The sequence below is a fragment of the Canis lupus genome, chromosome 31 (assembly GCF_011100685.1).
Source record: "Canis lupus familiaris isolate Mischka breed German Shepherd chromosome 31, alternate assembly UU_Cfam_GSD_1.0, whole genome shotgun sequence".
Lineage (NCBI taxonomy): Eukaryota > Metazoa > Chordata > Mammalia > Carnivora > Canidae > Canis > Canis lupus.
The window spans coordinates 9685477-9757565 of NC_049252.1; the positions used below are offsets into that span (position 1 = coordinate 9685477).

Below are 72089 nucleotides of genomic sequence, written 5' to 3' on the forward strand. Positions count from 1 at the left end.
AAATTACAAGTTTCCCCAAATTGCCAAATCTTAGGCACACTTTTTTAAGTCTGGGGCCTTCTCTCTTTCTGATGGCATGTAGTGTTGTAGAATTGTATCATATCTCAACTTTTAGAATGTACTCATTCCTGGATGTCTGGGTGGCTCAGTCGGTTAAGCATCCAACTCTTGATTTTGGCTCAGATCATGATCTCAAGGGTCCTGAGGAGCCTGGCATTGAGCCTCTGTGTCAGGCTCTGCACTTACAATCTATTGGAGATTCTCTCTCTCCTTCTCCCTCTCCCTCTGCCCCTCCTCATACTCTCTCTCTCAAATAAATAAATAAACCTTAAAAAAATACACTCATCCCTGGCTCCCATGAAACTAGCGTCTTGTGAAATCATGTCACAAAATATTTCCTCAATATTTCTAGACATTCCTTCTCAATTACTTTTGTGAGCTCTTCTTCTTCTACATATTATTTATAGTTGGTGTCAAATAGCATTCTTTCCTTGGTTTGGTTTTCTTTTCACTTTCCAATTTCTCTCCTAAGTGATCTTATGCATATCCATGTACTAGTAAATGATAAATGATAAATGATAAGTGTATGTTTATGCCCCACACAAGAAAAAGTTTTGGAATTTGTGTGTGTACCTATATATTTATATATCTATATATCTTAGAACTTGCATATTATATATATATTCACATATAGTATTTATGTATTTGCATATAAATGCACATATATATGTATATACATGTGTGTGTGTGCAAATGTGTCTGTGTGTGCATTGAGTACTATAACCAGATTTCCTATAGAAGGCTCACCCTTAGGATGTCCAGAACTAAATTTAGCACCCACTTCTACTTCTGCTCTCATTTCCTCTCTTAACAATTTCTCTTCTCTGTACTAAGGAATTGTTAAACAATTTATTCAGTATTCCAAACACTGAAATAATTCTACTTGTTTATTCTCTCCTTATCCTACACATGCAGTCAGTCTTAAAGTCGTAAAAGCTCCATTTTCAAAAGATCATTCCATCCATGTGGATTAACATTCCCTTATTTCAGACCCACCCCACCTCATGGTTGAATTACCACAGCAGCCATTTGTCAGGTATTCCTGCCTTCAGGCCCCTAAACATCACTTCACTACTCTTCTTGAAGTATTTTATTGACCCTTATTCATCTTTATTCCCAACTGAGTCTTCATTCCCAACTACTAAGTATTTTGTCTGGAGTGGGGGGTTGAGGGATTGAAACGCAGAATTGGAGTATAGTTGAGATGTCAGGGCTCAAGTAAACAGTTCATGTTGATTAAGTGCTTAAAATGCACCATATGCATTCTGCTCACATAGATGACCCCCCCTTTGTCTGGATGACCCAGACAAAGTATTATGGTTCTTCAAATTTTACAAGATAAAGAAACTGAAGTATGAAGATGCTAGATTTCCCACCCAAGGTCACATATATAGTAGCTGGAGAGATAATTGAATGAAGGAAATATCAGTTCAGGACCATATTCCTTAGGACTACATGCAATCATTAAATCACAGTGACACCTTTTGTTTTCCTGGTTGAATAGAAAAATACCAAAAATCTAATATAACAGACTGTGCTTTGAAAGACAACTGTGTTAAGATAGAGGGAGTGAGAGGAGCAGTCAGAGATGTAAATGGATCAGAACAGAACATCCAAAAAAAAAAAAAAATCAAAAAAGGAAAATTTTTTTCAGGGAAGAAAAAGAAGAGGTGATCCACAGTGTTAAGATTTCTAAAATGGTAACAGAGACAAGCTATTTCTTAAAAAGCTTTCCAATTTTTCTTAGACAATAATTCAATACAGTTGGAAGTATAGCATTACTAGAGTGGGAATTGTTTTTAATAACTCTGAGTTACAACATTTTAATATTTTATCACAGTTGATAATTTGCAAAAACAAAATAAAAGAAAAAGAAAGTTTTCCAAAATTTTCAATGTGGCTTTTTATGCTAACAAAACACTTTATTTGCTACTAAAATAGTACAAATAAAGAGAATAGAGAAACTGTGTCATGTTATTTTAATAACTATTTCAATATGAATAGAATAAAACATAATGAAGAACACATGTTTGCTTGGTGCTAATGACATAACATTTTACAGTTTTATAGATAAAGCAAAATGCATAATTTGAACCAGATGTTGAAAAACTTTAGGATTAGTATCTAAGGACAAATATTTCAGAAAATATGTGGAAAGGTTACCACACATTTGCTACTGGGAGTCTTCTATGCGAGTGTCTTTATATTGAACTTTACTCTGTTTCTCAAAATAAAATTGCAATCTGTTCTCAATACTGTATGTATTTCTTAAATCCCTTGGGGGAAGCAGTTAAGCAAAGTGGTTAAGTGCTCAGATTCTGTAGTCACATTTTTGGCTTTATCATTTTCTGGCTAGAGGATCTTGGGAAATTTAACCTCTCCAAGCCTGATTCATGATTTGCAAGATGCAAATGAAAATAGTTAAACTTACCTTATAGGAAAATTGTGTTGCTAAGATTCCGATAATACCTGTAAAATGCTTTTCACTGGAACATAGCATTCAATAAAAAGTAGCTGGTACCATTGTCATTGTTACTACTATTACTTTTGTTGTTGTTGTTGTTACTACTAAGAAAACATTTTGCAAAATTATTTACTGTTAAACCATTTCAGTCTCAGGGCACCTAGATGGCCCAGTTGGTTAAGCATCTGACTCTTGATTTTGGCTCAGATCATGATCTCAGAGTCATGAGATGGAACCTCGCATAGACTGGCCTCTATGCTGGGCTGGAGCCTGCTTAAGAATCCCTCTGTCTCTTCCTCCCTGCCGCTCCACTTTCTCTTTCTTTCTAAAAAAAAAACAAGTAGGGATCTCTGGGTGGCACAGCGGTTTAGCGCCTGCCTTTGGCCCAGGGCGCGATCCTGGAGACCCGGGATCGAATCCCACATCGGGCTCCCGGTGCATGGAGCCTGCTTCTCCCTCTGCCTATGTCTCTGCCTCTCTCTCTCTCTTTCTCTGTGACTATCATAAATAAATAAAAAAAATTTAAAAAAAAGTAACAAAAAAAACAAAACAAAAACTTTGAAATCATTTGTGTCTCACTCAAGTGTCAGTATTACTATTTGTATCCTGAGAAGTGTATCAGTTAGGCTTTTTAAAGTTCCATGGCACAGAATCACATTAGATAACCTTAATTAGTTATCCTCAGATAATCAGCGCTTATTTTTATAATATACAAGGATGTTTGGAAAAATAGGAGGTGGTCTTCAAAGCTATGCCAGACCTAAAATATAACTTCTTACCGTTCCTCATGCAACACTGGCTCTGTTGGATTGGCTATAGCTGTAGTGATTCAGAAGCATCTCTACTGTTCATTTCTGCAGAAACAGGTACTGCCTGGACTCTAGGAAAATTGTTCTCCCTCTTGGGTACCCAGCTGCTTCTGCTGATCCTGCTAACCTGAACTGAATGTCAATGTGAATGATGTCTAATTGTTCTAATGTCAGTGTGAACAATTTCAATTCAAGCTTGTCTTGAAGGAGTACTTGAAGGTTGGCCACCACAGTCTAGGAAGGTGTGTCCTTCATATGTGTGGTTCTCCCCAGGTCACTTACATAGACTGTCAGGCAGCGCTTCTTTGTTAACTATGTAGCCAGTGGAAAGGCAACAGGATGTGGCAAGATAATACAGACAGGTCTCAGGTATCAGGAGGCTTCTCAAATGGGTCAGTGTAACTGGTAGATGAGTTGTGTAGAGGAACAACAAGACTCTGATTTAACTTGTTGGTTTCTCTAGTAAATCATTTTAAAATTTTAAAATAAACTCTTTATATTCATGATGGCTTCTTCTGGGGAAGGAATGTGGCCCCATCTTTGCATGCCATCTTTGCTTGGGGACTGCCTTTCTTATCTTTCCACAGCCTGGCCAGGGTCAGTCTGGACAGATATTTTGTACAACATAACCTTATCCTCTCACCACGCCAGGCAGGATCATCAGATTCTATTCCCTAAAGATGATCATTTGGTTAAGATATTCAAAGCTCACTCCCTCGGAATGTAAAATTGATCGAGAAAGAAAAATGTGCTGCAGGATGCAACATGTCAACTCAGGATTCATCAGCATTTGGTTTTGTTTTGTTTTCTTTTCTTTTTCTTCTTTTTAAATTTTGTTTTGATATATTACATGGTTAGGAAAATAAGAAGAAGCTTATCTTTGAGAGAAAGAAAATTTGAAGTGACGCAAACCTTTCAGTTCCCATTCCCAGGCAGTTCCTAAGAGCTAAATTTATACCTATTTTTGAGTTCTGTGAGATATTCCTGCACCATAATAAAACCATTCTTGCTTCAGCTAGTACCTGTGAATATCTATAATTTGAAACTAAGAGTCCTAGTAACCAGATAAATAAAGTTGATTTTTTTCCAAGGACATTATTAGGCACTATACTGGCATAGATTTTATATAAAAATTCCAAAATAAATTTTGCAACCAATCTGCTGTCATAAAAGGGAGGAAGCTTTAATTTTAAAGTTATGGGAAAAAAAATAAAGTTATGGGAATAATATGGTTTCTATGACCTTAGCTTCTCACCTTACCTTTTTTGTTTTGTCCTTATTATTTAAATGTTTAGGTTTTAACCTATAACATAGGTCTTGGTAACATATAATAAAAAAATAAATAATTATCTTTGATCTTCAAATAGATACTAATTCTCATTGTTTAGAAATATAGGTAAATATGTAGACAATATAAGAGATGGTATGTGGCTTGTGCTAAATCTAGGATTATCTGAAGATGATTCTCTATTACTAAATCCAAACCTTGATATAAATTTGGGTGAGGAGTGCATGGGATGATTTGCCTTTTTCTCTAAATAAATGTGTGTATGTGTATGTATGTATGTGTGGGTGTGTATTTTGTACGTATTTATAATTTTTGTTATACATATATTTGCATTCCAAGCCATGGACATGGAACTGGCCAGGTGGGTGATATTTATTACAACCTGGACTTAGTTATCCAAAATTAAAGTCCTAAAGCCATTTCAAACTCCCTCTAATAACTGTTTATAAATATTAGGGGCTTACTTGTTAATAATTTATCCTGACTGGTTAGATTCAGATAGACCTTGAAGACCTTCTAAAAATGATATACATATCTGACAGTTCCCTTTCCCAAGAATTGTCCTTTCCCTTTTTATGGCTCATCTGTTGCCTGAACATATTGTTGGAGACTGGAGGAAAACTTTCTTATTTTCCCTCATCCACACTTTCCTTGCTCCAATTGTTTCAGTCATTATTGCTGGAAAACAAGCCATCCCTAAGGTAAGTGTCCTAAAACAACCACCATCGAATATGTTCACAAGTTCTGTGGGTCAGGAATTAAGATGGGTTCCAGCAAATATGTCTGGTCTCTCACAATTCCTGGAGAGAGCCTCAGCTGAGCAGACTCAAATGGATGGGAGTCACTCAAATACTCTGGTGCTGGATTATTCTGGAGCTTTCTTCACGCCCATGTTTAGTGCCTGGGATAAGAGGACTTAATCCCGGACTTAGCTGTACTGTCAACTATATATTCTCATATGATCTTCCTTGGTGATTAGGTTTTCTCTCATCATGACAACGGAGTTCTGAGATCCCCAGGAAGCATCTGGAGAGTAAGTGTTCAAAGAGAACAATGCAGAAGGAATGTGGCATTGTTATGCTGTAGCCTCAGAATCTTACAGCATCACTTCTCCACTCAGTGCCTAGGAGATTGGATATATATACATAGATATAGAACCAACTTTCCATGAAAGGAAGGTCAAGGAATTTGTAATTATTTTAAATCCAACCAACTGAAAGCAGACACGAGAAGCTAAATGAGGAATCGTAGTATGTATTATTGGTAAAACTGGATTGGCAAAAATGCAGAGATATGCTACTTCTTCCTCCTGTTTGAATTTGCATAACTAGTTGCAGTTAAAATCTCAGAGCATCAGCCTCTTCCTCAACTCTCCATTTCATTGTAGGGAAGGATAGATCCCCCAGATATGTATTACTCTGGAAGAGGAACAAGAGAAGAATTCATTCTGCTTGACAGTAGGCAAGGCAGAGAAGAGAGCTTTTGATATACCAAGGGTTCATACAGACAAATTAGATAGTCCTCTAAGACCCAGACTCAGTGAACGAGGAATCTCAAAGAGATTAATTTAATAGTACTCCAGTCTTCACTTGGGTTCGTTTGCCAAATCAGGTGAACTTGAGCTTTAATTTTCATGATCTTATGGTCATGATTCTAAGAAGGTGACCAAGAAGTTTAAAAACTAAAAATAACGTAGGATAAATGATAAATTTAATAGAATAGAGTAGAAAATATGAGACTGAATCAAATAAGAATTATTTTTGTTGTTTGGGGAAATTTTTGTTTACTTAGTTACTATGTAAAATAAATTTCATGTTCTGTGCCAGGGTTAAACATTATTGAAAGCCACTGCACTAGGAAAACTCCTGAATATAACCAGGGAAAAAGTATGAGAATATTCAAATAACATTGTTCACATTAGAAAAACAACCAAACACATTAAAACATCTATAAACAGAAGAATGGTAAATAAATGGTGGTATATCCAGGTAATGAGATATTATGCAGCAGAGAGAATCATTAATCACAGCTAAAAGGACCAACCTAGCTATATCCTAGGGACAATGAACTTAAAAATTCATGTTTCTGAAGAATATTTATAGTATTATTTAATTAATATGCATTAAAACATGCAGAATATTTTAAAAACCAATTAAATATGAAAACAGTCGCAATAAAACTTAAAATGCAACACGAATTTTACAAGGCTCAACAGGCTTGTATTTTCTTGAACCTTTGCCTACCAACAAGTAGTCTCCCGACTCCTAGCATCAACTACAACTTTCTAATTTAGGACCCTGAAAACTCAAATGCTTCATAGCCTGGTTTACTGATGCCCTAAATCTTAAATTCACCCAAAGTGATCGCAATTTCTATGCATTATTTTTGTCCCTAAGTGCCAGACTGTTTCTCAATGTTCCTGATCAAGAAAGCAAGTTATAAAGGTTTGGATGGCCTAAGCCTGTATTTTCCTTATTTTCCTTCTTGCAACTTAATGGAGCATATTTATTCCAATAAACACTAGGTATAAGGGGGAAATAAAAGTTAGAAACCCACATCAAACGAGACTCATTGGCCTTCTTTTAATTTCTAGAAAAAGGTAATAATATTGCAAATTCCTTTGACATGATAGGAAGTATTGGTGATATTTTTCCCATCTAGCTACGATAGAGCATGGCACCATGATAATCCCTGATAAAGTCATGCCAACTGAGTTTAAGTTCGCAGATCTTGGGCTCTGGATACCTGGCCCTGAACAACTAGCATGTTTGAAAAGGTAAAGATCAAGATTTTCCTTCTTTTTTTTTTTTTTTTTTAATTTTTATTTATTTATGATAGTCACACAGAGAGAGAGAGAGAGGCAGAGACATAGGCAGAAGGAGAAGCAGGCTCCATGCACCGGGAGCCCGACGTGGGATTCGATCCCGGGTCTCCAGGATCGCGCCCTGGGCCAAAGGCAGGCGCCAAACCGCTGCGCCACCCAGGGATCCCAAGATTTTCCTTCTCCATCCACCCTCCATCCTGTTGATGTTCTTGGGCTCTTTTTCTATGACACATTTCATGTTTCTGGGAATGAAATTTTGCTTGAAAAACTGCTGTATAGTTAGTTACACAGTTGCTACCTCATAGAGCCAAATCATGAACAGGCAGAGAGAATCAAAAGTGTGGTAATCACCCTGTTAATGGAGAAAATTTTTTCTGGGAAAATTTACTTTAAAGCTCACTCCTTCCCCATATAATGAAAGAACTAGCACTGATCATATTTCATAGCACTTTGATGTTTTATGGATTTATTAGGCATAAAATAGCTTTAAAAAAGAAATTATTAAAGTGATGAGTCAGCTTCAAAAAGTTCAGTGTTTTGGTTCAACTAAGTACAATTACTCACATTTGATAATTCATTATAAGTGCCAGGCTCCATATCTCATTTTTCTTCCAACTACTCAAATTTTATGTTCATCCAACAGCTGTATTCAAGGTAAATTTGCCAAATGTGAAAATCATTTTCTATGCTGCGGGTACCAGTTGTTAGGAATGACGCCTCATTGTTTTCCTCTTCAATGGCATCATTAAAACTCCAGTCAGTTAATCATCAAAGGAATTACACAAACAACTTTTTCAATTGCACCAAACATAACAAAGCTTGTCAAATGTATTTTTATACAAAATTTCCATGACAATAATGAAGCAAACACCAATGTCTATCATAGTTTTTGCGTCAGTTTTATATTTATCCATCCTAAACTTGTCAAAATATCATGACCATCCCCAAGCAAATTTATTTGCTTGAGATTTTTTTTATGTACTTTTGCCAAAACAAGATGTTTAAACAATATGCATCTCTATGAATGCTCACATCTAAATGATAACTAAATATAAATGGGAGTATAAATGAGCATGTTAAATCTTTTTAAAGAATACTTCTCACTGGGGTGCCTGGGTGTCTCAGTCCATTGAGTGTCCCACTCTTGGTTTCTTGCTCAGGTCATGATCTCATGGGTGGAGATCAAGCCCTGTGTTGGGAGCCAGGACAGGTTCTATGTTCCAGTGGGGAGTCTGCTTAAAGATTCTCTTCCTCTGCCCTTCCCTTTACTGGCTCTGTCTCTGTCTCTGTCTCTCTCTCAAATAAATAAAGAAATCTTTAAAAATAGTAGTTCTCCAATATAGTCTCATCAATCACCCATTACTAACTAGAGTATGAACTCTTTCTTTGTTGTTGCACTTTAAATGGGTACCTAGACACATTCCTATGATATTAGAAAAGAAAAGGGAAAAAGAAGTTTAAATGAATTTCTTTTTTTCCTTTCTGCCTGTCCCCATCATTTTCTCAGTTTCTGTGATCCTCAATTAGATTGTCTCAGACAGAAGGCTAAAAACTACATAGATTGGGGGGGCGGGGGGGTGGACTCTGAGGTGGTAGCAGGAGTCCTAAGTTTAGACATCTTCTGATTTTGTGACTCTAAGTTGAGTACACAGGAGGGTATTTGAATATAATAAAGATCTGTCCAGGGACGTCTGGGTGGCTCAGCGGTTTAGTGCTTGCCTTCAGCCCAGGGCCTGATCCTGAAGTCCCTGGATCAAGTTCCACATCAGGCTCCCTGCATGGAGCCTGCTTCTCCCTCTGCCTGTGTCTCTGCCTCTCTCTCTCTCTCTCTCTATCTCATGAATAAATGAAATCTTTAAAATAAATAAATAAAGATCTGTCCACTAACTGGCCCACAGGCCAACATTGATTTTGATAAATTGCTGCCTTTCTCTATGATTCCAAACATTATTTCTAGGTATTTCTATTCCAATATGAATTAACTCTACAGTATACAAACTTTTTATCAATATGCTCCAAAGAGGGTTTTTAAAATTTTCTTTTAAATATTATCCATCTAAAAAAATATATTAATAGTTTACTATAAACATATTTCTGGGGATCCCTGGGTGGCTCAGCGGTTTGGCGCCTGCCATTGGCCTAGGGCGCGATCCTGGAGTCCTGGGATGGAGTCCTGCATCGGGCTCCCGGCATGGAGCCTGTTTCTCCCTCCTCCTGTGTCTCTGCCTCTCTCTCTCTGTCTCTCATAAATAAATAAATAAATCTTTTAAAAAAAAACATATTTCTGTATATTTTTCTCTTACTTGCTCTTCAATTCCATTAAACATTTAAAATATTGAAAAAAAATCTCTTCCTTGAAATAATAAAATTACATTTCCAAATGCATAATAGAATGAAAAACAATTTCTTCCAAGTCATTCAAAATAGTGTACTAATAAATCTTAATACTAAAACTAATGTGTTGTAATCAAAATAAATCACAAAATAACAGTAATTAAAGCAAAAATGAAATATAATACCAGAAATTCACAGCAGTCTAATTAGCTGCTTCATCCTGCTTCAAGATTTCTAAAATAACTAGCAGGGCGAGTCCTAAAGCTTTAACAATTTGGTTAAATTTGCCAATAGCAAATGCTCAGTAAGTACATAATGTTCAATAATAAACAAATTCTAATGTGCTTGTTCTAGTTTGATCTTTTTTTGCTTCAATATTTTATAGTGTAATACATTATTAAATATGTTAACAATATTATATGTAAGTTATAAAGAATAAAAATATGAACAGTAGCACTGAACCCACCACCCAACCCCCAAACTAGGCCATTTCCAATAACTTGCATCTACTTTTGTGCCATTCTCTTATTCCACTCTCATTGTGTCTCCACTATTTTTCATCCCGTTTTACCACTTTCTAGGTTTTCTAGTTTTATCATGTGCCTGACATATGTTTTATTGTTGTGTTTTGTTTGTTTTGAAGTTCTATAGTTATCTGTAATAGTATGTGTCATCTTCCAGGACTTGTTATGTTGCCCTGATATATTTCCAAAGGTTCATTCCTGCAGTCATGACTAGCTGTAGTTTCTTTCTTTTTATGATTGCATTGTATCCAATTGTGTGAATTTGTCCCAGTTTATTTATTCACTTTTTTGTCAATGTGATTTGAATTAGTACAAGTTTTGGAGGGGTATGTCCTTCTTTTTTTCTCTCTCTTTTTTCCGTCAAAAACATTGCCTCTCTGTTCTCTAGGGTGTATGTACAAGCTGCTCATTAACTATATGTTTCCTGTTTATACGGGACACACAGATGACATTTCTCAGATTTCTTTGGCATAGGCATGTGACTGAGTTCTAGCCAATGGGGTATGAGACCAAGTATCATACATCTGGGATGCAGCTTTTAAGAAGTGTGTTCACCTTTTCCACATTCTCTTCCCCTGCTACCAACTGGTCACAGAAAATAAGAGGCTTTAGAAGATGGTGAAGGCTCAGTGTAGAAAGAACCTGGGTCCCTGTTAGTTCACCACCTTGGGAGTTTCCCAGATGAAATATGAAACGGTCTCTCACACATGGAGCATTAGGAGAGACCAAAGAAGAGGCAGGCCACTCCCGACTGGTGGGTGGCAATTTCAGTAAGCAAGGGAAGTTACTTACATATGAGGCTTGCCTTGGGCAGTGGTAAGATGAGTCCATCTTCCCACATGCCTGCCCAAATCTTCAGAGTTTTTATAGAGACCTTAACAGGGTTCAGTGACATATTCGGTTCAGGTGGCCTCAGTAACATTACTTTCTCAAGGAGGCATCTTTGAAATGGCTCCTACTGTGGAAATGGTGTGTGGAACGGATGTTCCTAGGACAGAGGAGAGAACAAGTAACCACTCCAATTGCCTGAGTCCAGCTCACTGGGCAACAGACAGTCGTGTCCTTTGGATGACCTCTTCCAACAGTCCCTGAATGGTCAAGTAGGAAAAAACCTCTACATATTTAACCTATTATTTGAATGAGAATGATCTTATTTATTATTGAGCCCTTTTATACATTTTGTAATGGACTTGTTAAAACCATTGGTAGTCCTCTAACTTGGTATTTCATTGAGTAGAATTTTCCCACCATGTCTCCAAGAAGACATTTGACAACATGTACCAGGTCTCAGACCAGAGTAAGGTAGTATGTGACCTGAGAGGGCATTAATTTTACACGCTAAGCACCTTATTTTTTTTGTATATGTTTTTATTGGAGTTTGATTTGCCAACATATAGCATAATGCTATGTAACCTAGTGCTCATCCCGTCAAGTGCCCACCTCAGTGCCTGTCACCCAGTCACCCCATTCCCCCGCCCACCTCCCTTTCCATTACTCCTTGTTCATTTCCCAGAGTTAGGAGTCTCTCATGTTTAGTCACCCTCACTGATATTTCCTATTCATTTTCTCTCCTTTTCCCTCTTATTCCCTTTCACTATTTTTTATATTCCCCAAATAAATGAGACCATATAATATTTTTACTTCTCCGACTGACTTACTTCACTCAGTATAATACCCTCCAGTTCTACTCACATGAAAGCAAATGGTGGGTATTTGTTGTTTCTAATGGCTGAGTAAGATTCCATTGTATACGTATACCACATCTTCTTTATCCATTCATCTTTCAGTGGACACTGAAGCTCCTTCCACAGTTTGGCTATTGTGGACATTGCTGCTAGAAACATTGAGATGCAGGTGTCCTGCTGTTTCACTGCATCTGTGTCTTTGGGGTAAATCCTCAGCAGTAAGCACCTTATTTTTAAGGGTGGTTGCTCATGGCATCTAATAGGTAGAGGCCAGGAATGCTGTTAAACATCCTATAATGCAATGTCCCCAAAACATAGAATTGTCCTGCTCAAAATATCTGTAGTGTCAAGGTTGAGAAAACCTGCTCTAATTAATACAAGTAAATAACAATTAAGATCTTAATAAATTGTAGTAAACCTAATAGCTTAGAATCTACTCTTTAGATAAATTTCGGTGGCCATCTTATTTCATCCAACAGTTTAACAATCCAAATGCTTCAACAGTATACCTGTGAATTGTATAAAGAATATGTTTTAAATGGATGGCTTTCCATTTTTCAAATTATGCAGATGCTCTCTTAGAAAGATTAAAATTAAAAAAAATTTAAAAAAAAGAAAGATTAAAATTCAAATGTGCAGGAAAACACTATTTTTAGAAGAGTATATATATATATATATATATATATATTTCACCAATCAGCAGGTCAAGTACTAAAATATAAATACTGATCTTTGGAAATCCATAAAATGTTTTGATGCTAAAAAATATATTGGAAATCCTTCGACTAAGAAAACTGAAATGGATGATGCATGCCATAAAAGGCAAAAACAAACCCTTTTCCTAATCTGCTCATACCTTGTGATGTGCTTCCATGTCATCCTAACATCAAGTCCTGGGTCAGCTTAACTCCAAACAGTAATCCAATTTATAAATTTTCCTGGCCAGCCTAAATGTTTGGCTCAAAATCAAGTTCTCTTTCTAGTTTTGTGCATCCATTGTTCTGCTTGCTCTTCCAGGGCCTATTTAATATTCATGATCTTTAGAGAATCCAAAAGGAGGCAGTACAGCAGTGTTCAGGGGCAGAAACCCTGGATTCTGATGTGATGTTTACCATCTTCTAAAATCGAGACCTCGTGACTTATTTTCCTGTCTGTACTATCAGGGACAAAGAGAGGTGATCTATGTAAAACACTTAGGTGCACCTGGGGGGCTCAGTCAGTTAATTGTCTGCCTTCGGCTCAGGTCATGATCCCAGAACCCTGGGATCAATCCAGGAGTTGGGCTCCCTGCTCAGTGGGGAGCTTGCTTCTCCCTTTGCCTGCCACCCTCCCTGCTGGTTTTCTCTTTTTCTCTCTCTCTCTGTCAAATAAATAGAATCTTTAAAAAACAAAAACCACATAAAGCAATAGCAAGTGCTCAAAAAGTCATCATCATTATAAAGGGTTTTTTTTGCCTGCCTTGCTCTCATCTGTTGGCATTTTCCGGATTCCTGTCTGTATACCTGCTTCCTGTATATTTCATTGATCAGTTTTATTTCTACTGAGTGGCCTTTCTTCTCTTACCTCATTTTCTATGGTACTATCTGCTATATCTTTTGTTTGCTTTTGTGTTGTGCATTTTATTGATTCATTAAACAAATATCCATTGGGTGCCTACTATGTTCTATTCTGGTTATGGCAGTGAACAGGACAGAAATTCCTGCCTTCATAGACCTTAAATTCTAATGGTTTCTCCACCCGTATTTTAACACACAAGAACACTGGTCTCTTGATCTTTTTATAGCTCCTAATCTGATTTTCTACCCTGAACTCTTAAACGTTGCATTCTTTGGCTATCCTCAATATGCCTTCTGGCCCTTCCTGCTACAAGCAGATGAAAACAGCTGACCATGTCTTAACATCGGTTCCAGCCCCATGAGCTATAAAAATCACTGCAAAGAAATGAAAATAAAGAAGTACCAAGAAGTCATTTGCCTGATACTCCAGACAGATTTATTCTATGTTTCACCAGAGTTGAGGCAGATAAAAAGTAAGAGAGCTAAACAACCACATAAAAAGATCAAGAAATATCCAGAGGAAAGCTTAGCTTGGGATTCCATAGCACTGTGTATTACTGGCATCAGAATGAGAATTTTTTGCATACTACTGAACAGAGTATTTGAAAACTTCTGAATTATCCATAGCTGTTCTAAAGGTATTCTTAGATTTCTGACATTGTTTTTCTGTTATTTGGATGGCATCATTTCTAAAACAGAAGGTGGAAATCATTTGTTATTGTACAGCTGTGTAAGAGTTAACTTTATTTTCTATCTTTTGTTCTATGTATTTTAATGTTTTAATTTAAAAAACAACCTTAGGTAAATTACACAGCAGGCTTTAAAAATGAATAATCATGCACTTACATCATGAATATAGGGCCTTAAAGTTATCTTTGAAGCAAACAGAAGATCTTTAATTCACTACTGACTAATGCCATATGCCTTGCAGTACACAAGGGAAGGATTAACGATGTGTAGGAACATGTAAACGCAGAAAATCAGTCACAGGTGCTACAGGCACCGTAATGATTGCTTTCCTATGAAATAATAATCCCGATGTTCTTCAGATAGAAAATGGGGTTCCTCTTGGGTATATGAAATCAAGTTTTGGAACAGTTAAAGGCTATTTTGGTGAAGACATTTTCAAGTGGATTGATGAAAGAAGAGCCATGTATGCTTTTGTGATTTATATCAAAACAGTTGTGTTACATTATAAAAATACTGAGCACAGAAACCTACTAAGTGAAACTTCTGAATTTTAAGCAGGAAATGGTAAGTCAAATAACACTGAGCAATGGTATTTTTTTGTTTGCTTGCTTCTGAGGTAAGCATGATGTATATATTGTCATGTTTCTATAACTTTTTTAAGTAGTTATTTTAGTTTATATGTGGGAATTACTTTCTAAGTTAAAGATAGGGCTCAAAACTAGTAATATTTAATAATATTACATTGTTTAATTAAGGTGCAGTACTTTGTAATACCATATTTTTGAAATATATGTATGCCAAGGATTAGACATACTTGCCTCCTTAGTTCGAACTAGCTCAACAACAAATTGTAGAATTCAGTCATGTTAGAGTGCTTGTCAGCCAAATCGTTGTCTAAGATATGACATGGGAATTTCTTTCTCTGTCGATTACATAAATTGTTTTAAATTATACCATGGACCTGGAAACTGTCTTACAAAGAACAGTAAAGAAGCTTCCTAAGCGTCAGAGGCCACTAACTATGGATTATGTGACTTAGCTTTTAGTAAAATCAGATACAAGAAGGTGGTACATCCAAAGCTGTTTTTCATCCCATACAGAAAACCATATGAATTTAATCTGGTTTTGGATGTTCATGTGAAATTTGAGCAACCTAAGTTACACACAACCCTATAAATCTCTTTGAAATAAGAGTCACAATATTTTATTACAAGGACATGTGAAATTCTAGAACCTTGTCCATCTAGGGCCTGATTTTGGCTTATTGTGCAAATTTTAAAAGCACCCTATCTGAATTACCCTTAGATGGACAGCGCTCCACACCCAACTGAAAATTATGGATGTAACACTTAAGAGTATCTCAGGAACTATGTTTAGTTGGTGCTTCTGTAATTCCTGTAAAACTCTCAAATTTTCCATTTTTTAAACTAAAACTATAGAAAAAGACTTTTTTTTTTAACAGAGTCTCTCTTTCATTATTTTACTACCTGGCCAAAAAAAAAAAAAAAAAAAAAAAAGGTTATGGAAGGGTTGATTCTTCAGGTTAATGAACTTTCTCTTCCTTGGTGAAAGATTGGGTGTAAACTATTATCAATAAAGTGTAAGAGACTGGTGTCATTCAAAAAGAGCAGCTGAAGCCAATAAGGTAGTTTAAAATAGAACGAAACCATTATGTCTGCCTTTCATTGCCTTTGATGTGTCTCAATAAAATTTGCATTTAAACATGGTAAAATTAGCTTGCTTTGCTACACTTCATATGAAAAACAACCCCCCCTTCAAAGAAAGTTTAATTTCTTTTCTAACTTTCATTTCCATTAGACTTGATTGCTACTGCATCTGTTGGCATTTTGCATAAACATTCAGTAGCTATGGTACAAAAAGTATGTATGTGGTCATCCTAAATAAAAGGTAAATATTTGTTTCAAAAATACCACACATAGTATAATTTGTTTTAAATATTTATCTCTCATATAGCAACCAGATGTAACTGAGGTTTAGTTTTTTCCCAGTATTTAATTTTTAGTTAGAATGTTTCCTTTAATGTCTTATTATCCATAAAAAATGCACCTTCCAAAATAAAATATTAATTTAGATTTAAATATGACATGTTCTACTAGTTAAGCCATTTTAAAGCAACTACATTGAAGTGTTATCACATTATTTACATTAAAATCCACCTACCAAGTGAGGCTATTTAGCTCTCTTTAATAATCACTTCTTAGATTTAAAATCTTTTATGAAAGAAATAGTAAGTATCCATAATAGCAATATAACACTCTTCCATTAGAAAATAGTCAATACATATGCAACAAAAATAAATCAAAGCAGATCAATACTGGTGGATTTTAGAAGATAAAACTATATAACTGCAGAATAATTGGAGGAAAAAATGTTCAGTAAAATTAGTCATGTATTAGAACTACTTCAATTTTAAGATATTATAATTATCTTCAATTTCCCTTAATAATATTTGGGAAGTTATTCAATTTTCTTGAAGTAATTTAAACATTTTTTCCATATTTTGAAGGTTAAACTGATTCTAAATTTACTAGAATAAAATAAAGACTTGTGTAAATTACTTGAAGCAAAATGGCAAGTTTTCAGCCATTAATTGATGCTTCCACCTGCGGAAAGTAGGGGAGAGAGTGTAGGAGAAGAATAACTTATCTAGTTTGACTCCACATGGCTGAAATTTACTAGGATAATTGACAACTTTCCCTTTGTAGTGCCCAGACTGGATCTCAAATCAGTTTAAATCATCCCATGTGGTGAAGTTTATCCATTTATAACACACTTAAATCTGGGAAATCTACAGCTATATGGCATTAACAGCAGGTCAACAGAAAATCACATCTGAAATTCAAAATAAACAAGAAAAAGACCAGTCAATCTTAGGCTTGTTAAGTGCATTTTTATTGATTGTATTTTCTTCTTTCAGTATGAATCCTGTAGGACACAAACCGGTCCTGTGGCTTTTGCTCTTTCATTATCCCACACAGGAAAGAAAGGATGGTAGAGAGAACAGGAACATAAAATAGCTGTTTCTGCAAAAATGATCACCTTCCTCATAGCTTCATAATTTACTCCCAGTCCATAAGGTCCTCAGTTCCAGTGATTGGGATGATGGATGACTCCACTTCAGCTACAACCGGCAAAGATGCTGCAATGCATCACTCTGCAGGATATACAATAGAACAAACGAACCAGCAGGCTAGAATGGCAAGCAGGAGTGCCAAGGGAATTCTCTTCGGTGGAGGAGTAGATAGTCATTCCCTGGAATTATGTAAAATACAGCTTGTAAATATCGCTCCTATTGTGGACACGTGCATGTGTATCTTGACAGGAAAGGGCAACACTAGCATAGAAGAATGAGAAAATATTCTCCACTTCAGTGCCCATATTTTCCACATGGCCAGACTTTGCATTAAACAAAGCTGTAGGTCTATGCTCAGTGAATTGTTGAGAATGTAAATATATATATACATATTTGAAGACAGAGGGAAGCCATTTACAGTTTTATCACTGAGATTTGATTTACTCTAAAGCTTGTAAGTCAATACTAACGCAATGCTAAATTGTTCAGCAATACTTGGTTAAATCACCTTTCTAGGAACATCCCCATCCGTTTAGAAGTCAATGTTAAATTTGAACTGACAAAGTTAGCAAGTAAAACAAAACCCAGCAAATTTTAGCTCTTCTCCTCATTCTGCCATCATCAGTTCACAAAAGGAGCCTTGAATCTCTAGACTACATGAGCAGACATATTCACTCCCATCCTTGTCCTGTGCAGCTTGCATAGGAAAGAAAAATCCTAACTCACCATATTTTACACATTCTTACATAATCTAAGGGAAATCTGCTCTGTACAGAATAAGGCTAAATGCTTCCGTCCTGATAGGACCTTAGCAGCTAAGACCTCATATCAGCAGGGAATAAGTGGTTATTAGCAGTTCCTCTGAATTACTAGCAACTACCTAGAAAAACTCCTTGGAGGGTTCTTAAAGTCAATTCACAGATTGCTTTTGCCAAGTTCTTCTTTATCTTTTACATTTAAAAATTTCTGCTCCACAGGGGACTCTGCGGGTTTGCTTATTCATAACTTTTATGCAGGAAGCCTGCTTTTCTACTTCCGTTGCTAAAGGGGACAAGGGCAAAAAAATGAAGTCGAACTCATAAAAAGTAGCCATACAGAATTCTCGGCACTCAGCTCCATATAGCCCTGACATACTTATTATATATAGCCATAAAATAGATTCGTGTGTGTGTGTGTGTATGTGTGTGTGTGTACGTGTTAGGGATAGGGAGTAATCCATAATCTTACCTAAAGTGATTGGCCCTCATGACAGATGCAGTGACCTTTGTAAGCAAATGAAAAGACGTATCTCTCATTTTTCACCTACTGAAGTAGCCACATTAAACGTTATGGGGTTTGTTTGTTTTTTAATCTCTTGTGGGTTTTTAATTTTGAGAGGGCTTAGAAAAGGAAAGCAGATGGAAAGGAAAGATGTTGATCATGAAATGATATTTTGTGTATCTCATTTTCTCAGGAAAGATTAAAAATAACATTTCTTCTGCTTGAGAATGGACAATAGAATTCCTTGCTTTGGCTTTTTGGGACATAAGTATACGCTCAATCAGTGTTTCCCGTTGTGTTCTATAAAATGTTATCATTTGAAAAAAGTTCTGTATTAAGGTAAGTTTGAGAAGTACTTGGTAAGGGATCCCTGGGTGGTGCAGCGGTTTGGCGCCTGCCTTTGGCCCAGGGCGCGATCCTGGAGACACGGGATCGGATCCCACCGCGGGCTCCCGGTGCATGGAGCCTGCTTCTCCCTCTGCCTGTGTCTCTGCCTGTGTCTCTGCCTCTCTCTCTCTCACTGTGTGCCTATCATGAATAAATAAAAAAAAAAAAAAAAGTACTTGGTAAGATAGTTAAATAGGTATCTGTAGTATACAACTTTGCAGAGCTTTTCGTATCCTCACATGCATTGTAAATACCAAGAAAGGGATATTGTATGCAATTTTTCTCTAGTATATTTGAATTTGAAAACCTTTGTTTTCACTTAAAACCTATTCATATTCTAAGAAACTTACATTCCGCAAAGCATATTTTGAAAAGTGCTACTCAATGCTGCATTCATAGATAACAAGGGAGAACTTTGGTTGACCTTATTATTGTCAGTATTCTGATTCAAATGTAGTGCTACAACCTGTGCAAACTTCTCTGTTTATGTATTCTATTTTCTTTTCCTTCTGCTACTTTATAGACCTAGAGCCTTGTCTAAGTAGTCTATTTCTTTATCTGAAATACTTCTAAATAGGAGGATGACCATTGGTGATGAAAATGACCTACATTACAGGAACTACCTACCACCTTTATAACTATGGTGGCATGGCTTCATAATCTAGAACTCTTGAGATGTTTCCAGCCCACTTTGTAAGAGAGACTGCGAAGTTATATACTTGATCACTTTAATTTAGACTTATTTATTAAAATTCATCTCTTTTTCACTTGACATTCAGAGACTCAAAATCAGTGAAGAAATGTGGAATATTGCAGTGGAAACAGCACTATGCTAAGGATCAAGACACTGGAGTTTAATCACTAATCATGGTGCAATCCCAGACAAGTCATTTTCGGGGTCTCAGTTTCTCATATGTAAGATAAAGAGTGTGTGATTCATATATAACAATCTTTCATTCTGAGCATGAAATGGGAAATCAAAACTAGGTAAGTATTAAGTTATGATGGCTATTCCTTTCTTACACATGTAGGTCATTGCAAATGGAATTCATTGAAGACTAAAATTGTATTTACTTTTTCTTTTTTACTTTTACTTAAAAAATTATAAACCAAAATAGATATGATATTCTGATTCTTTAGTAAAACTTTGTACAACAAAGCAAATTTCTACCCTACTTTTCTAGTCCAAGTAAAGATATGTGTTATTTATTACGAATTGGGCAAGGAGATCAGACACTTGTTTTTAGCATGAGTATTAATCTATAGGCTTTTTCTTTTTCTCAAAAACAGCCTTTAGTCTAATAGATTCAGAATTGACTTGCATATCTTTCAACACATCAATCTACCAACACAAAGCTTTTTTAGTGCCTTTCTGTTTAAAGACGAATGTGTACCTACTTGTTAGAAATCTTGGCACCATTTCTCTCCTGTATGTAGAAGATATAATAGCTTGACATTAAAAGAACTTAGCTTTAACAAAATATACCCATTAAGTGTCACAGCCAATTCTCCTTGGCAAAGAAAAAAGGTATGAAGAAAGAAAAGTGTGAGTTCGTGAGAAGAACACAAATTAAGCCTTTTAAAATTCCTTTGGTTTAACAACCTACATTTCATCCATTGTTCAGTGAAAGACATTCATTAAATTTTTTATGATTCATTCCTATATATTTTTTATTTTAAATGTTTTAAATGTGTCAATTTTACCCATCTAACTAACATTCATGTGAGATGCTTTATATCATTAAAATATTTTAAGGGAAAACAGGACCTTGAATATTTTGGAAGCTGTGCTTCAAAATGTATGCTTAAAAATATATTGTGATCAAAAAAAAGATTTAAATGATTACATTTAAGTTACAACTTACATGACTTATGAAAGAAGGCTTAGAGAAACCATAAATGCAAAAACAAACAATATTTCCTCTGGAAAATAATAGAAAATATTTTACATAATTTGCTAGGTAAAAACAAGTATTTTTCATTTTGAAAACAAAGGGAAAATGTTCTACTTAATTTGTTGGGCCACGGTATTGTGGATCCATTCAGGTTCTTGTTTATCACTTTACTTCTACCTCATTGAGGCACAATTGCCAGGATTAGAGACTACAGTAAACTCGTTGAAGATGATAGGTTCGTTTAGTTAGGGTTTTAGGGCATGCAGATGGACTCCCCAGAGCCCTGAAACACTGAGCCTTGTTCTACCTGCAGGCACCAAAGCAGGTGTATGCCGCTGATGGGGGGGCTCAAATGGAACATACCACAGGTGATGCTAATTAGGGAAGCTCAGGGACTAGGAAGGAGCACAGTTTATTGCTGATGGTGGAGTGCCAAAGGTTAGTGAAAAGCCGGATTGTCTGCTGGCCCGGGAAAGATAAGAATACAAAGGGCACAGAAATGGATTTGAATACAGGCACTTATCTGTGTGCCTTTTAAACTACATAATGCTGCATATAATGGTGTGCTTTTAGCAGTAAAATTGGGAGTTCTTATATGAATGTACTAACTTATTAACATCAATTTGTGTCACCATTTAAGTAGTTACTCTTTTTTTTTTTTGTCATGAAGAAGGAGCATCGAGAAAACATTAGGCCAATTTCAAATAAGCTATATGATCATAATGAAACTCATGTGTATCATGCCATCATCCATAGTTTTATATAGTGCAACTTTACCACAACATTAAGAAAAAATCTTTTAATTACAATGACATATGAATTAAATAAATCTCCATCTTTCTGTGATTTACCAGCTATTTTAAACATATATTTATTTCCAGTTATTTTAAAAATAAATATATTTATACTTTAAAAAGTTTTAAAATATATTTATGTTCATATAGAATAAACACATTCTGCAGAACAATATAACTCCATTTTTATTGGCATTATGATAAAATAGCTAATTCTGATAATAATAAACCAGAATTAATTCATGTTAAATTTATTGTAGATAATTTTAAATTTAAGAATTTTAAATTCAATTTTAAATTTTATATATGCTACTTCATTGTGAGTTGCATTGCATCTTTTAATTATTTTAGCCAGCAAGAAATATTGCCTAAAGAACAACGACTATTTAAAATGCAGAAGACATATAGTGAGATTACTGATTTCAGCATGTTTTACCATAGAGCAGCTACCTACTGATAAGCTGTGTACAGTTACCTGAAGTGTAATTGGTGATATAATTGATCATTATGAAATTTAATTGGAATAAAGTTCATTTAACTTATCTATTGTTGCTCAACAAACTGTCCTAATACTTGATGGCTTAAAATCAGAATCATTGTATTTGCTCAGATTCTGTGAGTCGGGAATTCACAGGCCAGGTGTACTTGACTGGGCATTTCTTTCTTTTTTTTTTTTTTTTTAAGATTTTATTTATTTATTCATGAGAGACACACAGAGAGAGAGAGAGAGAGAGAGAGAGAGGCAGAGACACAGGCAGTGAGAGAAGCGGGCTCCATACAGGGAGCCCGACATGGGACTCAATCCCGGGTCCCCAGGATCACACCCTGGACTGAAGGCAGACGCTAAACCTCTGAGCCACCCAGGGATCCCCTGACTGGGCATTTCTTATGACATTTCCTGAGGTTACTCATTTGGCTGCATTTAGAAATATTATCAGCTAGAAATTGGGTTAGTTTGGGGCACTGGGCTAGCAGGAACTGAAATGCCCAGGATGAATTTATTCACCTGCATGGTGTCTCTGGTTCAATGGTTAGAACAGGTGGAGGCCACCTGGGCATCTCTTTCTTTCTCAATGTCATCTCTTCAATAAAGTAGCTGTACCTTTTCCCCTGTCAGATAAGGACTCCTAAAGAGAGAAATTGAAAGCTGCAGAAAAGGCTTGACCTCAAAAGTTACAGTATCAGTTTCACTTAATTCTATTGGTCAACACCAATTTACTAGAGTAGATTCAAGGGGAAGGCAAAATAGATTCCAAAGCTTCACGTGGGAGTAGAAGGGGCAATATTATTGCAACTACCTTCAGAAACACAACTTAAATCAGTTTAATATTTTTTGATTTGCTATTTAAAAATGTCATATATTTTATAGAATTAACATTTTAAGGTAATGATAAACCTTACAGACGTTGTCTCTGGAAGAGAGGAAAAAAATACCTTGGGAAAAGTTCCTTGCTAAATATATAAAATTGAAATCATCCTGAAGAATAGTTAAATAAGTCAGAATCTGCATCATGGTTGCCCTAGAGCATTGCAGAGAGAGCTGTTTCAACAAGAAGCCCATGCTTCATTACAAAGCTAACCCTCAACACACCTGGCCCTCAAAGAAATCTAAACTGGAACGAATGAGATTGACTGTTATGCATAAGAATTTTCACCCATCACTTAAGAATGGCTTTTATTTAGAAATAAACTACTAACATCTTGTCGGGCCATATTGTAGCCTTGCTCATGGCAGTTGAGATTGATCATTTCAGGGCTTTTCTGGAAAGGCATCATTGAAATCATGGTGACACCAATTTCCTAAAGGGCATAAAGCACTAACTTCTACACACAAGGGGTGTAAAAACATTTTTGTCTTAAGAAGAGATTTTTGCAAAGAATAGAACTGAAATCATGAACTCTAATTGAAATCAAATGTTTTTTTTTTCCTCCTTTATAGGTATCCATTTTAGTTTTGAAAGGTAATAAAACAAAATTTATTGCAAGAAGAGAATTTGATGTTCATTTCTTTCAACACCTTCATTTCATTGGTTGAAACAGTAAAGCATTGTGAGGTGGACGCTTACTCAAAGCCAGAGGACTAACAAGCTGTCCAGCCAGGACAAAAACCCAGGTACTTAATCCGATTCCTTTCCACCTCCCATTGCACCATATTGATTCACGTGACTTGCCTCTGTGACTCTAGATCAAGGGAACAGCAAACTATAGCCTAAGGGTCAATCAAGACCCATGCACTGTCTTTAGAGCCCAGTATAAAAACATTTCTTTTCATGTTCAGAAGGTTGAAAACAATGAAATAAAAAAGGGAAAAATATTTTGTGATGTGTCTTTGGACATACAAAATTTAAATGTTAGCGTTTGTAACATTAAATTGGAAAACAGCCACACCCTTTCACTTAGGTATTTCCTGTGGCTGAGCTTACATTATAAACGCAGAGTTGAGGAGTTGTGACAGAGCTCCATTGTGGCCCGAAAAGCCTGAAATATTTACCACCTGGCCCTCTAGAGAAAATGTTTCCTTACACTGCCCTAGGTTTTTTTCTTCTCTTGATTCATGGTCTATTCATCTTTCCCTTTCTTTTTCTCTCATTCTCAATTTCTCTTTTTCCCCTTTTTCTTTCTTTTTCCTTCCTTTCCTTATTTCTTTTTTTTTTAAAGTTCTTTTTTTTAATTAATTAATTAATTATTATTTATTTATTTATTTATTTATTTATGATAGTCACAGAGAGAGAGAGAAAGAGGCAGAGACACAGGCAGAGGGAGAAGCAGGCTCCATGCACCGGGAGCCCAATGTGGGACTCGATCCCGGGTCTCCAGGATCGCGCCCTGGGCCAAAGGCAGGCGCCAAACCGCTGTGCCACCCAGGGATCCCCCTTATTTCTTTCTTTTGTATCTCTCAAATCTTTCTTTTATGTTACCTATGCCCTCTCCATTTTTTTGACTTTTGCATATGTGTATGTCATACACAGAAATATTTGCATATATTATACCCAAATAAAGATTTTTAAATTTTTTTCCAAATGGACACTTAGCCCCATAAGGAGAAGTTCAATTCTTTGTTTTATATATATATATATATATATATATATATAGAGAGAGAGAGAGAGAGAGAGAGAGAGAGAGAGAGATTCAATCAGCAGTCTCTTTTCAACAATTGCATAAATCTTCTAAACCATAAACATATGAAACCACTCCATTGTTAACTAAAACACTACTACTTAGATTTGCACCTGGACCCCAAGCGTATGCATAGTATAGTTATTTATTTTCTTCAGGTCTTTGAATACTTCCCTCTCATCAATGTCCTCCCTGTCTACTCCATTTAAAGCTTCCCCGCCCCCGCCCCCAAATTCCATTTATCTTTCCCTGTTTTCATTTTCTCCATTGAGCATGAATCTGAAACACAACATAATTTACTTGTTATATTCCCCACTAGAGTGTGAGCTTCATGAGGTCAGAGAGATTTGCATCAGTTTTGTTTCCTGACACACCCTCAGTGCCTAGAACAAAATAAGGAGTCAATCGGTATTTCTTGAATGAATTAAAGAAAGTATCTTGGGCTTTTATACACATATACGAAATCTTAATGAGACAACAACCTTTACTGCTTGGCCTAAATTAAAGCCATAATTTTTTTAATTTGAGTAAAGAAAAGTCATTTCCCAAACTGAAAAACTAAATTGTGAGAATTTGGCTGGAAGGAGAGCTAAATCTTCTAACTGAAATTATATTTCCATTTTCTCTAGTAAAAAAGGGCAGAGTAAAAACTACTGAGTTGTTTTCACTATATCTTAAAATATTTAATGGTTTAGGTGAAAAGACAATGCTTTAAAATCTTTTGAGCCATTTTAGATGACAAGAAGTAGTGAAAGTAACTCTTAATGGGTGAGAAGAGAAACTTGTATAATCTCAAACTTTCAGAGAAATCAAAAGTACAGTAGAAAGAACAATATTTTTCTTAATCAAATGGCTCTAAAAAATGTCTTTATAGCACAAAGATCCATTTCAGAATCATGCATTGAATTTGATTGTCATGCCCCGTTTCCTTCAGTTTGGAATAGCTCCTCAACTTTTCACTGGTTTCTTGACCTTAATATCTTTGAAGTTTGCAGACCAGTTATTTTGTAGAATGTCTCTTTTTGCTTTGTAAAATGTTTTTTCATGATTAGAGAATAAGGTTATGTATTTCTGGCAGGGATATCATAGAAATAATGCTATTTTCTACTCACTGCATTACATCAAGTGTCATGTGATTTCTATTTTTCCCACTGTTGTTGATAAACTTTGATCACTTATTTAAGATGACATCTCTCAGCTTCTCCATTGTAAAATTGCACATCATCCTTTTCTGACTGATAATGGTAAAAATAGAGGTGAGAAGTATAGGTACTGTGAAACTATGTAACTTAATATATCCACATTTCTCATCAACATTTCAATTGATCCATTTATTTAGTCTATCAATATGGATTTGTGTTTTCCTAATGTATTCATTGGACCATAAGTTATTATTATCATTATTTATTTCTTTTTTTAAAGATCTTATTTATTTATTCATCAGAGAGAGAGAGAGAGAGAGAGAGAGGCAGAGGGAAAAGCAGGCTCCATACAGGGATCCCGATGTGGGACTCGATCTTGGGACTCCAGGATCACACCCTGGGCCAAAGGCAGGTGCTTAACTGCTGAACCACTCAGGAGTCCCTGTTTTGATATTCAGTGTGTCTCCTATGTGTCCAGAGGGAGGCCTTCTAGTTGGCTTTTGTATTTTTTTGATGTTCTCATCATTCTTTGAGTGTCATTGCTTTCTGGCGTAATTGTATATTGTAGGTTCATCTTATACTTTCCCTCCACTGCCCATTTCCACATTTCTATCATTTCCATTGGATTATTATCATTGCCAGTTCCTTTCAATGGACAGATCTAGGACAGATCTATGGCTTTCTTTCCTATATGGGCCTCTGCATGCCCACCAAACCTATGTTACTCCATAATTAGGTAACAATTTGTCCTTTTAGAGTATTCACAAGTGCAATTAGTCACTTGGTCTTCCAATAAAAGAGGTGAGTGGCCAATTTCACCTGCAATTAACCAATTACCTCATGGTTTCATTTGCCAGGTTGAGCCCAGGTGTTTTTACACATTGTTTGTACTGCATCCAAAACATCCAGAGGAAGGTCAAGGACAATTTTTCAGATTCTAGATTAATGGATTTGAGATACCATACATTTTATCTACAACATTAGAAATAGAATAATACAATTAAATTTTTTCTGGTTATAATGAAATGCAGAATCCTCACATAGTATAGCATTGCAGAGTGGGATATCGTCAGTGCCTGTAAAGCTCACTGACTTGTGCAAAGGCTCTCATTTCATAGACCATTTGTTGCAGTATTTCCACTAAGTCAGCAGATTTTAAGAAATGAATAACAGTGCTCTCATCTTTTTTCTTTTCTATTTTTAAGGTAAATATAGACATAGGTAGATAAATGATAGATACAAGTAGATATGATTGAAAAGGATGACTGCTAGTTTTCACTGTTTTTTTCTTGATGCATTTCACCTGCAACTAAAATATTTCATTTTCAGCAAGAATCCCACAATTCTACAATTAAAATACCTTACTTCCAATTTAAAATAGGGAAAGAATAATTAATTGTGTCTGTGTTTCTCTTTGGTCTCCATCCCTGTGCCCACCATGATCTCACCTCATCTCCACCTCTTATCCATAGTCCCTCTCAGTTGCAAGATTTAGATTTTCCTGATTCCAGTAACTTGTATAATAAAAGTGAGGGAATGATGGCATACAAATGGTTGATTGTGCAGGTAACTCTTGAAAATTGCTGTCTTAGAGGTTAAAGATTCATCTTGGCCATTTACCATGTGATGTATCTTCCTTCACCTGAGAAAAATGGAATTTGATCAACTGTTCTAGGAAAGAAGCTGAATACATGGCTTGAGATAGTCCATTCCCCAGAAATAATTTTTTAAACATTACAAGAATGAAGAGAAAGAAAGCATAAGATGTTCTTCAAAGTCTTAATACTTAGCTCTATTTCATAAGAATTAGAAAATGTTAAGATTTTAATCAAAGGTATTCAAAACCATTTAGTATATTTTCTAAAAAGCTTATTCTTACCTCACATTTCATAAAGTCACTAGCAATTCAGTTTTTAATTTAGAAAAAATGGAAGAGTCCTCAGAATTTGCTTAACCAGATCACCTTTCAAACAGAAGTTCTATTTCCAGCTGCTTGTGTAACTGAATGTGTTATATATTCTATCATTTATATCCTTATTGGAAAAGCCCCATTTTCCCATTGATTTAAGTATATCTACAGACTGGAACATAGTTAAACTAGTTTTAGGAAGTCCAAAGTCTAATGAGAAAGGTAGGCACATACGTAATAATTTAGCAAAGCAGATTGTGATCAGTGATAATGAAGTAATTAAATATTCACATACACACATACAAAACAAGAAAATAAAAGAAAGAGAATATGACCAATTTCATGGTGGTAATGTTTAAGACATTGGCATGTAGAGTTGGTAGAAAGGCATTCCTTGAAGGATTAAGAGATATAAAGTCATCCCTCAAAGAATGAATGGAGAAGCCCAGCCACAAAGGATGTGTGAAATGCAAAAAAAAAAAAAAAAAAAAAAAAAAATATTGGAAATGTTAAATAATTATTCATTCAATAATTTTCAAGATGATTCTTCTCTTGACTCTAAGACGGCTCTCCTTTGATTAATAGAATATAGTAAAAATTATACTGTGTTAGTTTCTGGGTCTAGCCCTTAAGAGGCTTCTACTTTCTGTCTTTCGAAATACCTGCTTCTGAAACTCGGTTCCCATAATGTAAAGAACTCTAAGCAGCAATGTGGAGAGACAGATGTGAAGATAAATCACAACAATCCCAACTTAGCTCCAAGCTGATGACCAGTATCCATTCATAAACCATATGAATAACCCATGTTTGACATGTATCCTCATGCCCTAATCAAATTGCACCAGTTGGTGCATATGAAGCAGAGACAAACCAATCTCACGAACTCTTAATCTGCCCATAATGCATATTCAGGAGTGAAATAGTGCTTTTGTTTTAAGCCACTAAGATTTAGGGTAACAAGCTGCAAGATTAGTAGATAAGAGGAACAACTGCCTACATACTAGAACTGTACCAAGTCTACCATTACATAGGAGAGAAACTGACAAATATAAGTCCTGTGTTCATGAAGCTTACAATCTGGAGCAGTGCGGCTGGGGTGTAGGTATGAAGGAGGGTGGGATATGGTGAACGAGAGTTGAGAAAAATAAGTTTATATATAGTTCTATTGAAAATGTAGGGGGCCTTAAAATGTAGTATAAGAATTTTTGGATGTAAATATAAACTATGGAAGTTTTCCCAAGTGGAGAGTCATGCTTCAGGACAATGAAGGTAATGGCAATATTTGTGTTCAGCTGGAGAAGGCAACACTGAAATCAGACTTACCATTTAGACCACTCCATGCTTCTCTTCTGCACTCCATGTCTCTCTCCCAGAGATCTATGTATTGCTTTAAAAAAAAGATAAAAAGGATGCATCACCTTGCATGGTCATATTATTGACCATGTCTCTGTCCCAAGTGAGTTTATTGATGAGCACTGCTTTGGGCTTCCTTGTATACATATAGGATTATCTGAACTATGTGTAATATCTCTCCCTCCCAGCCACTTACCTGTATTTTGATGCCGTGTAGTTTCTTTGCTTTTTTTCCTTTAATATATTCCAGAAAATGTATTTGTAGGTGGTTCTACAGAAGAAAATAAGATGAATAATATGAAGAAACTTTTATTTACACACTTCGAAGAGAAAAAGTACAAAAAAAGCACAACAATAGCCAAAATGGGAGTGTATAGAAGGGTCACATGCCTGGGACTATACAATTTATTTTCTAATATAATTCTCTTCTTAAGCTAAAATATTTCTTTCTTCATCAAATTTACCTGTCAGTACATTTGATGTTGAATGACTAAAAAGTATTTTGTGTTTCCCAAATATACATGTGAGTATTACTATAGGATCTATATTCACTAGCTTCTGAAAATTCTATAAAATTAAAAAGACACAAAAAGAAATGTGCTAAATGAATTGGGGAACCCATCAAATGTCTTTAGTCACACTTATTATTACTTGGTATAGGTAGTGAAAATGAAAGAAATCAACAAAGACAAAAATAATAGGAAAATGTGTTTATTTCTTAATTTAATAATGAATTACCAAATGCATATAAGGAAGTTCATTGAATGTTATTTGATATTTGAGGATTACTAACACTACCTATATTTTATTTGTAGCCAATTGATTTGTTTTGCATTCAATATACTCAAATTCATCTAAAACAAAAGTAAAAATAAAATATACTTTATACATTATTTGGGAGAAACAATTGGTAACTAATCCCCCAAATACAGTTTCTCATTCAAAAAAATTAATTAAGTCTATAACTTCTTATTTTTTAAATAAATTTCAAATAACTGTTTGACAAAACTTAATGTCTTTATATTTTTTAAAAGTAGGCATACAAAAAAAAAGTAGGCATACACATATTTTTAACTTTTAGATGTTATGAGGGAAACTTTTCTGTGTCTGGAAGCCATATGCCAACAATGTTCAGTTATTATTAATTTATCTATGCATACGGCATTGGAAATGATATTCCATGTCATAATTCATCTAAATGTTCATTCCCTTGGAACATTGCTTTCCACAGATAGTAACAGGACTTGGAACAAAATAAAATAGCAATATTATACACATTTTCTATTTCTGCATTTTTCCATTTCTGGAAATGGTCATAGGATCATTTTGTGACAGATTAATATCATCCATGATCCTAAATCGCTAAGAATAAAAGTGTTAGATTCTTTCGGTAAAGTTGCCATAAGGACCAAATTTATTTTTTTAACCAATTCCTTGGAGTATCAACTGATTTTTAGTTTTACAGCATATGTATCTCATCTCCAACCATTTTGCCCCAATTCTAGTTCTTTTTATCCTTCAATAGTGAGGATGAGAAAACCTGGGTGCATATGGATATGGTTGATTTGAAAACTACTTTTTAAACATTTGGAAGTTTTTCAAAACCAAAACCATATTTGCCAAGTGATCTTTTTCCCCTACATTTTAAACCCATGTGCAACTTAAAAGAAACTTTGTCCATATGCTAGTTCAGATTCACTTATATTAAAATCATGAAAATTATGTTTAATAGCTATTTGACACATAAGGAGCTTTTAAATTAAGCTTCTCTAAATTTTATCTTTCAAAACATACTCTGTTCCCTATCCATTCTCACCACTCCTCACTACTCTCCAAGGAAAGCTCAGATTTAATTCAGGAGCTATAAATTAGATGCTTTCAATCTATCAACAGTGATTACATAATAAAGAAAAATGCATTCAGTATTTTTTCCTTTCTCTATAGTTTTTTGTTTGAATATCTCCATAAATATCTCAATCTCCAAGTTCTGAATGACTTGACCTTTACCAGGATCAATCACCTGAAGAATAAATGTTTGATTTGTGACCTTATATTTTCTTTACAGTACATTAAATATATGAGCATTTTAGTATTCTGGTGTTTCATTACAAATAATGTGTGAGCTTTGTATCTGCACAAATATGGTAAGATCGTATAAAGAGTAAAATCATCTCATTTTCCCCATCATCTGCCTCCTCAAATTCCTCCTGCACTAAGATAATCAATGTTAATGGTTCTGTGTCTATCCCTCCACAACTTTAATAGATGGATTTGTGTAGTACAATTCTTTTGCAGGTACAACTGCATGTGGAAACACTATGACTATTTTAGAACCCAAGATTGGAATTTTAGGTAGTGAAGGAAGGGGAAGGGGAAATGAAAAGTTAAGTACATTTAAACTAATGGTAATGTAGTCTCCACTCTAGGTGACATCTGAAGTCCTAACCACTGGGCTAGTGCAAATTCACATGAAATAATGAATAAAACAATAATAATAATAAATAGACAAGTGCTTTGAAAATCATGAAGTATGAATGACACATGACCATGTGCTTGTTACTATAATATCATTTCATTCTTTAGTTTTCCCAAAGAAGTGTAAGTCAAAGTGATACTTTAAGTTGTTCATATCCATTAACAAAATATTCATGAATTTATGAATTGGTAAAATCTAACTTTTTAAATGCCTTACAAATATGAATCAGATCTGTGTGATGCACACTGCTCCTGAAATTCTTGATGTTGAATAACTCACATTGACTTCCAATAATAATAATTTAACATTCTGTATCTCTATCTGAGGTTTATGGATATTGATTGAATAGAGGTATTCTGGGGGCAGGTTGCTAGAAGAGATTTGTGTTGATTTGCAAAGACAATATTTTGAGGAAAGACTGAGAAGGGATATGCATATTTTTTTTAAAAAGGTGTATGTCTCATATTACAGTGTAATCAGAGCACTTCATTCCTGTTTATAAGAAGTCTATTCTGAGTTGCTTAATAATAATAATAATAATAATCAACTTATATGAAGTCAATTTATAATTCATATTTGCAACAAGTTTTTTTCACCTACAGAAATTTTAATAATATAGTTTCTTCTTTACAGTTATAAATGTATGGTTATAAAATCTAAATATGAATAAGCCCATTCAATGTTTGATCATGTTAGGTTTTGCTTAAATGTAATGGCTCTTTGATGAAGGATAGTTGGAAGGCAGGCAGGCAGGGACAAACCACCCACCTCCCCAAGAGGAAAACACCCTTAAAAGAATTTTATACAACCCTGGAAGGAGCCTTCCACCCTTTCCCATGTGACGAAAACCTGATTGGATGACAGGTGCAGGTAGGGTTAATCAGATTAAAACAGTCTGCAACTTTTATGAAGCCCATAAAAACCCCTAGACTTAGAAACTCCACCCTCTCGGGTCCCCTCCCTCCTCGGGAACTTTGTACTATCACTTTGCTATCACTCAATAAACCTTGCTTTCCTGCCCACCAGCCTGTCTCATCTACCTCTTCATTCTTTGAAGCGGTGTGACCATGAACCACAGGCACTGATGGAGAAAAAAAATCCTGTAACACTTTCTTTTGCTCTTACCGGTCATGTTATCTCAGCACAATGCCTCATGCACATTCTTATTATTTCTATTGCCATCACCCAGTGTTATGACAAGGCACAAAGCCATACTCAAACAGCCATCTATGTGCACAGAGCAGCCTTTATCCTAGGGTAGACTGTATATTGGGTTTCTTAATTTATAAATTTTTGTTACCAATTCACAATTTGTAAAGTCTTGCTGTTGAAAAAATGTCTGGATGGCTATTGAATCCCTGCCTAATTCTCTCCCCCCAATGCACACACTATTTTTTGGACTCATTGTTATATCTGCAATTGTTCTTTGATTTTTGATGAATTAAAACTAATCTACATTTGTGTCCTTCAATCTGAGGCCATTGTCAAAACTTGACCTTTCAAAACTCTTTTATTTCCTTTTCTCTCTTTTTTCCTCAAAGGCATGTTTTTTTTGTTGTTTGTTTTGTTTTGTTTTTTTTAAAGCAAATCTTTTTCTGAGCCTCTATGGTACCAATATGAAGACAGTAGTAAGTGTAAAGACTTGTTCATTGGGATGCCTGGGTGGCTCAGTGGTGAACATTTGCCTTTGTCCCAGGGTGTGATCCTGATGTCCCAGATTGAGTCCCACATTGGGGTCCCTGAGGGGAGTCTGCTTCTTCCTCTGCCTATGTTTCTGCCTCTCTCTCTGTGTCTCTCATGAATAAGTAAAAAAATCTTATAAAAAAATAAAAAATAAGGCCTTGTCCATTCATGTTAGATTTTGGGAATGCCTGAAAGACACTTTCCTCTATGCATAAGGCAAAGTAGCCACTCTCTGTCTTTACTAGGAAAAAAACAAATCTTTCCACATTTTGTCAGAATTTTTAATATTCATTTCCACAACTGGTGCTGGCTGCTGGTTCTGATGACCTAGAGGGGGTTCCACAGGATTTGCACAGGATGGAAATGAAACTTGAGCCAAGAGGAAGTTCATGTTTTCGAAGTTTTCGAAGATTTAGAGAGACTACATACAGACAGCACCCAGGAGGGAACCAGAAGGGGAGGGGAGGGAAGTGGAGGGAATTCTTGTCTTTGGTGCCTACAATTTTTATTGAGGATGGTGGTCTGGTGCATATGTGTTCTCAGTAATCCAGGAATAAAGATGAGTGTTCAGGTGTCCTCCATAAGTCACTTACACCCTGGAGCTAGGGGTCTTGATGAATCCTTGGTCTTAAAAAACATTCATGATAACCCCATCTGGTCACCCCTTAGATGTTATCTATTGTGCTGGAAGTCTCCAAAGAAATCATTAAATCCTTGACCTTTACAAGGACATAAATTATTTGTTCTACATGGTGTGCATAAGGTGGGGAGTTTGGGTCCTATCAAGAATGGAAACAGGAAAAGGAGGGAATAAAGTAGTTTTTAAGAGGGTCTCTTTAGTTTCTCTGTTTCACAACAATTCCTAGATATTTTGAAACTGGTAAAAAAAAAAACTTCAAAGATCAAAAACATCACCATTATTTTACTAAATTGAAAAACTCAGCCACACGTATAGACAAACCAGCTAGAACAGGATTTTCTCTTTCTTAGTTTTCACTGCTGGATACCTGATGGGCCATTTGGTAGATCAGATATCTTCTCTGATGACCTATACCTGAAAATGATGTGAATATTCGTTGTGTGAAGATACTGATCAGTCTGAAGCAACACAAACATTCTGTCATTCTGAACACTCTCAGGCTACTACTTTTCCCCCAGCCTTCAAATTCAGCAATAAAGTGAAAAATATCCAACGTTCCTTGAGCACATTTATTGAGAACATAATATTTTCCAGATTCTGAATTAAGAACTTTATCTGCAACATTTATTTGAATGCTCAACATCACTCTATGAGAGAGGCATTATTGTTTTACTCATATTTACTTACATAAAGGGATTAAAAGAGAGACAAAGTAACTTGACTAAGATCACATGGCTAATGAATTTAGATTAAAACCATGAACTTCAAAATTCTAACTCAACGGGACTCTTATCCACCACACGCCCCAGTTTCTTGGAGGTGGCCAACCTATGGATATACACCATAAAATTTTTCTCTTGTAGGAATGGTCCTGTGACATTCAATTAAAAAAAAAAAAAAAAAAAAAAAAAAAAAAAACCTAAGAAAATCTGTTTCAATAAAGTACAGACTTAAGTCAGTATAATGTATCAATATCGACTCCTTAGTTGTGGCAACCATACCCTATCAAATGTCAGATGCTTACAGGAGAGGAAACTGGGTATGGGCTATATGGGAGTTCTCTAAGCTATATTTATAACATTTTTATCATTCCCAAACAATTTTAAAACAAAAATTTAGTTTTTGAAAAAGTGTCTCCATATCCATACCCAATTAGTGTTTAAAAATAATCCATCGACCAACAGACATATCCATTACACTTTTATTATATCCTTGCTAAAGAGGGACATGATAATCTACTCAGAAATGGAAAAAGCTGGTTTCATTAAATCCATTCTTCTTGATGTTAGAAGCCTTTATTCCATGTCTCAAAATCCACGATATTGCATGCATCATGAAAAAATACGAAAGCAAATTAGTCAAAGGAAAAGTGTTTACAAAAATGTTATTAATGAAACAATCCATCTGCACAAATGTGAATGTATTTTAATATCCTTGGATATGGCAGGAAGTGTTGTAATGTAAAAAGATTTACAAGCGCGAAAGCTGAGGGAGAAAGTTTCAACTTCAAGCATTAAGGTCTTAGTTCATAAATCTGAAGGGAAATAGGTAGAAAATAAAAGCATTAGAAGAAGATAGGAAAAATGTAAAAGAATAAATGTCTTTTTCATAAATCTTTGTGAATATATGGCAACACATAAGCTACAGAAAACCAGTTTACTATTTAAATAATGAATTTGATTTTGGTGTTATCAACATGGAATTTTCAAGTAAATGGAAAATAAACTCATATTGTTTTTGCAATAAATTATAGTATCCTGGTTAAATTAAAAGGAATTCTAGAAGATAATTTTCCCTACTGAAACACATTTTGCTGCTTTTTAAGATTGCAAGGTGCTTTGAGAACAGATTGAAAGATTATCAATACATATTAATAAATCACAAACATCCTAAAATCAAATTAAAACCTATTACAGAGTTTATTAAAGAGTATTTGTTCTCTTGCTCTAAATGGAATGTGTGGCTGACTAAAATTTAAATGATGTTAATTTTAAAATATGGATGTAAACTAAAATTAATACATACAAAGTTTTTATTTTCCTATTCAATTTAACAGAAATTCCAAAAGACCACTTTCTTTTCAGAGAGAAACTTGTTGAAATAATTACCTATTGAGGACTAAAAATCCCAAAGGATTAGTTATGGATACAGAGCTTTCAAGTTTCTAGGCCACTGAATGGAATCTGAAACCAAACCCACAGGGACTAAAGAGCATTACCAGGAAAGGCTGTTAAATGACCTTTATCATATGGTCTCAGTGAGAGACAGGTGTCCACTGTTGTTGACCATCTGGGTTAAGAAGCAAGAACATAAAAGGGTATGATTACCCCTTAAAATGATCACCAGAGATTTGGTTTGGTCCAAACATTGAGAGTGGGCAAGTCCATGCACAGTGAGTTAAAGTAATCTCTCTCTCCACACACACATACACATACACTCACACACATATGTAAACAGATTCTGCATACAGTTAGTGAAAACATATTTATTAAGAAGATGATTCAGGGAAATGAGGAAGTATTATTTTGCCTGGAATGGAGGAAAAAAAAAAACCCTAAATTTTCTCAAGAGGTATTAAAAGTGGATAAATAAATAGAAAAAAAATGATATGCAATCTTACCTATATGAAAAAGGAAAATATTAATTACATCGATTTTGGAATTATGAAGACAAGCACAAAACTTACTACAAAATTGTTTCAAAATGCAGTTTCATAAGTTAATTTTTTCTGGTTTGGGACATTTTGAGCCATTTTTAAGATATATCTTTAAGAAGCTTTGGTGGGTAGAAAAAAAGGTTGTATAATGCGTGATTGGAAAGAGTGAAGAGAACAGTGGGCCATATACAAAATGAGGGATGAAATTGGATCAAATACACTTCATTTGTTACTGTAAAAATTGTTTTCATAATCAGAAATGAAATTGAATCTTTATGTTTGCTATCGAGTATGAATATTGATGAGATTCATGTGGTAATGTTGGGGAGTGCGGTGGTAGTTACAACTTGCGCCACCTCACCAAGAGAAAGAACAAATCTAATACACAATCTCTGTTACTTATTTTTGGCCACAATGAGTGTGGAGACTTGTGTCTGGTATTCAAATCATCTTTCTACGTAGCATACTAATTTTAGCTAAGCTCCTTCTTTGAAAAATGTGCTTTAAAAAAAAATTGGAGCTGCTATACAAAGACTTGAGAATGAAATGGGGGAAAGAGAGCCCGTGGTTGATGAAATGCAAATGAGGCTTGGCTCAGACAGCTGGCTGCTTTGGGATGACATGGGTGATAAATGGTTCTTAAAACATGAGCAGGCATCAGGCTCCTGATTCAGTGTCAGACTGGCAAAAACAGCAGTATTACTAGATGCTTCCTTTAATTAATGCAACACTACTGCATTAGTCCGGACACTGCCGATAAATGGGAAAGAAGTGATATCAGAGGTAATATCAGAAATCTTTCAACCTTGAAGCTCGGATGTGTTGGCCAAAAGCTGCAGTATCATAAGAGGTTTAATTGTATTTGTAATGTACCAGTGCACCATGACAAAAATGGGGAGATAGTGTAGTCAGGACCAGGAAAGGCTGTGATAAATGAGAGAGAATACGTGATTACACAGCCAGGAGGACTGTGAAAACAGACAAAGGACAAGCAAATGGAAAGGGGGATTTAGCCACTATGGCAATCTGAACAGTAAGAACTCAGAGGAACTTTGAAGTGGATGAAATGATGGTATTTGGTCCTTTAGGATTTGTCAGGGCTAATGGATGCATATAACAAAGTGCCCCTAAATTTGGCCAAACAGCATATACCTTGTAACAAATTACACACTTGCATCTAAATCCAAATATTATACACCTACTGCTAGGACAGTCTCTGAGACATATCTTTAAAACACACACATATACACACATGATACTTTAAAGAGAGTACAATCTGAGACGGGTTACCTTTTAAGAAGGTCTCCTTAGTCTTGGCTCAAATTTCCAGCTGGATATCAAATATCAAATAAAATCTTTCAGATGACACCAACATAATAAGCATGTTGCAACAAAATAAGGCTTTATTCAAGAGAGTGAGCCAGGAAATAATTTTCTGTAACAAGCAAATGACAGAAGAATTGGCCTTAAATCTGACAAGAGACCCACTCAGAATTCCCTGAAATCACTTCTCATTTCCCTTAAAAAAAAAAAAAAAAAAAAAAAAAAAACCCTACAATCACTACAGCCACAATCACAGCCACAACCACACATACATGCTGCCATCTCTCAACATCCTTAGCACTACTTTCCTACCTTGGTCTATAGCTCCCAGCCTTGCCCTTCTACAGCACGTTAGGATAAAGGCTTGGCAAACTTTTTCTGAAACAGGCCAGAGAGTAAACATTTTCAATTGTGGGAGCCATAAGATCTGTCTCAGCTACTCAAATATGCTATTACAGAACAGAAGCAACACCAGGTAATAGGAAATGAATGGACGTAACTGCATTCCAATGAAATTTTACCTATAAAAACAGTCAGTGAGCTCAACAGTTTGCCAATCCCTGATGGAACATTCAAACTGTCTGTGGTTACTTTAAAGTACAAAGAGGAGTCTGGTCAGTAATTATACCTCTCCGAGCAGAGTTTACAAAATAGTGAAGAGTCGGTTGCAGATATTTCCTCTTAATGTGTGTGTGTAAACTCAGGCGTGTACTGGAAAATCACGGAGTTACACTGTGGGATAGTATCCTTCTCTTCCTTCTGTTTCTGCACTTTTGCCCTAGACTAATAGAGGTCACCAAGAACCATTTCCAGGTGAAAAAAATTAATCCGTCACCTGCACCCAGGACTTTCTGCCTTTTAAAAAATCTTTCTTGAGGTATAATTGACAAATAAAATTATAAGATATTTAAAGTATATGTAATGATTTGTTATACACCATGGATTACTACCATTGAGTTAATTAACACATCCATCACTTCACATATCTTTCTTTCTCTCTCTCTCTCTTTCTCTCTTTCTCTCTTTCTTTCTTTCTTTCTTTCTTGGATGAGAACCTTTAAGTTGTAACATCTTAGCAAATTTCTATTATACATATGGTATTATCAACTATAGTCACCTGTTATCCAGTAGATACTGAGAAACTATTCATCTTATAACTGAAATTTTATGCTTTTACCATCCTCTTCCTATTTCTCCCCATGCCCCAGCCCCATGATATCTACCGTTATACTATTTCTATGCATTTGACTTTTTTTTTTAGAGTCCACATATAAATGACATTACATAGTATTTGTCTTTGTCTGGCTTATTTCACTTAGCATAACATCCTCCAGTTTCATCCATGTTATCCATGTTGTTGTAAAAGGCGGAGTTTCCTTCTTTTTTAAGGTTGAAATATATATATATATCTGGAACTATTCACCCATTGATGAACACTTAGATTGCTTCCATGCCTTGGCTATTTTAAGTAGTGCTGCAATGAATATAGGAGTATAGAGATCTCTTCCAGATAGTGATTTTTGTTTCTTTTGGATATATACCCAGAAGTGTTTTTTTTTTTTTTTCATTTTATGGTTGCTCTGTTTTTAATTGCTTGAGGAACCTCTATACCTTTTTCCATAATGGCTGTACTAACTATATTCCCACCAAGAGTGTGCAAAGAATCCCTCTCTTCACATTCTTCCTGACATTTCTTATCTCTTGTCTTTTTGATGATAGACATCCTAACCAGAGTAAGATGCTATCTAATTTTAGTTTTGATGTCTATTTCCCTTATAATTGGTGATATTGAGCACCCTTTTATGTATATTTTGACTATTTTTATCTATTCTTTGAAAAAAAAAGTCTGATCAAATCCTTTGCCTGTTTTTGATTATGGTTTTGTTTTTTGATTTTGTTTTTCTTGCTATTAAATTGTAGGAGTTCCTTATATATTTTGGATATTAACTGCTTTTCAGATACGTGATTTGCAATTTTTTTCCCATTCCATAGATTTTCTTTTCATTTTTAATTTTCTTTCCTGTGCAGAAGCTTTTTACTATGATGTAGACCCACTTGTTTATTTTTTTTAATTTTGTTTTGCTTTTTGCCTTTGCTCCTGGTATCAAGTCCAAAAAATTGTTACCAAGATCAATGTCAAAAGGCTTACCACCCACGTTTTTTTTCCCTAGGAGTTTGATCATTTCAGGTCTTATGTTCAATGGTTTAAATTATTTGAGATGATATCTCAAATAAGAGATATCTAAATAAGTATCGTCCAGTTTCATTATTGTGCATGTGGTTATCCACTCTCCCAACAATATTATTGAAGAGACTATCTTTTCCTCATTACCCATTCTTGGCTTCTTTGTCATAAATTGATTGACCACATATGGGTTTATTTCAGAACTCTTTTCTGTTCCATTAATTGATGTGTCTGTTTTTATGCCATTTTGTTTTAATTACTATAGTTTGTAATGTTGTAATGAAGTTTACAAACTATAGTTTGTTTGAAATCAGGAATTCTGATGTCTGTGGCTTTGTTTCTTTTTTCAAGATACCTTTGACTATTTGGGGTCCTTTATGGGTCCCTACAAATTTTAGGATATTTTTATATCTGTAAAAAATGGAAGTGCAACTTTGATAGGGATTACATTGCATATGTAGGATGTATTGGGAAGTATGAACATTTTAACCGTATCAATTCTTCCACTTTATAAACATGGAATATCTTTACATGTATTTGTGTCTTCTTCAATTTCTTTCACTATTGTCTTATTATAGATTTCCAGTGTACAGAAATTTCACCTTTTTGATTAAAATTTATTTCAAATATTTATTCTTTTTGATACTATTTTGTTCATATAGGATTGTCTTAATTTCTCTTTCTGATAGTTCATTGCTAGTATATAAAAATACGTCTGATTTTTGTATCCTCCAACCTTACTGAATTTATTAGTTTTAATAGTTTTATGAGGTAGTATTAAGGTTTCTCTCTATATAATATCATGTCTTCTGCAAATAATGACAGTTTAACTTCTTCCTTTTCCAGTTTGTATGCCTTTTATTTATTTTTCTTACTAATTGCTCTGATAGGACTTCCAGTACTATGTTGAATAGAACTGACAAGAGTGGGCAACCATGTCTTATTCCTGATCTTAAAGGAAAAGTTTTTAGCTTTTTACTATTGTGTTTGGTGTTAACAGTGGTCTTGTTATATATTGCTTTTATTATGTTGAGAAATGTTCTTTCTACACTGAGCTTGTTGAAAGCTTTTATCATAAAAAGCTACTGAATTTTGCCAAATGCTTTTTCTACATTTAGATTATCATATGATTTTGTTATCCTTCATTTTGTTAATGTCATGCATCATGCTGATTGATTTCCATGTGCTGAATCATCTTTGCATCCCAGAGGTAAGTCTCACTTGATTATGGTGTTTGATTTTTTTAACGAATGTTGAATTTTGTTTGATAACCTTTTTTGAGGATTTTTACATCTATATAACCTGAGATGTTAGCCTGTAGTTTTCTTTTCCTATAGCATCCTTATCTGGCTCATAAAATGACTTTGGAATTGTTCCTTCTTTTTTTTTCTTTTTTTTTCTTTTTTTTTTTCTTTTTAAAGTACAAGAAAAATTGGCATTAATTCTTCGTTAAATGTTTGGTAAAATTGACCAGTGAAGCCAGCTGGTCCTGGACTTCTCTTTACTGAGACATTTTTTATTACAGATTCAGTAGCCTTATCAGTAATTGGTCTATTTAGCTTTACTATTTCTTCATGATCTAGTCTTGGTAGGTTATAATTGGTCTATTTAGATTTACTATTTCTTCATGATCTAGTCTTGGTAGGTTATATTTTTCTAGGAATTTATCCATTTCTTCTAGGTTGTCCAATTTGTGGGCATATAATTGTTCATAATAGTCTCACACTCCTCCATCAGTATTCTTGTGTTATCAGCCATAATGTTTCCTCTTTAATTTCTGATTTTATTTATTTGAATCTCCTTTAGACACAGTTGGTCTAAGTAAACTTACCCAGGTATACCAGACTTACTCATTGCAATTTGCTAGTCCAAGAGAATTCTGTTCTTTACCTGCTTACTTTGGACAACTTAACCAGGGAGGTTATGCTCCTATGTCTCTCTTCTTCCTGGAACCAAAAGAGTGAGCAAGATATATTATTCTTATGGCAATGACAGAGATCCAAAAGATCATGTCCCATTGTGTACCCTCAATTTAATCCTTGCTAGTATCATGACTGCTGAAATTTCGTTGATCAAAGCAAGTCCCTGGTGGCCTGGATAAACTCAGGCCACCAAACAATTGTTAAGAGGATCTATGAAGGGACTAGATTCAGGAAGGTATGAGGATTTTAACTCAGATATGCAATCTTCCAAAGACTAGAAATTAGGCAAAGTTTAGTTGTAACTAGCAGTCAGTCAAATTCAAGCTACATGATCTTGAGTTTAGTTTTCTTAGCTGTAAGACAAGGAAAATGATATCTGCCATATACAATTGTTTGTGTGATTGTGAAATATGTGAAGTGTCTCATACAAAGTTGATCTGTAAATGTTCTGAATTCTTCTACAAAATTGTAGGCTCTAGAGCAGATCCTTTCTCAGATTTTGAAAATTATTCTAGTACAATGATGTGGTGCCTGGGTGGCTCAGTAGTTGAACATCTGACTTTGGCTCAAGTCATGATGCTGGGGTCCTGGGATCAAGTCCTACATTAGGCTCCCTGCAGGGAGCCTGTTTCTCCCTCTGCCTATGTCTCTGCCTCTCTATGTGTGTCTCTCATGAATAGATAAATAAAATCTTTTTTAAAAATTAAAAAAATAAAAGTTATTCCAGTATAATGAAGACTATAGATATCAACATGGATAAGCAAACAGTGATATAGAATGCTCTGCCTTGTGTAACATCAAATTTATAGTAATTAAATCCACAAGTTAAGAAAATCTAATTTTCTTCAACATGGTTTTGAGTTGACAACCCCAAAATATACTCCTTTGAGAAAGATACACATACATAATAACAACTTGGGTATCTATTAGTAGTTCTATTAGTTTAGAAGGTGATTCTATGCTCTTTACAGAAGTAGTAATATATTATTATTAAGCCAACTACTGATTGTTTCCCAACAACTTTTAATTTTCAGGATTAAGCTACAAAGTTCCTTCCCTGTGATTTGAAAGCAAAATATTTGAATTCTCATATAAATTTCATGTAATTATAAAGTGTTCAATAAGGCCTAGACAAATGATATATTATCTTTAATTCTTTATCCTGTAATGACCATGATTAATTAAACATATGGAAAAAATGTATTAACTGTCTTTCTCCAGGCTTAAGTCTGACATCTATCTCTTGGATTTCAATCAATAGCACTGATTTTAAGAATTGAATACATTATTCCTAATGTAAAATCATTAGTCTCTAAGTTAGAATTTTTTTCACATGGCTCCAACTGAGATCAAGCAGCCTAGGTATTCCTTAAGGACCTTCTTGTACAACTTTAAAACTTATTTCAAGGAGTTAGAATAACTAAAATACCAAGGATTTCTGCCCCCGCCCCATTGCCTCCTTTAAGCGGCTCCTCAGGGAAGATGGATTGAACTGGGATGGGTTATAATTCTTTTTTCTACAATGTTCATGACATGCACTAATGAAAATGTTCACCTTTATGTTCCTCTTGATTATAACCAAGGAATTTTTGATGCTACATAAGCATAAATTTTTGTTTCTTGATCGGAAGAGGACAGGCTGGTTGTGGAATCTAATTGCTGAAAAGATGAAATTTGAGAACTAGAGGTCATTCTGAAGTTATAATTCTTTCCCACATACTGAAAAATAACCGAAATTCCATTTTTTAAAAATTTGAGGTTAAATTTTATTTTCTTAGTGCCTTATGCATTAACACTTTCAAAGACAACTAGCGTATAGTGAACCCCAGTAGAAAACTCATCTTCCAACATAAATGTCAACATACATGTATAAGTTGGCTAAAGAATACTCTTATGAGGTCTATAGCAGTAGAGGCCACTGGGGGCTAGGAAAGTTTCTTTTGACTCTTGCACCATTAAAAATAATGCATTAATCAACAGAAGATAATAATGATTGGTTAGAAACTCAGAGAGATGTTTGATTTGTTTCCTTTGTCCACAGTGTGACATGTGACATTCAGGTGAGGATTATGAATAACTGTTACCAACCCTGAATCAGTTATATAAGAAAAACAGTTTTATAACTCTATTTTATTGGTTTCTATTGAAAAAGAATATATATATTCTTTGTGATATTAAGAAGTTTCCAAACTTTCAATTCTCTAAGCTTCAAGTCCTTAAATTAATCTATTTAGCTGTCAATTTACATATCTATCTATTTAATGTGAACAAAAATCTTCTTCATCTATGATTTGATCAAAATGTAATAATGATTATTCAACACTCAACTTGCTAGGGCAGGTGACTTGGAAGTTAGTTGTGCCTCCAATCTATAAAAAAAGGAAGAGTAAATCTTTGCCTTTCTCATTTCTCAGGCTAATTCTGAAAATTAAATGAGATAATAAACAATAGCAATACTTTGTAAGCTGTGAGATCTGTGATACTATGACATCAAGGAAATATTTTGTGTTCTAATATTTGTGATATAGTGGAAAGACGACCATACAGGCTTTGGTGTTAAAGAATTCCCATTGATTCTTTCATCTGTGAAATGTAAAGAAAAATCATTTGGATTTAAGACTTTTGGAAAGCATCTAATATCTTTCCTGAAATACAGCACAGGCTCAAAAGTGATGAGTAGTATTATTATTAATATAATAAAAAGAGCTTATCTAATGAGGAGGCATAGTAGCAGGCCATTTCTAGGTATATGCACTACTCAGACAAATTCATGTGACATTGCCAAAACTATCCATTGAGAAACAGGACCACAGGCATGAAGTAGGAAAATATGAAGAAAAGTATAGCCTTTTAATAGGGAAAGAAGTAGCAAGATTAGGGTGTTCAAGGAAAGCTTTTTGTAATAAAAGAATCAAAATAAGGCTTAAGACTTACAGTCACTACACACGTGTAACTGGGATTAAGGGGAAGAAAATGTTGAGATATCTGTGGGCATGTCTCTTTCTGTAGTTCAGTCTAGATGTCATCATCATCCAGCAAAGAAACAAATTTACTGAATGACAATGGTATCCATAATTTTACATCATCATATAGATATGTGTCATGGACATTTAGAACATGCATACTCAGAGGCAATATATTTGAACTTTTACTTCCAATTTTAAAGTTTTTTTTATTTCAAAGTCCATTATAATCCCCACCTAGAATTATTTATTCTTTTCTAGAGTCAGGCTAACTACCTGCGGCCAAATGCATTAATTCATGCCTTTACTCTTGACATCTACCTTCACTGAATTCCTTTTTTTTTTTTTTCCTGTTCAATTCCTATCATCTTTTTAAGCTTCAACTGAAGGCTAAGTTCTTACATGAAACTTTCTCTAAATTCTCCATGATACTCTAATCTCCTTTTTTTCTGATCTTCTCTTGAACTTCAGCTATAACACTCCATTTAGCACATGCCCCATCTCTAATTTTGTCACATTATGTTAATCTTGTCATTCCATTAAGCCTGTAAAGCCCTTGTGAGCACAGACGATGAGGAAGAGTGAGAATTGGTTCTCTCATCTTCTGGTCTACCTCCTTTCAAGCTGAAGAAATCAGAAAGCTAAAAACGTTTCTAAACTTCCTGGCAACTAAGATTTCAGAAGAGAATGAAGTTCCACTAGTTGGAGTTCCTTTGAGAAAAACTAAAGGATAAGAATGAGGCAGAAGCCGCGTTTTTTGCACTTCATTGCTTATACTCATGTGCAATGTTATTAGCCATGTGCTGTTTTCTGCAGGAACATTGTGTCCATTTCCCATCTTATCAGACAGACAGACATGCCTCAGCAGCAGCATCAGGAGCTATGGTGTTTTGTTTTGTTTTTTAACTCCATCTGCCTCATTTAGCAACAGGAGTGTGTTTTTTGTTTGTTTTGTTTTGTTCTGTTTTGTTTAACTCTTGGCACCAGCAAAAAAAAAAAAAAAAAATTCAAATCAAAATCAGTAGCTCCTTGTAGGCCTTGCCTTGACCATGCACTTGAAGTTCTCCAAAGTATTTCTAGTACCTATTTCCTTCTGTTAAAACTCTTATAGTTGATAATTCCTATGGTGATTTCTATTTTGAGCATTGAGTCTTGATTGATATAGCGGTCAGATATGCTGTCTCATTATCTCTGACAGCTTCTTATACAAAGTAGGAGATCTACTAAGATATTAATAAACACTCAGATGATTGTATTAGCCATTTGTTGCTATATAATAAATTACACCCAAAACATGACAGTTAATATGAAAACAACATTTATTTTTATCACATAGTTTCTGAGAAGGGAATCCAGGCAGCAGGGAGTGGTTTAATTGGATGGTTACCGACATTTCTCAGAAGGTTGTAGTCAATAGTTAGCCTGACATCAGCAGAAAGCTTGGCTGAGACCAGAGGATACATTTCTAAGCACATTTATGTGGCTGTTGATAGCCCTCACTTTCTCACTGGGGGTTGATCAGAGGCCCTGGTTCCCATAATACATGGGACCCTCTGTTATGCTGCTCATGACATGACAGCTAACTTCTCAGAACAAGTGATCTGAGGGAAGGGGGAATAGAGAGAAGGAGAGAGGGAGAGACCAGCAAAATGAAAGGCACTATATCTAATGTAATGTATGATAGAAGTAAAGCACCATTGGGGTGCCTGGGTGGCTCAGTCAGTTAAGTGGCAGGTTCTTGATTTTGGCACAGGTCACAATCTCAGGGTCCTGGGATCCAACCCCTGGGATCCAGCCCCGTGCGTGCGTGGAGCCTGCTTCAGCATTCTCTCTCTCTCTCCCTCTGCCCTTCCCTCCACTTGCTCTCTCTCTCTCTAGAAAATAAATAAATAAATAGTTTTAGAAAATAAGTTAGGCACCATTACTTGTAAAAATTTCTCACATAACCCAATCTTGTTACAGTGTAGGATGGGACTACAAAAGTCTGTATGTCAGATGGTGGGAGCTATCTTGGAGGCAATCTGCCCTCTCCACCAAGAATTCATGCTGTCCTACATGCAAAATATTCTCACTCTTCTCCAAGACCCCGAAGTGTCATTCCATTATAGCTTCAGTGTGATATCCAGAATCTTATCATCTAAAATCAGGTTCAGGTGCAGGGATGTCTACTTGTATATAATTCCTTAAGAAAAGCTTATTGAGTCCGGATCCTTTCAATTTAGAATCCTGTGAAAAAAGAGACACATGATCCTGTTCCCCAAACCTCACCCCCACACACACAGTATACATCGGTGGGGCAAACACAAGAGAAATTCTGTAAGAACTCCTGTTCAAAAATTGGAGAAAAGAGAGGCATACCCACTGATCCACAGCTGTTCTAAAAACCATCCAGGTAAGCAATGAATATTTCTTGACTAAGACTTAGTTCAACTACTGCTTGTAGTAAATGACTTACTATTGTGGTTCTGGGGTCCACCCTCTGGGATCTTCATTCTGAGTGAAGTTACCCTTTATATTTCATGGAAGGAAATGTGTATTTGCAGCTGCTTCCTGCTTGTAGAAGTTTGAAAATCCAAAGGCCTGTCCTTCTCGACCTGAAGGCCAAGAAGGACCTGAAGAGCTGCTAAAATAGTGAGGGAAACTGCCTTAAAACTTCTTCAGAGGCCTATTGTTCAAGGGGATTTGTGAGTCAAGGCCTTAACATCTTTAGAAAACCCTTTATCTGACTCAGTAGTGCTCTGAAATTTCAACTTCTGGTTTTTCTAAGCTTTTAACCATGGGTTTGACAGGTATATTGTCTACTCTATCATAAGACATTTTTTTTTTCTCTGATGGTGACTGAATTTGCTCTTTGCTAGGAAGCCGTATCTTAATTTTAGTATTGTTTGTAGCCTGGAAAGCCCATGAGCACTCCAGACCACCAATCAAGTAAGTTTCAGTTCCTTCATGTTCAGTACTTTTTCTTTAGCTTATCTTTGTCTTCCTGAATTTTATGATAAGCTCAAGAACATACCAGGCAGCATCTTCAACACTCTGGCTGGAATTCTCCTGATCTAAATTATGCTGTTGGGTAGGTCCACATTCTACTTTATACTGAAAGCAACAGTGTTGCTAAACTTTCTGCCAGTGTATAATAAAGATTCACTTTCTACTAGTTACCAATAAGATAGTCATCCCTCCTCTAGACATTCCTTGTCAGCCTCTTCGAAAGCCATGAGATGCATTAAAACTTCAATAATGTTCTCTTCAAAATCTTTCCAGCTTCTATCCTCTATCCCCAGTTGCCAAGCCACTTCTGCATTTATAGGTATTTGTTATATAGCATCACGCACCTGGTACCAAAATCCGTATTAGTTATCTACTATGGTAATTTACCCAAAAAGGTCAGCAGCTTAAAACCCACATATTTATCATCTCACAAATTTTCAGAGGATCTGGATTTCAGGAGCAGCTTAACTGGATGATTCTGTCCCAGAACTTCTCATACTGTTGTAGTCGAGAAGTTCATCTGGGATGAAGTCGTGGGGCTAGAGAATACACTCCCAAAGTTTCTATCATGGATATTGGCAGGAACTCAAAGTTTCTCACTGGCTATTGGACAGAGGCCTCCATTCCTCTCTATAAGGGTGTCCCCACAAGGTCTATTCACAACTCTCAAACTCAGACAAAATGACCTAGGATAGAGACGAGAAGCAGTCAGGAAGACTTCTATAACCTAATCTCAGAAATAACATACTATTGCTTTTCCTGTGTTCTACTAATTATACAGACTAATCCTGATACAGTGTGGGAAGATACTACACAGAAGTATGAATATCATTAGAAAGCTGGGATCATTGGAATCCATCTTAGAATCTGGCTATCCTAGTGGCTGAAAGAGTCCTAGATAATGTGTCACGTTTTTCTTGTTAAATGGTGTAACCTAAGAGTTTATTGAGTACCTACACAGCATGAATCTTTAAATGTAAATATATTTAATTAATAATGTATTTTATAAGTTATATGTATTAAAATTCTCCAGGGAGATAGAACTGATAGGATATTTTGTGAGTATGAGCACGGTCTGTGTGTGTCTGTGTGTGTGTGTGTGGAGAGAGAGAGAGAGAGAGAGAGAGAGAGAGAAGAGAGAAAGAAAGAAAGAAAGAAAGAAAGAAAGAAAGAAAGAAAGAAAGAAGAAAGAGAAAGAAAAAGAAAAAGAAAAAGAAAAAGAAAGAGAAATTCATTATAAGGAATTGACTTACAAGATTATAGAGGCTGGCAACTCAAAAGTCTGAAAGATGGGCCAACTGGCTGGAGACCCACACAAGAGCCAATGTTGTAAGGTCAAGTCCAAAGGCTACCAGGCTAGAGACCTAGAAAAGAGAAGAGAGCCAGTGACTCAGTTTAAGTTGAAAGAGAAATAAGAACCTATACTGTCAATTATCTTACCTATAAGGCCTGTCTAAAAGAGAATGGTGGATTCAGGTGCAATGAGGAGGCAGACACAGTAATCTATTGCAATATGACCATCTGGTGGCATTGCAGACCCTGAAGAGAAAAATACCTGAGGTGAATGAATAGGAAGCCCTTTAATTTTTGTGCTCCAGAAACCCTACTGCAAGAACATCAAAAGAAAACAAGATGTATTATTTCCCTTTTCCAAGAGACTGCCATGCTGTATTGGACTTGGAGGGGGAAACTGAAAGCTGACAGCATTAGCTGGGCTCTAAATAAAGGAAGATAACAGAACAATTAAAGCCTGCATTGGTGCCCAAAGGTCCAGGGAGAGATTGTGAGTCTGGAATACCATACCTAGAATGGTTTACAATCAACATGAAGAATACATGTGGGGAACTGTAACAGAGATAAGAACTGTGTAAGCAACTAGGAACTTGAAGATGGTAGGACAGTAGTAACCCAAAGATGACTTTAACTGCACCTACTGATTAGGGACGGCTGGGAACATTTGGTTTACAAGGAGTATGTACATGATTTCCAAGTTTTCTATTTCTAGAACAAAGTCATATCCTGTCTTTTAAAAAAGCAGCAATATATACCCATCAAATATTCACTTTCCTTATCCTCATTCAAGAGAGAAGAAAACATATAGAAAAAAATGTACACTGGGTAACAAGTAGTAAGAGCTCTAGTCCTCATGTCATAAATTACAAATACTTTCATCTAAGTTCTTAGACCCTCAGTTTCTATCTACTTCGATAAAATGAGAGTAGTCCGATCATTGAGTTATAAGCTAAAAGAATTAAAACTGTTTGTGAAAACGTAAGCAGAGAGCTCTATATAAACACACTGAAGCATAATTATTTGATTTGATTATGGTTTTTTTTTATTATTGAGGAGCTATCCCCAGTCAGAAAACAAACAAAATTCTATCTTTCAATACATGCCTTTAAGTAGAACAGTCTGTGACTGAGTATAAGATGTGATTTATACATTTAATGATTCCATTGGCACTTACTCTTTTTCTAGTTATTATTGTTATTTCATTGGCACTTGTTCTTAATCCAACATTGTAATCATCTTTGCCATTAAGGTATGATTTGATTTACTTGATGCTAAATAATTCTGCAACCCAACTATCCAAATTTAGGCAATGGGCTATAGTCCTACATAATCTTTAGCCAACTCTAATGATGTGTCCCTTTTAAGCAAAAAATATTTTTAAAGGGCCAGATAGTATATATTTTAGGCTTTGTCGGTAATATGGTCTCTGCTGCAACGGCCAGCTCTGCCATTGTATCAGAAAAGAAGCCATAGACAACATGTTAACAATGGCTGTTTTCCAATATAAATTATTTATGTAAGCAGGCATAAGGCAAGACTTGGACCAAAAGTTCAACTTTGCTGACACCTGGTTTAAACAATTGTTAGAATATATTTTGGTGAGTATATGTGTATAGTCTAAAGAGATATTCTATTTTTGTCTTCAGATATACTTATTTTATAAGTAAAAAATAATTCAAATGAATTAATAGATCATAGATAGATAAACAGATACACAGATAGAAACAAATCCTACATCCCACTTCCCACAATAAAGACCTGTTATTATTTTATTTTACACATTATACTTCTGGATTTTTTTTAAAAGATGTGTAAATTACAGATAATATAAAACTTATTTTTATTACTACCCAAGGTCACATTCTCTTTATACTCTCTCTTCTTGAGGAAATCATTGTGATGATTTTGATGGATTTTTTTATTTAAAATACATTTATAACATTTATATGAATATAAGCATATGTAGAACATATTTATAAATAAAATATAGATTTTATTTATATATATTAGCATGACCATCTGCCATTTGTTTATTACCTATACCAGTGTATATCAGTGGTATATAAATATATCCCCACATCCTAGTGAACACTTGATTTTGTCATGTTTCTAATTTTTGACAATTCAAGGAATAAAAAAAATCAATTTTTAATCTTTGCCATTTATTGGACTCAATTCAATCATCTCTCATTGTTTTAACCTACATTCTCTGTTTTTTTTTTTTTGTTTTTTTTTTTTATTATTTATTTATGATAGTCTCACAGAGAGAGAGAGAGGCAGAGACACAAGCAGAGGGAGAAGCAGGCTCCATGCACCGGGAGCCTGACGTGGGATTCGATCCTGGGTCTCCAGGATCGCACCCTGGGCCAAAGGCAGGCGCCAAACCGCTGCGCCACCCAGGGATCCCTCTCTGGTTATAAATGAATTTTAACTAACATCATATGTTTATTAGCTGGGGTAGGCTGAATAATGTCCCCCGGATATCCATACATCAATCTCTAGAACCTATGAATACGTTACCTTACATGGAAAAAGGAGCTTTGCAGATTAAAATTAAAGATTTTGATGTGCGAAGATCATCTTGGGTTATCTGGATTCTTCTAATTTAATCCCATGAGCTCCTAAAAGCACAAAAATAGAGGAAGAGTCAAACAAAATTGACCTGAGGACTCTACCTATTGTTGCTGGCTTTAAGAATGGAGGAAGGGCACCAGTTTTCAAGGAATGTGGCATTGTCTAGAAACTGGAAATGACCCAGTTTGCACTTGCAAGAAAATAAGGACCTTGTTATTGTGACCTCAAGAAACAGAATTCCACCAAAAACCCAAAGGTATGGGAAATCGTCTCTCCCAAAGGTATGGGAAAGAAATACAGCCTGCTGATGACTTGATTTTAATGCTTTGAGAACTGTGTCAGACTTCTGACCTCAAGAACTATGAGATAATAAATTTATGTTATTTAAGCCACTGAGTTTATAGTAATTTATTATGACAATTATAAGAATTAGACATTAGTATTTATTCTTTGGTGCTTACTTGTCCTTATACTTCATCCATTTTTCTATCAGTTTTCTGGGTTTACCTATTAATTTGTGATTCTTTGTATATTCCGGTTAGTAATTCCTTGTTACAGACTCTCTTATCTTAGTTACAAAAATCTTCTTTAGGTCTATCACAAGTCTTTTAACTTTGTTTATAGTTGTCTTGATACACAGGTGACTTTAATTTAATGTAGTAAAATTTACCAAAATATGTCCATTAAGGTTAGGCTTTTGTTGTGTTAAGAAAGTAGTTTTGGGGCACCTGGCTAGCCATTGGCCATTTCACACAAGTTGACACAATTTCACTCTTACACAATTTGGCAAAGCTTCATTTTTACATAACTCATGATAAATGCTCATTTTTTCCAGATAATTCAAATTCCTACAATAGATTTTAACTATCTTATGGTTTATTTTTTTTATCTTATGGGTTATTAGGAAGTTTATAATTAGCAATTTTGAAGTTCTTATTAAAGGATACACAAGAAATACTCAGTCAAGTTGGTCAAGATGTTTCTTGACTATGGTCAAGATGTTTCAGTCAATTGTCAGTTAAGATGTTTCTTCAGGTATCTACTGTCTTTCCTAGGCTTTTATTCCCAGAGCCTTGAACTGAAGACTAGACTTGCAGACCATCAGAATAGCATTTGCCTGGCCTGACTTTCTCACTTAAATCCTATTTATAGACTATGAATTGTTACACAATCCAATAATTTTCCATAGCAGATTTACCCAGGTTCCTAGTTCATTTTTCAGCTTATACTCTTTCAGATAGGTGTTTTTTGTCCTGCCTTGCATAGATTTGAAAGATCGCCAGAGCAGATGTTAGCATAGTTTTCAGTTGGAATATCTTTGCTTTCTTGCAGAAATGCAAGCTATCATTTCTTGAAAACTTGATTTGAAATGTTTTATGTCATTACTATTGTTGCTGTTGTTTTTTTAATTGAAATCAGGCAAAGAAGGGAGGCAAATCCAAATACTAGCTCTTGTTGGATGATAGATAGTGTGACCTCAAGTCTCTCTTGCACAACTTGCTCTGCAACTTTATGGATTTGATAATGGAAATATAATTTCTGTATCTAGTGGAAACTTTTATATATTAAACTAGTAAGAAGCAGAGGGTATATAGAGCTTTCTATATTTAATGAAGCTCTTCATTACCTGGGGATGTGATTCAGGAAATACCTAATGCATTTGCTTCAGAGTCCAAATTTGGTGGTGGCAAACAGAATTAGTCTAAGAATACCCAGAAGTCAATTCTCTTTCTGCATAAATGAAAATAATGATTATAAATATTGTTATTCAATGATTTCTTTCATGAGGGATCTAAGTATTTGATTAACCTAATCAGAAGCACAGCCTGATATAATTTCAGGGTAAAAATAAAGCCCTTTTTCTCCCCTCCTTCTTATAGACAAAGATTTTTAGGTTAAAATTAAAGGACATTTTAATAATGACCTTCTTCCACAGGTTACACATAATTAACCAGAATTAAATAGAAACCAGTACATGATTTGTTTATCTGAGATTGTTTAGCATTTTCAGACTAATTAAGTACTACTTAGTCTATTTATTAGTGAATATCAGTACACCATGGCCATCTTAAAGACTTAGTGGGTAAGTTGAGGCAGCATTTATTTCAGTTGTCTTAGGTATGGTCTACAGAACCCTACTCCATAAGACGCTCTAAAAAGAAGAAAAAATAGATGCATTTGAAAACTGGTCTGCCTCTATATTTGTTATATATGTGCATGTCTATATTATTTATACATATGTGTTTATATATATTACATATATATGACAGTCTAAATTGATACTGTAAAGTTTCTGAGAAGAAATATCTAAATATCTAAGTTTTTCTGACTTATTTAAACCAGTTTTTCCCAAATATATTTGCCAACAGAGCTTTAGTCTTAATACCTATCAATACCTTTAAAAATAACATTTCCAGAAAACACACTGCAAAACTTTGATTGCTTTGATGAGATCAGGATTCTATATATTCAAATTATTGTTTTGAATATATTTTAAAAATATACAGTTGATCCTTGAATGACATGGGGTTTAGGGAAGCTGACCCACTGTGTAGTCAAAAACCTGCATGTAATTTTTGACCTCCCAAAGATTTAACTACTTATAGACTACCATGGACCAGTAGCCTTACTGATAACATAAACAATCAATTAACAGATATTTTGTATGTATATTTTTATAATAAAGTGAGCTAGAGGAAATAAAATGTTATTATTAAAATCACAAGACAGAAAAAACACTAATAGTGCTGTATTATATAGAAAAAAAAATCTGTATAGGCAGACCCACACAATTCAAACCCATGTTGTTCAAAGATCAATTATATTTTATTTTAAATTCTGGCCAATGATCTACATAGAATGGGGATACTATACATCCAAATATTTTATTTTGTCCCTTTCCACTCCAAAAAAATGAAATTGGTCACATCTGTTACACTGCTCTCAACCACTTCAAGTTGGAGAAGAAAATGACCTTTTCTTCTTTAAAAAGAAAACAAAAGCAGTGCATAATATTCCTCCTCATCTGTTTAACCAGTTAAGCATAATGGTGAGTCATCATTTTTTTCCCTCTGAATAACAGAATTACTAATGTACAAACACTAAGTATGTCTGTTTTTAATCAGGAAATCTGAACTCTTTGTCAGAATATTTTCAGATATCTTTTTTATTAATGCTATAGCCAGGCTATGGAGGTTAGATTATATATGTAACTATGTAGCTATCCATTTTTTTAATATTAGATCTGAAATTCCACTTGGGCAGATGCCAAACATTAAAAGAGATTGATTATATGCATGACTATCTGAATCCATATACAGAAACTTACCTATCTGCAAATTACAGAAAGGATAAGCTCAATTAGGGAGGAAATTATTATTTCACTTTTTCAGTGAATTAAGTCATTTTTTAAAGAGTTCAAGAACATTACACATAAGGAGTCAATAAAGAAATTTATTTTTTATTCATTCAAAAAGTATTTATTAAAGAATGGGCATAAGTATGAGATAGTATATGAAGCATTAGCTGAATGTCTAAGACAAAGATGGTTAAATCTCAGATTCTTAAAATCATCATGCAACTGTAAAGACGCAGGTATTTCCCAATGAGTATCATTAAGTGAAAGATACTTTAATTTTTTATTAAAAGATTTTGTTTATTTATTCATGAAAGACACACAGAGAGAGGCAGAGACACAGGCAGAGGGAGAAGCAGGCTCCATGCAGGAAGCCCGATGTGGGATTTGATCCCAGGACCCCAGGATCACACCCTGAGCCAAAGGCAGACACTCAACTGCTGAGCCACCCAGGCATCCCATGAAAGATACTTTAGAGAAAAACAGGGTTATTGATCAGATTTGGGCCTGAAATTTCTTGATGCTCTCCTATTCTAACAGTTTGTGAGCTTAGATTGGATCCCAGGAAAAAAACCAACATCTTCAATTCCCAAAATCATTCTGATCCTCAAAATGTTACCATTTTAGTGAGTGATAGAATCAGTCACAGAAAAAAGGAATAAAATAGCATTTTTCCACAAATTCAAAGACCTTACCTAACCAGTCTACTTCCTGCCTCCTTCCATCTGGATCTATAACAATGCCTTCAGGTCTTTCTTCCGAGCATCTGAGTTCATTGTGGTTTGAAGATCACTTCCAAAATGGGAGATGATCCATCCACATTTCCAAGAGTTCCAAGAGAGAAGAGTAACTAAAGAAGTATTCCAAACAGAAAAGTGACCACTTGATGTGGAAGGCCTCCTAATTTCTTAGCCTGAAAACTCTGTAACCTATCACTGTAACCTATTTATGTCCTAGAGGCTGGAGTTGTAAATGGGGAAGTGGATGGTCATTGAATTCTACCAAGAAGTTATACATATATGTACCTTTTAGACAGCTTATATTCTAGGAGTAGTTCATGTCTGTCAAATAAGGCTACCCTTCAGACTTTTTAAATAAAAATGTATCCCAGGCCCCACTCTAGATATCCATATATTTTTAGAGCTCACCTAGGTTATTTCTAAAACTCTTTCTTTGCTACAGATAGTTATTAGATTGCCTTTAGTAAACAAACTACAATGACAGTCATCAAAGAAGTATAGAGAATTATCTTTATTATCTGAGTTATACTCAAAAGTCAAGTGGATGAGTTGCCTATATCAAGGAATATGTTTACAAGACTAGGGGGTAGAGTAAAGTCACAGAATCTTTTCAGAAGTGGAGGGTTTATGAGCACAAACCAAGCAGAGAAGCCAGACTTTAGGTATAGGGTTAGGGTTCAGAACATGAACTTAATGCTGCTTAGGGCTTAATGCTAAATGCTTAGGGCTTTTATATATTATTCAGTTAGGGGTATGGAAGGAGGCAAAGAACAGAAAAATTCATTAAATTCAAAAACTATACTGAGCATTATTTAAGCTTTCATTCAAAATTAATATCCTGTGAATCCTCAGTATGAGAATCAATTCTTACGGGTGTGGCATAGTAGTAAATATTTCAGGATGCTGAAATAGAAGATACATTTCCATTCCCCAGCCTGCCTCTTCCCATGACACATACATGTAATATAAGCCTAAAGATAACAGAAAACCTAGAGATCTATGTATCTGTGGATGAGAGTACGTGTCAGAGATCGTACAGCTGACTCATAATTCCATACATTTTTACTCTCTAATAGTGAAAGGAGAATGGAACTTCTGAAATATAATGTAAATATTATATATCATAAATATAGCATGTGTATATACTATATATATATATATATACACACATGCACACAACACACACTATTTGTTTGTTTTCTTGTTTACACAATGCTTTTGAGGCACCAAAATAAATGCTGTAAGTTTATTGGATGTAGTGACACTTTGGGAAAGAAAATACAGCTTATACTGGGGATACTTCATAAACATTTGATGTTACTCTAAGTGAATGTATTCCATGTTTCTAAGTGAAAAAAAAAAACTAGTATCTTTGACTCAAATTTCAGTGACAAATTTTAGGAACATTATGGGCCTGCATGTATTATACATGTAACAATTTTTAATATGAAAAATATTAGTTCACATAGTTCACCCAGAAAGAAAGTCAGCAATGAGCTACCACTGGAAAATACTCCAGCAATGATTCAAAACTGGAGCAAGTTCATAGATATTTGGTCTCTGATAAGAATGAGATGCCAGTTATAATTTGCCTGTGGTGACCTTTTAAAATGATGTCAAGTCCCAAAGAACTACCACCATCTGGATGGTTGCTAGCTCTAAGACATGGATCTAAATTAGGCATAAAAAGTAAACCAGGATTATCTTAAATAGTGACAAACTGATCTTAACTTGTAATAGGCCTTTGTTGGCGTCCTAATTAACCGATTACTCTCTCTAAGTGCTTTCTAATTTCCTGGCCTTTACAGTTACTCTTATGGCAAGCCTATTACAAAAAGTTCATGAATGAGCCTCTTCTATTCCCTTCTAGATAAAGTGCTCACCAGTAGAATAGGACACAGGATGTATGATAGGTAACCACAGGATTAATTGTCTACAGCTGATTTTAGCAAAGTTATTGGGAGAAAGAATGAACCGGTACTGTATCTGGAAACTCTTTCAAGCATATAGGATCAAAATAATTCTTTTATGGGTAATAAATTCTAACCCACAGTGCTCTTTTCCAAATTTCTCCAGGCATTCAACAAAGATAGGACTAGCTAGATAATATATGGCTCAACTACTAATTACGATTTACTAATTACTATTTACTTAAGTTACTTAAAATAGCCAGTAACAAACCCAATACCACATTTCCAGATCACTAAAACATAATTACATTTCACAATCAACTAAAACTAGAAGACAAAAAAACAGGAGGGGTAATATCAAGCTGTGGCAGGCTTAATGATGTCTCCCAAAGTCCTCAACATCTGAATCCTGCAAGTATGTTACCTTATATAGTTAAAAAGATTCTATAGACATGATTAAGTAAGGGATCTTGAGATGAGGAGATTATCCTGGGTTATCAGAGTGTGGCCAATGCAATCACAAGTGTACTTTATAAGTGGGAGTCAAAGATACACCTGAAAAAGGAGGTGATGTGATAACAGAAGTAGAGATGGGAGGCTAGGGGGTTTCAGCCATCTCTACAAGTTGAAAGAATCACAGAACAGATTCTTTCCTAGAACCTCTGGAAGTACCCAGTCCTGCTGACTCCTTGATTTTAGCTAAGAAAGACTCATTTTGGACTTCTTCCCCTCAGGATTGTAATACAATGAATGTGTGGTGTTTTAAACTACTAATTTAGTGGTAAGATATTAGAACAGCCATAGAACCTGAATATAGATTTTGACAGCAGGGAGGGACATGCTGCTATAAAAATATCCAAAAATGTGAAAGTGGCTTTAGAATTGGGTAGACAGGAAAGGGTAGAAAAATTATAAGCATGATAGAAAAAATGTAAATTCAATAGAAAAATATTCAAATCAAGCTAGCGTTATAACTACTTGATATTTGCTTATAAATCATGTAATTATTTGCCTGCTCTAAATACAATACAAACTTCTTAAGAACCAAAGTCCTGGGATGCCTGGGTGACTCAGTGGTTGAGCACCTGCCTTTGACTCAGGTCGTGATCCCAGAGTCCTGGGAGTGAGTCCTGAATCAGGCTCCATGCAGGGAGTCTGCTTTTCCTTGGGGCACCTGGGTGGCTCAGTGGTTGAGTGTCTGCCTTCGGCTCAGGGAGTGATCCCGGAGTCCCAGGATGGAGGCCCACATTAGGGTGCTTGCGTGGAAACTGCTCTTCCTGTCTATCATGAATAAATAAAATCTTTAAAAAAAAAGAAAGAGAGAAAAAAGTCCTGTCTGTATTAATGGTTGTTATGTCCCCCAGTTTGTTTTTTTTTTTTTTTTTTTTTTTCGAGGTGGGGAGGAATAGAGAGAGGACAGAGAGAATGTTAAGCAGACTCCATGCCCACTTCAGAGCAGAGGTGGGACTTGATCCCATGACCCTGAGATCATGACCCTGAGCCGAAATCAAGAGTTAGACACTTAATCAACTGAGCTCCCCAGGCATCCCTGTCTCGTATTTTCTTGAACAGTGCCTTGCATTTACTAGGCTGTCAAGAAATATATGTTGATTAAACAAATAATTTTTAAAATATATTTCAAAATGAGAGTGCCTGGTAGTCCCAATTGGTTAAGTGTCTGCCTTTGGCTCAAGACATGATCCCAGTGTCCTGGGGCAGAGTCCCATGATGGGCTCTCTGGTCAGCGGGAATATGCTTCTCCCTCTCCTTCTGCCCTTCCCTTCCCCTTGTGCTCTATTTCTCTCTTCTCTCTCTCTCTCAAATAAATAAAATCTTTAAAAACAGAGTATTTCAAAATGAAATTTTAAAAAATGTAAATTGACTTAAAGAGACTGTTGTAGAAATATAGATATTAATGGTCTCTGCTGGAGAGAAGGAAGGGAGGGGCGCAATAGAGTCTATCTTAAGAATACCTAAAATGTCATAAACAGACTGCTGATAGAAATATAGAGGGTAAAGGTGATGCTCATGAAATCTTGTAAGGAAAAGAAAAGGAAATTATCAGAAGCAGAGGAAAAAATATCTTTATTATACAGTGACAGAAAACTTTGCAGAACTGTATTCTATAGATATGTAGAAAACAGAACTTATAAGTAATGAACTTAGAAATTTAGCAGAGCAGATTTCCAAGGAATATGTTGGAGGTGCAGCCTGGTTTATTCCTGCTAATTATAGTAAAATGTAAGTGGATAGAGATAGATTGAGGTAATAACTATTAAGCAAAAAAGACCTAGTACTGGGAGAATGATTAGCCTATCTTGAGTCCCCAAAAATGCTACATTGGAGTCGCTGTCAGGAAGCATGCTCTGGAGGGTAAGCCAGTTTTGTGGTTGATAACCTGCTAGTGCCTCTGAAGGATCAAAAAGTACATTGTTCAGTGACACAAAGGGCCTTTGAAGATAATAGGTATGTGACCCATGGATCCCTTCAGCTTCAGAAGTAGCCACCTTCTGACTTTCAAAGATTCATATTCATCTCATATGCAAAATACGTTCACCTCATCCAAGGTCTTCAGATTTCTCAACCCATTACATCAGTCCAAGTTCAGAGTATCACATAAGCCTTATCAGCTGAAAATTCCCAAGCCTCATCAACTAAATTAAGGCTAAGGGAGATTCTAGAAATAATTCACCCTGGGGCAAAAATCGTCTCCCATCTGTGGACCTGTGGGGATCATTTTGGATGTATGAAGTTCAGAACTGTAAGAGAATAAATATGTCTTATTTTAAGCCAATAACTTTGTGTTGTTATTTGTTACAGCAACGATAAAAAACGAATAGCCTGGTTTTAAAACGTTAAAAAACTGTAGTATTTGTGGTTGGCAACCTCTCTAAACAATAAATAAAATTTCAATGGAAATTTGTCAAAAAAGTTATCAACATTTTCTAGCAGAATTTTTTTTTCTGACAACCAAGTAGAAAAATTTATTGGTTAGTAGGAAGTCAGTAAAGACATTCTGTCTGACATGATATATTTTCACCCCTGTTTGAATGAGAATTAAGATACTCTTAACTCTAACCTCACTAAATTACCTTAGGTCGGCAGCCTTTGACAACTCTGAAGTTAACTTCTCTGAAGCTCAGATTGCAAAAGGAAGGAAAATAATAATATCTAATTTATGGGATAACTATGGGTGTTAAATGACATCCTTTGTAAATTCTAAAATAATAACAATGTTAATCTTTATTATTTTCACCTTACTTGTTTTATTATTATTTTAATATCTGTTTAATTCCCTGTTGGCCAAGGAAGGAAAAAAAAAAAAGTATTTCATTTTACTTAGGGATTCATTTTTCAAATGTCTAGAATTACAAAGTATAAAGTCAAAGTTTTTTAGTTCATTCAATATTGGTTCAAATTTTAATAAATGAAATATTTTTAAGTGAATTTTAATTTGTGTATAAACTGAGAACAATTAAGTTTAGACTAAGTAAGTATTCTTTACTTTTAGGAAATCTAACGTACAATTTAGATTTACAGAGCAGATTAGGGAATTAGTATTTATTTGAAAGAAATCACCTAACTTCTTTGAATAACTACCAACAGGAAAAAATCATACATATACATATAAAGTGTCTACAATAAACTGTTTTTAAAAATATGCTGAAAGTACAGGGCATTATTTAGAAAAAAACAAACATTTTTGTTCATTTGTATACATTTCTCTTAACTTTAGAACAAAGTCCCTCCATGCACATAAGGGATATTTTTAGCTCATTATGAATATCCACAAGAATGTGTGTTATTAATAATCTTAAAATTGTTTGCTTTCGTACTTGTGAGTTTTCTTTACAAATAAGGTTCAAAATTCCAGAACTTTTTCATGCATTCCCTGTCTTAAATTAAGGAAAAATGTATTTTAAGATAAAGTGATGTTATCAATTTAGTTTCAATTAAAAACAAATATATCAAATAGGATAACACATATAAGATACCTATTCAAATCTCTAATACACAATAGACATTTAAGAAATAGAAAGAGCAAAAAAGAAAAAAGAAATAGAAACAGCTATGGTAAAATAAAAAATTAGAACTGTATGACATTATTATATTATCACTATTGTAATGAGTTTAGAAAAGGCCAAAATGTTATACTCACATCTTCACATAGATTCACGCAGAGTAAGTCTCCTATCTATGCAGACACACTTTATAAGAGTTTCTAATCCAGTCAGAGAAACAGTTAAAGCTTTAAAGGAACAACTTAATTGTTTTATGTGATATTTTAAGTTAACTGGATATATTTGGTTTTCTTTTTAAGCTAGTTATAGTTTTTTTATATTAAATTACTTAGGTGCTACGATATATACAAAACTGGAAAAAAATTGTAATTGTGTTTTCTTTTCTCTAGTAATGTGGGTCTCTCCTTCCTACTTTTTGTTATGGGCTAAGTAATATGCACATATTATCAGTGTATAATGTCCACTTAGATACTGAACTTGAGATGGCATTGAGATTTAGCACTATTAGAATCAGAATCAGAAATAATCAGAACATAAATCAGACCATAAAATGAGAATAAAAAATAAAATCAGTATCAGATTCCAAAATCAGAAATAATCAGAATAACACAATAACACTAGAAATCATATCTGTCTAACTTTATTACTATAATCTTCAGTTAAAAATTATTAAATTACTTCTTAACCTTAAGATGTAACTAAAAGTACAAACTTTGTCTTAAAGAATTATAAACTTGGGTGTTTTTTCTTATCATTTTCATTAATTATATATAATTTCATCATCCTGTTTCTTAAGTAATTTTAATATTAACAGCAAAATATACTATATTTAGTCTCACTATGCCCTCATTTGTATTCATGTTTATAGTAGAACAATCTGTTTGGTTGACATTTTAAAAGTGTCTGTACTGAAATAAGGCTAACAAATGTTATTTGACACCTCATATAACTAAAAGTAATAAATCTAAAAATATGCAACAATAAGAGAAGGTGATATTTACATCATTAAAAAAACTACATAAATGCTATAAACATGATTCACCTTTAAACATCTTTATGTGACAAAGAAATGCATTCAGCCAATCACAGTACTTAGATATAAAAATGATCCATTTTTAATGTACATTGCAAAATGTAACTCTAGAAGAAAGCATATCTTACTGTATGGAATAAGAATATGGCCCAATAAGTAAAAGTTAATGGTATATGTAGAAAAAATCAAACAGTTTAAATTCCAGCTTTCTATAAAGAGAAGCAATGTGAATACAATCAAAAGCAAGGTCATATATATTTTCAGTGTGTGTTTGCCTATTTACACATATAAAGAATTCTTACATAATGACACACATTTTTTCTACACTCTATGCTTGTCAACACATTTTCATATGCATTTAACTTTAACCTTATAGTCACACTTTAAGGTAGATAAGCAGACATTTGATCCTCATTTTATAGAGTACATAACAGACTCAGAGTGATTGCATTGCCAACTACTCCACTGTAGTAACATGGAAGCTGTAGCTTGAATTCAGTTTTTTTTTTTTTAAGCCAAATTCCAGAAATCTTGAGTTTGGGATGGTTATTAATAAATATTAGAATCAGTATATACTAATGGTGAAGAGGAAATAACACATTTTCCATTAGAATTAGCCTTCTGGGATTCTCAGAAGCAATGACGATGATGAATAAGGTTTGAGCTCAAAGGTCAGCCAAATCAATATTACCTCTCTTTTCAGCCAACTGAGAAGACAAAAAGATTATAAAGGTGGGAACCAAAATATTACCTTTATTGCTACTAAACTTGGAATTGTAGAATGTAGCTTGGACAAGTGGCAATGATAGACTTCCTATTATTGATCCCAGAAAGTCAGAAGAACAGTCACTCACAGCCCTGGACCACCATGAGCCTTCCCATGGGGCAGAGCCTCTGCTTTTAGGGTGATCCTAAAACCAAGATCCTAGGCAAGTAGACCCCACAAAAGAGAGAAGAGGCTAAGTTTCTCATGCCCAGTTTGTTCCAATACTACAATTAGGCAGATGAGGAGATGGAGAGGGCCAGAAGTGGTAAAATACTGGAGCTCACTCTACATGAAAGAAACTATCAGAAATGGAAAAGAAATCCTAAAAGCAGATGTTAAATAATCGTATAGAGAAGAATTATAAGTGATTACTATTTAGATTTTCTAAAAGGCTTTTAAAAAGTCACAAAGTGTCATATTTGCCACAAAAAGATATACAAAGAATCAGTTAATGAAAGTGAAAGGATATACTATCCCAATAAATGTTGTATCTCAGTGAGACATTATGGCAACCTCCTGTTTATGTTGGACCTGCAGGCCCCATTGGGCAATTTTTTTAATGATCTATAAAAGTGAGGCATATCTGACTTTTCCTGCAATCTCTTAAGCTGATGTAAGTAAGGAAGGAAGTGTGCAGCTTATTAAAACAATTTTCATAAGATGGTATTATCTTCCAACTAGAACTAAATTAAGTGATTCCCTCTTTCTTCCTCCTGGCAGAAGGAGACTTACATGGAGTTTAATTATCTTAATCCATAGTTTTGAATTTCTAATATAGTAATAACTCTTATACCCCAGTCACTCCCACTTCACCCCCAGACTGGACTTTTAACCATAAACCAAATTCTGCATCTCTTTATCATAAAATGAGCTAGCACAGGTTTTTGCCCCCAGACACCAACTTTTTCTGGAGTTATGACTAGAGATAGTCAAATTCTTTGATCACTATCCATGTTATTTTGGATGAACTTGCGGTGTCAGTAGCCTTGTTTTTTGTTTGTGTCCCTTCTTACTGGGCATCTTTCCAGTTCTTTGCCAACCGGTTCCGTTCTATGTACAAACATGCCTTGAGGACAAGTTGTATGATGTCACAAGAAGCATGTAACTAAGCTGAAATGTATTTGGCAAATGTTAAACACTTCCAAATTTTGTAATGTTAAATTCACACAAATTGCAGCGAGAGGCCATGTATTTGTTTTCATAGGGAAATCAGTAACTATATGTAAATTTAGAAAAAAAGAAAGTCATGATTTGGAGGTGGGTAGGAAGTGGAATGGGGGGAATAATTCACATTCTTCCCATTTTTTTTCTTCTGCCACACGCAAAAAAGTTAGTTATTGTACTAATCCACCACTACTCCCAGTGTAGTCTACAAACCAGCAGTATCACCCAGGGATGTCCTAGAAATGTAGAACTTCTGACCCCGCCTCAGATCTACTTAATCAACATCTGTATTTTTAACAAGACCTCATGTTAAGAAAGCGCTGTATTATTCCATGAATGCAACTGTCCAAAGAGTACTCGGAGCCCAAAGTATGCTGGGATTTTTTTTTTTTTTTTTAAGAAAGCATTGAGAAAAAAAAAGAAAGAAAGCATTGAGGAATACAATAGAAATTATTGCCTTGTCCTTGCTCAAAACAATGGAGAGTCCACACCTGGAAAATCTCCTTGATCCACCTCAAGAAATAATGGAGTTGAAGAACGTCTGGAGAACTATAAACTTAAATCACTGAGAGGAAAGATGTCCTGCCACATGTGGAAGGGCTAAAGACTCATTCAGCCTGCAAACATGAAAGATGAAGCAACAGTGATCAAAGTTTACAAAATCATGAAAGGCACAGAGAGCATGTTCACTGATATTAGTGTCAGGGAACTGCCTACGCGGGAGAAATATGTCTGTCCTCTACCCCGGCAAACATAGATGAAGTGCCTGCTACTTAGGCAGCCAAGCAGCTGTTTGTAGTTAACCAGGTTTACTTCCAAGCCTGGTTCAGTCAGGACTGAATCTCAACCAAGGGAGAGGACTCTAAAGACCCTGGAGGCCTAGACAGTGCACTGACTCTGGGTCAAAATTCTTCTCTTCTTCGCTCCCATCCGCAACTACCTTTCCTTTTCACCCTTCCTTTCAAAGAGACTCCCTTCAATTATTTTTGCTTCCTGCCAGTAGTTTCACATTATATAACTGGACTGCACACATTTTTTTACTCCTTTGCTCACGGGTATGGATGCTCTCTTGATTTGATCTCTGACCACTACTCAAACACGCCAGCTTATCAGCTTCAGAAATTCCTGCAGGTCACCTTAGCTCTTGTTGATGGGTGATTTAGGATTTTTGGATGGCATTCCTTGGACCTTAGAGTGATGACTTCATTCAAAAAATGGGAAGTATTTCTCTATATAATAGTAAAACTATCCTGTTAAATGGTAGACTATAGAACTGTAAATACATTCAAGGAGGTCTGGTATTAAAATCGTTAAATCCATGGGAATCTACGAATCTGCGAAATTATTAAAAACTATATGAATGTTTAAAGGAAGAAAGAACACTTATATATTTCTTGTTACTACAGTGGAGGATTTTTCATAAAAGACCCCTCAGTGGGTGGAGGTGAGCATTGAGGGGGTGGATGTACTTCTACCCACTGTGACATCTTTTTATTTTCAGCTATAAATTAATAACATTATCCAGTTCTAAACTCTCATTATGGTTGAGGAAAGTGAGGGACGAATAGAAATCTCTGGCAATATTTAGTATATTTTGCGTTCTTCTTCTCCTCAATTATTTCCAAACATGCAAGATATAATTTTTAACTTTACATTTACTCATATTTATACTTAGTATCCCTTAGTGATGTTTACTTGAAAACCCGATGTCCTTTCTTTTCCATGATATGAAAACGAATAGATAAAAATGTACAGAAATGTGAAATATTATGTATGTATAAGAGAGGACGTTTGTAGAACTGAAATTATGGATTGGAAAGAAACGTAGTTCAGGGAAGGATTTTGAAGAAAAAAGAGAGCATAGTGAGAAATAAAAAGGACTAATTGATAGCTCCTGAGTACAACTGGGAGCTGGATACAGTATTCATGCTTCAAAATATAACCCGATTTATTTCCTATAATCTCAGAGTTTGTAGTCAATATTTCTAAGGCCAGAAAAAATATACTAGATGTCACTACACTTCCTATATCATCTATGTAAGACTTGTTAAATGCTTGTTCCTGCCAACATTACCCTGTCACCTACCGCCAGCTTTTACAGGCAAGAGTGACAAGAGGCTTGAGGACAGTGATGGTGAAGGACTTCCTCTCCTCTCAAGCTACGTAAGGATGACTTCCTGGAGACTATGGTGTATATCGCCTGGATTTTGACAAATGGTCTTTCTGCCACCCATAAAAAATCTAAAGGAGGAGAACGCACAAATTTTATCTCATAGCAAGTTTCCCAGCTAAAGGTAGGCCCAGCTGGTTGAGAAAAGAATTCTTTGGTGAGGTTTGGAGTTTTATTTTTTATTTTATTTTATTTTATTTTATTATTTTATTATTTTATTTTATTTTATTTTATTTTATTTTATTATTTTTTTGGTTTGGAGTTTTAATAGAATACGAGGCCATAAGGAGAAAATCCATTATCACCTGAAATTATCTGGAAAAGTGTTGGGCCATGAATGACTTTCACATAGGAGGAGGAAACAGTAATGGAATGGGTTTGCAGATGCTGTTTTCCTACTGAGCCCAATTTATGCTACTAACTAGGTTCAATACATGGTATCTCTGATCCAGGTGATGCTGTGGAGAGTGAGGTGGAAAGGAAAAAGAAAAGCCTTGGTTCTTTTTGCTACCATAGTAAAGAATTGCAGGACAGCAAAATTAAAATAGCAAAGTTTTTATTGAAGTATAGTCCAAGGGAGGAGTGGGCCTCCGGAAAAGATGGGGTGTGGTTTTATATCAATTTTTTCTTTTGAGTGGGTCTTACGGTCCAACTTTTGAGTGACAGGCCTGTATTATATAATAATAATTATCCAGCTATACATGTCCTTTCGTAGGATAGATTCCAAATGCCTACACAGGGTAGGAAACTGGAATGTTATTTCTCTTCTAGAGACATGAGTCAGATAAGGACAAGGGACTGTTTTCTGCACAAGTGCAACAAGCACAGCAAACTTAACCCTTCTTTTGCAGGGATATTGTCACCACACGCTGACTGCTAGATGGGGGGGAGGGGAATAGGGTGGTCCCTGATGGTCCTGGAGCGGTCCTTGGTTGGGGCTCTCATCAGGGCATCATAGATCTATCATCCTATTGCTCATGCCCAACTTCCTGCCTAACAATAACATTAATATTCTGTCCATAGTCACATAGGCAGCAACTCCGTTTTGTTTTATTTTATTTTATTTTGTAAATTGTGTCCTCTTTTTAACAAATCACATTATGAATGAATTTACTACAAATTCACACACCTATCTTTCTGCCTAATTCCTCACTACTTGCCCAAATAAACTTCTATTCCAATAGTAATCATCAACATTTACATACTCTCTTTGTTTATTATCTTTACATATGACCCTTTGTATTTCCTGCCTATTTTTATTCCACCACATGTATTAAATACACAATTCAGCTGGACTTAATCTCTGCTTCAAGCCAATTCAATTTTAAGTGACATGTGTGCCAGCCATTGGGAAAGAATTATAAAACAAGTGATATGGCACCGTTGATTTCAGAAGCTAATGGGTCTGGTAGGAAATACATACATACAAACAAGACCACATTTGATAACTGTACAACAGAAGTAAAGAGTTATGGAAGGTCAGAGGAAAGTATCACCGCTTCTGACTAGGGCAAGCATTCTCAAAGGGAGCAAAACTTGGTTCTGGGGGCTGGGGAGCAAGAACACTTATCCTTTTTATATATAAAACAGAGTTATACATGTAGTAAATAAACTTACACAGTCTATCTGTGGTGTGCAAAATTTAAAGGAAGGACAATTCAGAAAAATGTCTCAAAGACTCTTGGGTGCTTGAGAGAAATACAGTAGCAGAAAAAAACTGAAAAATCCTGGACTAGAGGAATTGATGAGGTCAATGCAGAGAATTTTTGTAGGTCTTTATTTTGAACTAATTTAGACTTGAAAAGAAGTAAAAAATAGTAAAAAACAAAACAAAACAAAAACTATACATCCCCCATCCAAAATTTTCTCTGACTTCTTTCCAGATTTTTTTCTTTATCTTTGATTTTCTATAGTTTGAAAGTAATATGTCATGGTGGATTGGGGCAGGGGGGCATTTATCCTACTTGTTCTCAGAACCTCTTGGATCTGTGATTTGGAGTCTGACATTAATTTGGGGACATTCTCATTCATTGTTTCAAGTATTTCTTCCGTTCTTTTCTCTCTTCCTTCTCCTTCTGGTACTCCCATTATGCATGTGCTTTATTTGTTTTAGTGATCTCACAGCCCTTGGATATTGGTGTTTTTGGTTTGTTTGCTTGCTTTCAATTTTTGTTCTCTTTGCTTTTTAGCTTTTGAAGTTTCTATTCATATATCCACAATAGCTCAGGATTATTTGCTCATCCATGCCCAGCCTACTAGTAGGCTCATCAAAGGCATTCTTCATTTCTATCAGTGTTTTTTATCTCTAGCTTTTTCTCTTGGTTCTTCATTAGAATTTCCACTACTCTACTTACATTGCTCATCTGTTCTTGCAGGCTGTCTATTTTATCCATTAGAGCCCTTGCCATATTAATCAGAGTTGCTTTAAATACCCCGATGGATAATTCCAGTGTCCTTGATATGTCTGGCTCTAATACTTACTCTGGTTCTTTGAACTGTGCTTTTTGTCTTTTAGTATACCTTGTATTTCTTTTTTTTTTGACAGTTGGACGTGCTGTAATGAATAAAAGGAACTGCTGTAAATCATCAATTACTAAATCATTACTTTAGTAATGCGGGTGTTGAGGTGTAAGGGGAAGGCAAGTGCTCCACAGTCCTGTGGTTTGACCATGGCATTTAGGGAGCCTATGTTCCTGGACTGTGAACTTCACAAGTGTTTCTCAGGTGATTTTTTTTCCTCTCCCCTTAAGTGGGGGCTTGTTTGGAGTGACTGTTCCACATCCAACTTCCTTCCTGATTTGGGGCCTCCCCACTGCATACAGTATTTATATGATGCAATACCTCTTCTCACATTACAGAAGCCAATGGGAGAGATGACTCTTTTGCCTGGTGATGATGGCATCTTACAGCAGAAAGAGCAGCTTCTTGGCCTACAGCTATTGTATTTCCAGAAAAGTACTCCCAACTGACTTTTCCCCACACATATTTCTGAAATCTGGTTTGCCAGCCTCCCATTAAGCCTGTCATTACATTCCATTTTCATTGCTGAGCAACTAGGACTGGTTTCTGAGTTTGCAGTCACAAACCCTGATGATATGAATCACCCCTAAGGTTTTTCTATAAGAGGGATGATGCCATCATCTCTCTGCATTAGGATGTTCACTCTGTAGTTAGTGGATGAAAAAATTGGACTAGAGATAGTAAGAATAAATATATTATGGTAGTTTTGACATGACAATACATTAGGAGCTTGAACTAGAATAGAGGAGGAAAAGGACAAAAACTCAATGTGATCATGGAGATATAATCAGTAATTGATATGACTTGGTGATTACAAGGGTCAGAGAAAAATGTGAAAGGAAAAAAGAAGCTAGTTGATTAGTTGATGACTCTTGAGATAGCATGGGTAGTATATTGATTCTACTCCAGGAGAAAAATATTGTGAACCAGAATATGAGACATATGGTAGTGTTTCAGTACCAAAAGTGAGAAACTTGAGGAAAAATAAATTAGATTCCTTTTGGAAATGCTATATTTGAAGTACCAGTGAAACACTTCTTAATATGCTAACCACTTATTCTGTGCTTACTTCTTATATAATGTTAATTACTGGTACACAAATTTTACTAACCCACAGTGTAGTACCTTTAATAGCGAGACACAAAATATCTGTGTTCATTTATTATAGCATTATATCATTTAAAGTAATTATATCAAAAATTATAAATATCTATGGAGGCAGTTGGCTAGATAAAACAATCCTGGGTCAGCCTGGGTGACCCAGCAGTTTAGTGCTGCCTTCGGCCCGGGCCTGATCCTGGAGACCCGGGATCGAGTCCCACATCGGGCTCCCTGCATGGAGCCTGCTTCTCCCTCTGCCTGTGTCTCTGCCTCTCTCTCTCTCTTTCTCTCTATGTCTCTCATGAGTAAATAAATAAAATCTTAAAAAAAAAAATCCTAAGCACACTTTCCATTACATTATTTACATTATTACATTATTACATTATTAGAACTTTACATTTTTAGAAATATTTTATAATCATAGATGCTAGTCAGAATATATCTCAGTGCACTTCAACATACTCATAAAGTATAATGCGAACTATGTATATAATAATAATATTATATACATATATTTAAAGGAAAACATACAAGCAGGTAAAAACACAAATAATTATGTATTGTTTTTAAACTCTTGGTTTACTCCCTTTTTAAAAAATTATACACACACACACATATATATATACACACACACAAATATATACACACACACACACACACACATATGTGCCATGGAACTAATTCTGGCAAAACACTGACATAACAATTGGTGTGTTAATTAATATAAGGTACAAATAAGTATACCTTATATTTGCTGTGCATTTATCTAATAAGTATTTATAGAGTATTATTTGTCACAATATCCTCTCAGAGAGAAAGAGATAGACAGGAAATGGAACATGGTCCCCAAAACACAGAATGAGAATACAACTACAAATATTAAACTACATCTTATGTGAATTTACCAAAGAGACTGTCCAGGAAGTGCTAAAAGGTAAGTTCCATAAAAGAAGCACATAAGACCACATCCTTAGCAGAGTTGTTTTTTTTTGTTTTGTTTTGTTTTGTTTTGTTTTCTTAGCAGAGTTTTAGAAGAAAGTTATATCATCTTTAGAGCAAGAAAGCTGATCCACCCAGAGAACTCAAGCAAACAACGATTCACTGGTGGTTACTTGGAAGTTCTAGACCAATGATTTGTGACTTAGTGTTAGGCCAGGCAGAGTAGCCTATTTTGGAAGTAACCATATGCTAAAAGTAAGGGGTTCTGCATTTGACCTGTATCAAAAAATCAGAAAAGAACAGGGATATGTAGAACATGAAAGACTGTGCACTTGAGGTTCTGCAATGGTTAAAATACTTGAATGCATCATCCTCAGTGTATTATATATTACTGGCTTTATTTTATTTCATTTTATCTTTATTTTATTTTATTTTATTTATTTTATTTTATTTTATTTTATTTTATTTTATTTATTTCATT

At 35.0% G+C, this 72089-nt stretch overlaps 1 long non-coding RNA gene across 2 annotated transcripts; it reads left to right on the forward strand.

The window, feature by feature from the left end:
- The first annotated feature begins 5736 nt into the window (after nucleotides 1-5736).
- On the forward strand, nucleotides 5737-34451 carry LOC111093521. 2 transcript variants are annotated; one of them, XR_005381951.1, is made up of 6 exons: nucleotides 5745-5871; nucleotides 7283-7397; nucleotides 18782-18927; nucleotides 19755-19962; nucleotides 23604-23777; nucleotides 34335-34451. It is a non-coding gene; the product is annotated as an uncharacterized LOC111093521 (long non-coding RNA). The 2 variants fall into 2 exon arrangements; XR_005381952.1 differs by lacking the exon at nucleotides 7283-7397 and having other exon boundaries at nucleotides 5737-5871.
- Nucleotides 34452-72089: the final 37638 nt, after the last annotated feature.